The 72,089-nt window shown below is 39.1% G+C and overlaps 3 protein-coding genes across 4 annotated transcripts in view; 1 reads left to right on the top strand and 2 right to left on the bottom strand.

Annotated features, from left to right (window-relative positions):
- Positions 1-19,815: 19,815 nt before the first annotated feature.
- LOC144049370 (sodium- and chloride-dependent GABA transporter ine) lies at positions 19,816-40,598 on the bottom strand. 2 transcript variants are annotated; one of them, XM_077562251.1, is made up of 13 exons: positions 40,195-40,598; positions 37,024-37,158; positions 32,796-33,006; positions 31,875-32,007; positions 31,507-31,641; positions 30,018-30,121; positions 29,288-29,412; positions 27,041-27,153; positions 25,719-25,859; positions 25,511-25,610; positions 25,267-25,367; positions 24,803-24,970; positions 19,816-23,654 (listed from the first exon to the last, which is right to left on the bottom strand). In XM_077562251.1, the coding sequence occupies exons 1-13, from the start codon at positions 40,373-40,375 to the stop codon at positions 23,532-23,534; spliced, it is 1,770 nt and encodes a 589-aa protein (XP_077418377.1). In that variant the 5' UTR covers positions 40,376-40,598; the 3' UTR covers positions 19,816-23,531. The 2 variants fall into 2 exon arrangements, with proteins under 2 accessions (XP_077418377.1, XP_077418378.1); XM_077562252.1 differs by lacking the exon at positions 40,195-40,598 and adding an exon at positions 34,441-34,552 and having other exon boundaries at positions 37,024-37,160.
- A 2,788-nt stretch (positions 40,599-43,386) lies between these two features.
- On the top strand, positions 43,387-64,563 carry limk2 (LIM domain kinase 2). The gene is made up of 16 exons (XM_077562298.1): positions 43,387-43,597; positions 43,760-43,856; positions 50,549-50,684; positions 54,677-54,786; positions 56,820-57,005; positions 57,094-57,199; positions 58,871-59,082; positions 59,154-59,340; positions 59,436-59,522; positions 59,768-59,899; positions 60,940-60,996; positions 61,206-61,271; positions 61,343-61,517; positions 61,590-61,645; positions 61,740-61,897; positions 63,285-64,563. Exons 1-16 carry the CDS (start codon positions 43,582-43,584, stop codon positions 63,511-63,513), a joined length of 2,010 nt encoding a protein of 669 aa, XP_077418424.1. The 5' UTR covers positions 43,387-43,581; the 3' UTR covers positions 63,514-64,563.
- Positions 64,564-66,800: 2,237 nt separating this feature from the next.
- Positions 66,801-72,089, bottom strand: part of pik3ip1 (phosphoinositide-3-kinase interacting protein 1) — an 11,808-nt gene continuing 6,519 nt past the window's right edge. The window contains exon 6 of the mRNA XM_077562368.1: positions 66,801-67,997. Coding sequence (XP_077418494.1) covers positions 67,778-67,997 — 220 coding nt within the window. The 3' untranslated portion in view covers positions 66,801-67,777. The remainder of the gene's footprint in view (positions 67,998-72,089) is intronic.

Here is a 72,089-nt window from a genome sequence, read left to right as displayed (position 1 = left end):
GCCGTCGTGTGGACGAACGGCCTAAATGGTAAGAAACTTGTGAGGATACATTAAAACTGACTTTGGCGTGGACGGGGCCTTAATACACCAACACTAATGAGACACACCTGGGGAACACAATAGGCTGAGGGTACCGATTGGTCAGTCACACAGGGAAGGGAAGAAACACACAGGTGGACGTGATCAGACATAACGAGACAAGTCGACAAATCAGGAAGAAAAACAACAAACACACCCATAATAAACAAAATCCAACCCCTACAAAACCGAAACATAACATACGTGTCACAGTTGTGTGCCATTATAGTGTTTTTGTTTCGTAATGATGGTTTCTATCATTGTGATGTGATAGCGGTGTTATTACGAGGCAGATCAAGTCATTGAATTCCCTACTGAAGGCACATGTACCAAATGGCACTGCCACACATTAGTAATTCTAATTAGCCACTTTGCTTGATGGCTAATGTTGCAAGCAGGACAAGAAGGCCACATGTTTTGTTGATTTTTTTGTGGTTCAAAAACACATTTTTATAGCACTTTTGTGTGTAATGTAATGTAATGTAATGTAAACATTATGACATAACAGAGGTTCCCAACCTTTTTTGCACCAATTTTGCCAATCAGCTTCACTTGAACTTCAGACTAGCCAGCATTACATTCAAAACAATAAGTACGCGGCATAAATATGAATATAGTAGCATAAATATGAATTTGACTGAATGAATACGACTTTGTCAAACAAACCATATCTGCTAATCAGGGTTTTTCGTTAAAAAAAGAAGAAGAAGAAGTCCTGACAGAAAAACAAATAAATAATATTTAAATCCTAAATATTTAAGGTAATTATGAACGAAACTGTTACTGTTCCAATACCAGATTGGTGTTAGTATGATATTCCCATATATTATACAGTCTGTATGTGTTATAGTGACACATCCACCATTTTCATTTATAAATTAATATTGATACTTTCTGAGCATAATTGGTATCCAATTGATACTCATGAGAGTATCAATATATAAATACTGTACATAATAAAATAAATACAATATATACCACAAAATAGTGCTTTTTTTCTTCTTCTTCTTTTGGCAGTTTTGAGGATTTCATTACCCCATTCATAAAGTTGTTGCCTCATATTTTGTTGACAACAACCACCAAGCCTAAGCAGAACCAATTTTCGAGGTTTTTAATCATCCTGAAAAGCAGCCAGGAAGTTGCAAATACCATCAAACTCACAGTGATGAAAACTTAACCTTTTCTTTACACCTGTGCTTGGAAAATATACACACACATTTGTTACTTCTACGTATACTGCATCATGCTTTTACTGTCACAAAAGTTCAAGTCAATTTATCACACTTGTAGTCTGCTGGTGTAGATGTGCATCCTTTTTATTTTCAGCTCGCACTGCATTTAAGGTCACGCACCAGCTTATCTTTTACAAAATATGTTGTACACTTTCATGTTCAAGGTTACAGAGCAGCTCAGTGTTGGATGCAATATCCAAAATAGTAACTGGACCCTAAATACATGCAATACCAAGGTGCCACTGAGCAAGACAAAAAAGAAAAAAGAAAAGAAAAAAAACTGCTTCCTTTTGACATGTATGTATTCAATCGTACATTTCAAGTGCGCTACGTTAAAAGGACCTCTTTAAGTATTTTGTATTAGTCTAAGTACGGAATAGATTTTTGGGGGGTAAGGATTCCAAAACTGAAAACACAGTGATCTTGAGAATAATCAGTGGCAGTTTATAGAGCCGTTTTCATGCACAACTCACCCAAAAGAGTTCACCTATTTGAAAAGGAAATTATAGAGCGATATGAAATAGCTCTCCTGCCGGCGCAGTTAATGTGAATGTCTGTTGGGAGCTGCTGACTGCCTCACTGTAAAAATGGAACATGGCAATAGAAGAGATAACATCACAGCCGATGACATTGAGCATCACAGTTTTTGTTTAGACTGCTGAAATAGAAAAAAGGAGAAAAAAACGGCAGAGGTGTATGTCTTTAAGAACACACATTTTCATTTCCAGCACATTTTTTTTTCACACATTATACTTAAACTTTGTAATACTTCCTTTGGTATATTTGCATAATCTCCACTGCAGCTGTTTCCAAACGGTTTGATACTGTTTGCTATGCTGCTTTACTGTATTGCATTACAGTGGGAATTATGACCAATATTTTATCCTTCTCATTAAATTATGTTGCCCATAAATTGGAAACTTGTCAATAGAGATGTTCAATACCACTTTTTTTTAAATTGATACCAGTACAAGTATTCAACTTTTGACTAGTCACCTATACCGATATCACGTATCGATACCACTAGTACTTTTGATTCATAAAATTGCCCTCAAAAAACAATGACATCCAATTTTAAAGAAAGACCTAAATATCCTAATATAGCATTTCCCCTAGAAATTGCATGAAATTAATCGGGGGGGGGGAATTATTCTTCTAATTCCTTGTTTCTGATCGTAAAATGGTCAGTATCTGCACCGATACCTTGAAATAAGGACCAGGTATTGGCCTGAAAGTGCAATGATTATGACACATTCTACATCACTTCAGTCAGCCAACCACAGCTCACCTGTTTTCAATCAATCAATCAATCAATCAATCAAACTTTATTTATATAGAACCTTTCATACATTAAAATGCAACTCAAGGTGCTAAACCATTAAAATCCCCATATACAATAAAAATAATAATTTCCGTAAGTTTTATCATGTGACCAGCTTTCAATGAATTTATACAACTATTTTGATGTTTCAAAATGTGTTTGTACAACATACAAAAAAAAACCTTACTTACGTCCTTGTGATTTCGTGAGACGTCATCAATGGCGGCCCAAGTACTGTTCCAATCGAAAGTATGCATAAGCCAAGACCACACGGATTTCCTGGATGTTGTTCTTTTCTGCTAGCTTAAACCAAGGATGCATCAATTGTTGCTTGGTGACGGCTTGGCTGGGAAAATATCCCAAGATGCATTTCGTACTTCAAGGAACGAATGGCAGCGGAGGAGCATCACGTTTGTTCTTCTTCTTTCATTCCCGACAGACTAGGCACGGCATGTGCATTGCTACCCGCCACCAGCATCACGTTTGTAAGTACTCCTCCCCTTTTATTAACGTAAATAAAAATGTAAAGTACAACTTTATCAAATCCAGTCCTTTTTTTTTACACAATTGAGTGTAACAACTGCAATTTACAATGTTATATATACATATATTAATATATATTAAATATGATTTACTATATGCTGTACACACACATTCAATGATAATTTATATAGATGTACCACAGTTTCAGGAGAATCAGAACAAAACCTGCAACTCACATCGCTGTCTTTCCAGAACCTTTTTTCCCCCCAATGTAATTCTAAATTGGATAAATCCCATGTATAATTTCAAATTATACTTAATATATTACTCGTAGGCAGCACGGTGGCTGACTGGTTAGCACGTCCGCCTCCCAGTGCATAGGACATGAGATCAAGTCCGGGCTTCGGCCTACCTGGGTGGAGTTTGCATGTTCTCCCCGTGCTTGCGTGGGTTTTCACCGGGTACTCCAGTTTCCTCCCACATTCCAAAGACATGCATGGCAGGTTAATTGAACACTCCAAATTGTCCATAGGTGTGATTGTGAGTGTGGATGGTTGTTCGTCTCTGTGTGCCCTGCGATTGTCTGGCAACCAGTTCAGGGTGTACCCCGCCTACTGCCCGAAGCCAGCTGGGATAGGCTCCAGCACCCCCGCGACCCTTGTGACGAAAAGCGGCCAAGAAAATGGATGGATGGATGGATGGATATTACTCGTAATTATATAACATCTAGTCATGTGGTACACAGTTACGGCAATGTGTCAGAACTAGGAAGCTCACAGTCAGAATAACATCCGGGTATTCCGTCCGTTCTTTGCGTACTTGCAATTGGAACATTACTTGGGCCGCGACTGATGACTTTTTAGACATCACAAGGATATAAGTACGGACAAGAATGCATATTGAGAAACGGCCATTATCTTCTTACTGCTGAAAATGGCTCAAAAACTGTCTCGTGACCCAATTTAGTTGCTGACCTCTGCCCTAGGGTATGTAAACTTATGAGCACAACTGTACATGGTTAGTGAGTGGAAAAATAAATAAATAAAGGATGTTGGCATTTGTTTGCTAATCATAACAATTGTATCAGTGTACAGTCACTTTGTGTGGATTCTTTTACTTCCTGAGGTTACAAATCAAGCTCATGGTTAAAATCATAATATTTGTGTGCATGTGAGCAAGCATGTGAATTGGGGTTAGGTTCAATTTAGGGTACGGGACAAACAAGTGTTTGTTTGTGGGGCCAGATGACGGTCTCTTGTAACAGCTGGTGTTCAATTTTCGCCTTTTTTTTTTTTAAATCTCACATCAAGAAAAATGTCAAACAAGCTTGTTTAGAAAAATGCACGGCATGTACATATTCAAACATTTATCTGCAAATAATTACATTACGGGGAGGCTTTATTTTTGCCTGCTGTGAATTTGGATTTTAATCCTGACATCTGCATCTGCTTCACCTCACTCCAACCCACATCCAGATGTTCAGCCGCTGCACGCAGGATTTCGGGAGTGGGATTGGTCCGATCATCCGTTGTGCTTCAGCGCAAATCTCCTTGTGTGTAAACTGTGTCTCTTCAATCAGGCCCATCACTCTCATCCCTGACAGTCGCCGCAATTAAATCAATGTCTTAGAGCAACTCTACTGGGCGGATCTTTAAAGAGCGTTTACACGCAGAGACTATTTGCATGCAAGCAGCCAGCGCGCACCAAGATATGCACGCGAGGATATTCGAGAGGACACCGGCATACTCGTCGATCAATTTTACGTAAAGAAGACTTAATGAAAAAATGTCGCCCTACCCGTGAGGTTAGTGGATGTCTCATGGATCATCAGCAGATTGAGTAGGCTATTAAATGTTGGCCTGTCCTTAAGGGATCGCGTGCTGACACAACAGAGATGACTGCGCATATTCCAGCAGCATTAATTCATGGTTTGCTTGTTGTCTGTGCTGTCGCCCGTAGTGCTGTCACCTACAATTACTCTTCTCTGCGTGGTGACTCAGAGATGGTCTCCAACTTAGAGAGGCACTTTAAAAATCGCCAGTGCGCAAGTGGCGATATTACTCACGCTGAATAAAGCAGACAGGACGGGACCACAGCCAAACAACAGCATCCCAAAATGTATAAAAATGTATGTGTTTATGGGGGGGCAAAAGGATTTGTTGGTTTATTCGCACAGACAGCGCATGGAAAGGCCTCGCGTCCCGCCATTTGCAAATAAATGCAAAGCATCCTCGGTGTTATCCGGCCCCGCTCGGAGACAAATGTATGCATTAGAAGAGGTCAGAAGCGGGGGTTCAATCAAGCAAGGATAAAATTGTGGGCCAAGCAGCATGGTGGCGGACTCTCATACATCTCCATCGCAAGTTAGCGTCGTTACGTGTTGGCCTGTGTGATATCGCTGCCGGTTTATCCCACTCAGATGCAAAGGCAAGTAAATAGATGATAATGGGCTCATTGTGCAAAATCTCCTCTCACAGGGGAACACGTTGGCGGAGGTATGGAGCTGCTGGGGAGTGGGGGGGGGGCATTACTTTGAGAATGTGACCAGCAGTGAAATCATGTCGAAATGTGACAAATGTGTTTTGTACACACTCGCCAACAATTAACTTGGAAACACGCGCAGCGGTACTGTTGGATCTCCTCTTTATCTTGTTTTGTGCCGCAACATCTACAGCATCGTATCTGTTGAGCACATGCATGGGGCCAAGCTATTAGTGAGACGTGTGTGTATGCACAATCTCATAGATCACCTGTTTGTATTCTTGAAGGAGGTTCCGCCCAAGGGATTAATGCTGCAAACAAAACCTCATGGGAAATCTCACAGGGAGAGTGTGCAGCACGGGTTTGCGTGACAAAACAAGATTGTCACATGTTTTTGCAAGGGGCAAATATACAACATCATATGCTGGAAGTTGACAAAGAAATGGATATTTCCTTTCTAGTTCAACATTGCTTGTAAAAACATTCCAGTGATGTCAGGAGGCCATGTCGTCACTCACTCACTGTTGTTCGGTTTCAGGTTTCTTATACATGAAATTAAACCGCCCACAGCTTTTGTAAACACTTGTGACTGGGAGCTTTTGTGTCTCTGTTTTTGAAGTGGTATGTCACTTTTAATTGTCATGTGAGATCAGAAAAGTGCTCTTGGGAACGACAGTGTTGCCTCTCACAACTGAAACTTGACCAGTTTACGTTAAAAGAAAAAAAAAAGGGGGGAAGTCAACCTTGAACATTTCTTGACAATAATATGTTATATGTGACCTCACTAGTCCAAACATGACATTCTGATTAATTATACATTTGTGGAATATAAGTTATGCGGTAAAATCCAGCCATTTTTTTTTTATCCATCTCAGTGGGCGGCCATTTTGTCGCTTGCTCTGGACTTAAGATGACAGCAGAGTTGCTCAGCGTCCAATCACAGCTCACCTATTTTTTGAAGCTGAGCTGTGATTGGTTATTCCCTGAGACCTGAACAACTGTGATGTCATTTTCACTCGACAGCAAGTGGTAAAATGGCCGCTTTCTGATATTGATAAAAAACTGTTGGATTTTGCTGCTTAACTCCTTTTCCACTAACACAATATTTGCCAAAATACCATATTTACATTAGTGGGACTGCATAGAACAAATAATTGACAAGAAATTTGTCATTGACAATGACATCCCTTTAAAGAAGCAGAAAAACACAAGCAACGGTGGTTGGACACTAGGTTACCACCAGCACACCGATTACACCCAAAAACACGAGTGGATTGCCTTGACTTCATGTCATTTACTTTTTAAACCATGTCTGTGCTAAATATTTCTCAGAAAAGCAAATGAAAGGACATGAGCCAAAATATTGAGGACCACATTTACGTGACCAGCACAAAGCGCAGTCTAATTGTGCGCATGGGTGGTGTGTTCTTTCTTTTGGTATTTTGGATGGATATTATTGATAGAAAACTTTCATACAATGGGACCTTTAAGGCTATGCATCTCTGTTTTAATGCAGTCGCATATAAAACTAGTGAAGCAAAAAATCAATAATTAAATAAAAAATAAAGTTAGAGGCCACCAACTGTTGAAAGTGTACAAATACACTTTTACTATTGGCTTTACGGTGCTACTTGTACTCCATTACCATTCAGATCAGCACTTTGTAGACTTGCATCAATACAACTGGCCTGTTTTCAAAAGCAACTGCCACCATTGATTTGACATTCACTTTCTCATTTACTTCTGAGATATTGCTAACAAGTTACTTTCGCGTGTGCACCAGTTGATAATGATGTGTCATGTTCATTGACCTCTGTGTTGATTCATTATCTGCCTTCAAGCTGACACTCCCCAGCACCCACCCCAAGGGGCCACAATCACCACTGTCTGAAAGGATGCAAAGTGAATCCAGACCAATAATAATACAGACTACGTTTACATTCAGTCAATATTTGGGATAAGGTCAAAATTCTGATTCCTAAAACATTCAGGATAACCCGCCGGTCTAAACCACGGTGCACGGATGAGGTCATTATACAAACAGATATCATTTCCACTTTATATGGTGAATAAAAGCCATTTTTTCCATGTCACTCACACACTAATAAAGCAGTCGGTTTCCTCCTCGCTCCAAAAGTATGCTTCTGCCCTGTGTCGCCATGTTTGTTGACCTTTGTTTGTGTGTTTCCGGTGGGCTTCACGCCAGATATATGGACTTATATTGCACAAATGATATGTGCGTATGTATACACACTGTGACATTTTTGTCCTTAGAGACAGAAGATAACGTGAATTCATTGTATTCAAGTGAGTGGCAACGTAAGATGGCCGCCGCACATACAAGAAGTTCAGACCAAGATTCCTTGCGAATAGAGCATGCACAGAACAGAGACGAAATATACGGGTTGGAAAAGTTGTAATTTTACACAGTATATTTTATGTGTTGTGCGTGTTTAGATGGTCTGTCAAAACTCGAATATTGGCAATATTCGGGATTTGAAATGGTTATTTACTGCATCTAAACGTAGTTATAGTTCTGATGGTAAATTATGTATTTTGGGTAGAATTATGACGAGCACATAAAATGTGCAATCAATAAGAATAACAGCTGGACAGTAAGCAGACCTCTAAATGTTAAAAACAACCACAAGTCTGCACATTTCTCTGCCCAAGGACGTTCATGACCATTTCTGATTACGAGCTCAAGAGAATATTTTTCCACAAACTTTGACACAATGTTGCTTATTCTGGAGCCTACATCTTTTTTTCCTTTTTGATAGTAATGGGAAACGGATAGCTGCAGTTCTTGATTGTTCTCCCCTGAGTGCAGGGAAACACACAGAGAGCCATAAAATACCCTCCTTCTATTCCACGGTCATTTCATGACAAAAATGCAAAAGTGACAAGCGATTGAAGATCAAGGATGAAGAACAAAAAGTGTGATTGCAGCATAATTCCACATTAAGAAAAGAAGGTGAAATGTTCATTCAGCTCACACAAGCTCAAGTTTCAACAAATTCATACCGGCTGGTTATTCGTTAAAAAAAAATAAAAAAGTAAAAAAAATCTAACCTTGGCTTCTAGTCCCACTGAAGCAAATGTAGTTTACATGGATGGTTGCATCACTGCTCCTTGCAGCAACAACACTGATTGTTAATCAATACGCTTGTGGAGACACATTAATAGCTTGGTCTTACTGTTGCGTTTGCACTATGCACCAGTTTGTTTTCCGCAGTCGCATCTAAATAGTCCTCATCAGTCATATCAGTCAGAATGCGACTTTTTGTGGCGCGGTTGCTCAGAACTTCAACGATATGAATTGTCTCTTGAGCTGCTGAAACCAGCGGTTATCTGGTGAGGGTTGCAATTTCATCAACATCATCATCCATCATTACCATTGGAAAAAAACACAGTCACCAGGTCGCCGATGTCATTGGATATTTGTCATGTCCTTTTAAAGATGCGGTATCAAAAATAGCATTAGGAGTTGATTTATTGAGTTTATTATTCACTGCTGCATCATTCTTATTTTAGAGGTGATAAGGACCGTCTGGATAAACGGAAACGCTGAGAGTTAAAAGGTGTTGTACATCAAGATCCGGTGACAGCCAGTGACCCTGACTTATTTTCCGTGTGACCTTCCGGGAAGCTGTGTGGAGGGACAAACGTTGGACTGATAAGCGTCTCTCGGCTCCATTAACACACACACAAAAAGTCACAGTGTTTCGCATTAACATTCAATCTAAATCATGGCGTCATAGTTATGCCCGGATGTTTTGTCCCCGGATGTTTTGTCCCCGTCTTAGATATGAAAGCCGTCTCTTTTCAACACTGGCTTTGGCTGTGAAACCTGATTAGGTCTCTTTCAGACAGCACGTGGCAGCAGCGTGACATATGAGGTTCTAGTGTAACGAACGGTAATGAAATGTGCTGAGATACTCTTACTGCGCTGGTCAAGGGAGTGAGAGAAGAAAAAAAAAAACAGGTCTGCCTCTAATAAAGGCCAAGCGGGTGCATGAGGAAAGAGCAGGTGGAAGAGAATTGAAGAAGGTAGCAGCAGTCCTCATCTAAGAAACCCAGTCATGGCTGCAGGTATTAATAATTCAGCAGTCTCTTTGAAAACTACCACAAAATAGATCCTCAATAATTTAACGGGCGCAATGCGTTAATTCGAAATATCTATAATTAATTAGATTATCCTAAGCATTCGACTTAGATCGCTGGCAGTTGTACACCGGTAATCAATTGACAAACATATTCTTTTGTATTTTTTATACACTGGCTGACTGAGACGGACGGCGAAGTTCAACCTTCACTGCAATTGTTATTCCGGAAGTGTCTCAGTGTCACTGCTGCTGCCGGGGCTAGTATTACCCGAGACCTACATCTTTTCGGTCACTATGAAAAAATAATGATTCCTTCACAGAGTTTCATTTGATCCCTTTGACTCTGCTGACTGTTGTTTCTCATTAGACTGATCCGGCACAGATTAGGACGCTTTGGTCTGTTTCATGAAGTTGTTGTCATCTTCGGACAAGTGGGAAACTTGGGCTGCCTGGACGCGATCCATATTTCTCCTGCAGTTCGGTCGTAGCCTCTTTGTCCAGCACAGCACAATGAAGCTGTCCTCGCTGTGAAGGCCAGAAGCATTAAAAATGGCTAAAAGAATTACAGACATGAGACACATTCTTTCAAGTGGCTTTATTCCAATCCCTCATAGCTGCCAAACTGTCTGAGCGCTCCTCCTCTTCTCTTCTGCCTGCTTTTGTATTATTAATGCCTGCAGTGTGAATGATGACTGACAACAGAGACAAAGGAAGATTGTGGGGTGTGTGTGTGTGTGTGGCTTTTTGCAAAAGAGGAGGGGGTTTGTTTTGAAAATACCACTCAAACTGCCCAATAAACCAAGATGGGTGGATTCACACAATTTAGGATAATTTAGCCATTTGTTATTTTTACACATATTGCATGTCCATTGTTCGTCTTTCTTCCAAATTGTCTTTCTAACATCTAAGGGACAAAATGACACACAGAGATCCCCATGGCTCCATTCTTCAACACATCCACATGTACCCACTAGCTCAGATTATGGAAAACAACAAAATATGCTACATTAATTATGCAGATGACAGACAAATTTGCATAGGCATCTCTAAAGACGACTCTAATCCCATTCAACTGCTGAGCAACTGCAGCAAATGAAACAGTGATTAAATGTGCCAGATTTTTTCTTTCTCACTAAAACAAAATTGAAAACTGAAGCCATTTTCTCTGGAGCAAAGAAAAGTGATTATAAATCAATGCCATATTTTTTTGCCACTGTGTTAAAAAAAAATTATCAACCACAACCCAAGCCAGGAAAAAATCCGGTCTTGGACTTCAATTTGAGACAGCTACAGTCAACATTGTTATCATTTGAAGATTAGGATTTGCCTCTCAATAGGATTAAGAAAGGCTTGCCCGTGTATTTTGAATCAGCAGGCTCAACTGCAGTACTTTAAGTGTCTTTACAAATCTCAAACAGAAGATTGCGGCTGCTACAGTACACAAAAAATCGAATCAATTTAGTTCTGAGGTCAATTTCATGTCTTTTTTCCGCTGTTAGAAATCAAGGCTGAAATATTGCCATGGCAATATGTTACGTGATTTAGTGGCCAATGGAGAAACATGGGGACTGCAATAGCTATACGTACAGTTCCATTTCTGTCAAAAGCAATGATAACAATTAGAGATGGTTGAGTACTGATACCTGGTATGGTTATAGGGCCAATACTCGGCCTTATTTCAAGGTATCAGTAATGGCGACTGTGGCCGATACTGTTTTTTACGATCAAGAACTAGAACTTGTAAGAATAGAAAATAGCCATTAATTTCATGCAATTTTGTGAAAATTTGCTATATTGGGCTATATCGGTCTTTACATTATCAGAAATGTTATGTATCAGAAGTACTAGTGGTATCTGCACTTAGTATCAGTATCAGTGACTACTCAAGGGTTCAGTACTCATACTTGTAAAGAAAGTAGTATCAAACATTCCTAATAATAATAATGATTATATGTAAAGATGGGCAAGTGCCAGAACCAGGTAGCAGTATTGGGATGTTATAATTTTAAGGTATCAATACTCGCGGTCGATACCAGATATCAGCCACCCTCTTGTGGCTGTTTTACAATCAGGAACTAGTGATAGACAAATGAAGCTTCATGAAGCACTTGTAGTATTTTTTGACTCCTCAAGATGGCACTCTTGGTTTAAAGATGCAGTCGAAATTTAATCAATTTCCATTGCACTCGCATTTATCTTTAAACCAAGAGCACCATCTAGAGGAGTAAAAAAAAATATTGCAAGTGCTTCATGAAGCTTCATTTTCCCATCAATATCAGGAACTAGGAAATAGAAGAATAGAAAATTGCTATTAATTTTATGAAACTTTATGAAAAAATACTATATTGAGATACAGTATATAAATCTTTCCTTAAAATGATCTGTCATTGTTTTTTGTGGTAAATTTTATGTATCAAAAGTAGTAGCGGTATTGCATTAGTGACTACTTGAGTTCAACACTTGTACTGCTATCAGTGAGGAAAAAAGTGGTATCGAACATCCCTAAATTATATCCACGTTAAAAAAAAATCTTGTTTTGGGAAAACTAATTGTTCTGATATTTTTTTTATTGAATATAATATATAATAATATATTGAATGCATTTTCTATTCCCAAGCGTGTGACAGCAAAATGACTTATTTTGTGTGCTCACTGATGTGTTCGTTTATTACTGAGCAAGCAGGAAAAAAAGAAAACTCAATCTGGTAATTGGGGTTTGTGTCATCAGGAAATTGCAGGGTATCAAATTGTTTTTAAAGCACTGCCAACAACACCAGCCCTGCGGTGCTAATAATACATCAATGAAAGACATTCCCATGCTCCCGCACACCCACCAGCAAACTCGCACCCCACTCACATAAGAGGAAATGTAGGTGAATAATTGTCAGCATTTCGCTTGCCAACATCATTTTCAAGATGTTAAACTGCGACATGTTGGGACAACATGTTAAAGTGGCGCCTGAGGGGGAAAACCCTGCATCAGGTTAGGCTGCACTTTCCATGGGTGCATGCCTGCTTTTTTCCTTTCTTTTTTTTCCTTTTTTTTTAACAGAATGAAATAATATAGATTTCTACGCAGCTGTCAAACGGCACCTCCGTTGTGACACTGTTCTCATTGAGCATGCCCAGGAGAGTTGACCCACTTTCTGATGCAATTTGTCTCAGTGACATACTCCTTCACGTCTGTTTTATCCTGCCAGTCACCATAAATTACTTCAGATGACCTTGAATGGAAGCAATAGTCAACTTTGGTGTCTCGTCAATGTTGATTTCGTTCAAATACAATTACATTCAGTGTGGATCAACAGGATTCAGCTTAACGTTGGGTTTTGTCGCAAGTTATATAATGTAGGCTTGCACACAAACTGCTCGGTAATAATACTCATGCTCTGAAATAACACAAGTTATTTTGAACATTTTAAATAAATGACCAAATAAACGCAAGAGAATTTGATTAAACCTCAACCTCCATGTCGAGATGAATTTTAAAGACTAATCCTAAAAGACTCCATCTGTTTGGTGTATTCTATACTTTACTTTAACGATCAGGATTCTGAAACTGATCACCGATCAGTGAGTATTAAAAAATAATAATAACCAATCACAAATCCCACGGTTTCCCAGACCATGTTAATACTTGGGCGGGCCACCCAGGTAAACTGACCACCACCCAAGAAGTTTTCAAGAAAATGTACCGTCACTCACTTGTGGATCATGAGGTGAGAGGAGATGCAAGTAACAGGAATGAGAACCCCCGCCTCTGTAAATGATGCCCATTGAAATATATTGGGGAAAATAACAACAATTATACCCTTCAAATTATTCCAAGAATGCTGATAAACATTCACTACACGAAAAATGTGATGACTACCCTTACTAAACCTTGGATTATTAACAACAGCTGCACAGAACGTCCTTGGTGTGAACACAATTGTATTTGTTTGCTGTAATGTTTTATTTTGCGGATCCAATGCCTGACATCATTGATCAGTTGGAAAATTATGAGATTATGAACGATAAAAAAAAAAGGTAAATATCTGCCAACCTGATCCAGCTGATTAAATCTGTGTAAAGTCAAATTGTATCGTTCTTCCTTTAATTTTTGTTGTGTACTATCTCCGACTGACTGCCTTTTTTTCTGACCTCATAGCTGTGCAGTTGCAATAAAAATACAGTGGAAAAATGCAGAATTGTCATCTGAATCATTGTATTGAGTTTTGGAAGAAAATGTATCCATAAAAACCTGACAAATTTAGATAAATTCTTATTTGAACATCAGACATCATTAGATATGTTCACAAATCAGACTTTAAAAAAGACAGCAGAGAGTGGACGAAAACACTTTTGCTCCTGAATCTGAACTAGCTTAATTGGTGACGCATTATAGAGAAAGAGAAATGTTGGTCCTATTTTAGTTGTAAATCATTTCTCTGTTTATCTATATGTAGGTCTCACAGTCACAACCCCCCCCCCCTCTACTTTTTCAACTTCCGCAGCCAATAGCGTTGTAGGCCATGTCAAAAGCTATTTTTTATATATGCTGAGGGCCCCGAGAAAATGGATGGTGGGCCACAAATGGCCCCCGGGCTGTAGTTTTGACACACTGACATGTTGTTTTGTACAGCACTTTGGTCGACAGTGTTGTTTTTAAAGTGCTTTATGAATAAAGTTGTATTGGATGTTAGGTGTTATGGTCTTTCACTTTTCCACATGCAGTAAAGCACGTCACATTGACATCGCTTTCACCTACTGATGGAGTCAGCAGCATCAGGAGCAACTGGGGAGTTCAGTATCTTGCTCAAGGCCAGGAATCAAACCCACAACCCATGGGTTGGGAGACGACAACTCCACCAGTGAGACATGCCGCCCCATGTTAGGTTAAATGAAGACTGCAAATTGTTCTTCGGTGTGAATGTGATTGCCAATGGTTGTTTTTCTATATCTGCTCTGTGATTGGTTGATGACTCATCCAGGGTGTACCAAGCCACTTGCACTAAATCAGCTGGGACAGGCTGCAGGCACCCTGAAAGGGATAAGTGGTGTAGAAAATGATGAATGGAGGACTGATTGTTCAAGCAATTTCATTATGAAGACTTGTTCATGCGCCGGGTTTGTATGAAAAGCACTGCTCCGTCGTGTGTTGTTTTTTCTGAAGGCAAGATCATGGTCTAACCTTGGTATAATAGAAAAGAGAGTATTCATATAAATCTGTTTGCTTGTATGGGTGATGTAAAATGTATTTTATACTTTTGTGTACTGAAAGAAGGAAATGAAATGCCAATGAGTTCTTCATACCATGTAGGAAACAAAAAGAGATGTGTGTAGAGTTTAAAGCTAATAAAAAGTCAACATGGGCACAAGTTGATTTTAGGAGAAAAACACGGCCACCCCTAGTACAGATCAACAGGAATATATTTAAAATTGGATAAGGCACCGATGGACGAGTCCGCACAGCTAAGACAGGTGTAAATGTGTGAGAGAAACAAAAAAGATGCAGAAGATTCATCATCCTTGGGTCAAATTCAATTTCCTACATTCCTTATGAGAGCAGACATGACATATTGCTATTTCTGTGCAACCTCATTTAGCCTGCAAGCAGATCAGTTCGCTCCAAAATCCAGAGATTTATGCTATGCAGAGAACATATCAGAGGTTCTGTGCCTGCACACCTACACCTACATCAATTCCAACCTAATCCAGGACGCAGTATGATTCTTCATGGGCGGTTTCCCAGAGTAAAGAGTGCCAAAGCTGCCTTTTTCTTATTTTGCCTTTCCTCATTTTCCAGGATTCAGATTGAAAGACGTTCACACAATGCAGAGGTCATTTTTTGGAAAGCTTTTTGTTACCCGCAGGGCTCATGCAAATGTAGTTCTGCTTGGATATCACCACACGACTCCGAAATCTCATATTCAGCCTTCAGCTCTGCTCAGTTATGGCAGCTTTCACACTCCTCCTGCATCTGCAGCATCTTTATGTACATAATGAATAAGCCACCCCTAAATGGCTGCATCCACCACTGAGATGCTAGTTGCAGGAGATTGAAAAAAAAAATAACGTCAGGATAAAACACATTTGCAGTGTTTGAATCGCTCCCACTTCAATCAAATCATAATGAGCTTCCATTCAAGTTGCGAGACTCCGAGGAAACCTTTGGACTGTCGTATTAACTCGCCATATGAGCACTGACTCACCTTTAGCATATTACTACATTTGGGAGAAAGGCTAAGTGATGCTTAGAGCTGAAGTCTCATTACCAGAAGGACGTGTTAGGGACCGACCTCTTCTGTTTGCACATCCCCGGCAGCCTTAAAGCAAGCTCCAAAGAATCCTTATTAAACAAAGGCGAGCGTGCAGCAAGAGCACACTGTAGCATCCCGGCATCAAAAGCGCTCATCTGCATATGAATGGTTAGCAAGACATGCTCATTAGCATTCCACTGAAGTGAAAAGAATAAGCAAATAGATGTGTTTACCCAGACATTCCAGACAAAACCTGTATGTAGTCAATATGAAAACAATCATCACCAACACACAATACGAGTTGATTTATTGACTTTCACACTGCCCTTTTCGATGCAAATGCAAACATGGGCTCGTGTTTTACATTTTTGCATGGCCATAGGTTTGTGCCACGCAGCACAGCGGGGCAATGTATCAAATCCGCCCGAAGACCGAATCATCCGATAAACCACAGATAAAGACAGAACGTCTATGAGGAACATCGAACGTGCATTTAACAACAAGAGATTCATCTTATAGATTGTCTGCACAGTGAACACATGCTTCAAGCAAGTCAGCAACCCCAGGGAAACAAGATTATGCATTTATCACACGACTGACATTATGTATACAGCTAGAGATGGAAAGAAAATAGACACAGGGTTTTGAGTGAATAATCCAGTATCAACTGTGATTACTAATATGTTAATGTGCCATCATTCAAAACAAAAAAAAACACTAAAAGGATTATTTTACAATTTCTTACTGATTCAATACTACGTGACATCTCAAAACAGAAGCTCAGTAATAAGGCCCCATAAGGTTGCATTTTATGGTAATCTAGTAGTTTATTATGCTGTTTATTTATAGTTTTCCCTTTTTACATTTTCTCGCAGAGGTTAAGGTCTTCTTTTACATCAATCTAATCATTTCTCTTTCCCAGTTAACATCACCGTGATTTTGGAAAATCGACACGGCTACAGCGCGGGTCATTTCATATCCACAGCGGAACGTCCACAGTTGAATAAAGTGCAATTCGAACCACCGTCACACATGATGTCACTAAGACCTCAGCAGATCTCATGAAAGTTCAGCAACTGAGAGAGCAATCTCAACAAGAGAAGAACAAGTGAAGGGAACATTTTCCAGAAGTTGAACTTTAGTTTTACCAAATGCTTTGCCACATGTGATCAAGGAATGGGTGTTAAGATGTTTTTATCTTTTAAAGTGTTGTGCTTTTACAGTTTTAAAAACGTTTTCTTTATTAAAAAAGTTTTATTCATTAATAGTGTGGCTGGTTATTTCTTTAATTTCCTATGGCAAAACTAATTATTTTCTTTTTAATTGTATTTATTTATTTATTTATTTATTATGAGAGAGAGCTCAGTATTGTTCATTCAGTAATTTTACCGATTCGACATGTCATCATCATTGCTCTATCCCTTCTTTTTTTTCTTTTTTAATTTTGTATGTGCGTGTGTGTGCATGTGTGCGTGCGTGTGTGTGCATGTGTGCGTGCGTGTGAGTGTGTACTCATCAGTTCACCTAAAACCTGTTAAAAACCGGATACTTCAAATCCAGCTAGAGTCGTGAGGTTGTCAGGAGACCCGAGGAAGGATCAAAGAAAAGAAAGGAAAGTGAAATCCAGCACCGACCAGACATCACCTACTACCCACCAAACATTTTTTTAAAGGATTGGTGAGTGCATATAGCAAGTATCAGGCCGGTACCAGGCCTTATTTCAAGGTATCTGTAGTCTTGATGGCAGCTGATAGCCAGCAGCTGACACCCTCTTGTGGCCATTTAACGACCAAGAACGAGATATTAAAAATGTTAATTTTAAGGGATACATACAGTAGGTATTTCTTTTAAATTATCTGTCGTTTTTTGGTGAAAGTTTATGTATTAAAAGTATCTGTGGTATCGGTATCGATGAATGCTCAGGAGTTGAGTACTTGTACTGGTATCGGTCTGAAAGATATGGTATCGAACATCCCTAATGTTTTTAATAGGGCGACAATTTATCCAGGATGCCACAATGGATTGTGTTTGACCTTATAACTGTATATTAACTTATTCACTCCCAGCCATTTTCACTGAAGCCACCCCCTTCGCTCCAGACGAGAAAAAAAAAGTATAGGTGTATCTGTTTCCGTTTTGCAGTAATTAGCATTAGAATGTAGCTAAGTTTCATCATTATTCACAAACCTGTTGTAAACACTGGGGAAAAAAGCTTGTTGCAACATGACCCTGGTTGATCTCTTATACTCTGCTGCCACCTGCTGGCCATTTTTTGTAATAACTAGCATTGCTTTAAGCGACCTCTTCAGGTCAGAGGCTGCATCAAAGCCTTCTGTATGCTCTAGCATGAAAAAAACATATAAATACGTTTTTTGGGAATGGCAATATTTAAAATGTAACATTTTTATACGTTTTGGGGTGCAAATGAATTAATTATTATTTTTTATGTTATACTTGTATAACCAATTTTATACATAAAACAAGGACAATTAAACATTGTATTTTTAAACACCAAAAAGGTTCTACCAAACCATACAATTCGATTTAATGAAAGTCTGATAGCTTAATGCAAAAATGTAATAGACGGGCTAAGTGAAATTAGCATATATGTTTTACCGTAATTATAACTGCAGTATATAACTGCTATTTTGACACACAAGGAGCAGCAACACATAAACACAGTATACAACAATACTCACAGGCATGTACTGTATTTTTTCTGCTCTGTGGGAACAGCGAATATTAAAACGATCAAAACGTGGTATAGCATTGTGCCTGAAAATCCACTAGATAGTAGAGATGCAAACATTTCAACAAAATTTTATTTATACAGCACTTTAAAGAAACCATCTCTGCATGCAAAGTGCTGTGAACCGCAATCATTGGGTCTCACTGTATATGGTAAGGGGACTGCTTTTTATGTAGCGCTTTATCTACACCATATGGTCCCCAAAAAGGTTTACAATACATCACATTCACACACCAGTGGTCAGCTGCTGCCATGAAAATCGGGGTTCGGTGTCTTGCTCAAGGACACTTCAGCATGGTCTCCAGGGTTGAGGATCAAACCCACAACCTCACGAATGGGAAACAACCACTCTACCACTGAGCCATGTCACCCCTGCCATATAACTGGAATATCACTGGGGATATTTTCTTTCATGAGCTCACGTCCCTCTAAAACTGGGATGGGCAATTGGCGGACAAAAAAACCTCCACTAATAAACATTAAAAACAGGAGGAAATCCCAAATATATATATTTAACTGAATTTGTTGCGCTTACACTGCACCTTATACTGCCCTATTCTACATCCTGAGTAGGCAAAATTCTTTTTTTGGGCGAAAAAAAAAAACACTACCTCAAAATTAGTTCTTGCACTTAATAGCAGTTTGTGGCATCCTTCAATGGTAATGGTAAAAATAAATAAATACAAATCACAGCATGTGGTTGTTTTGTTTGCTTCAAACCGTTTGGTGTTGAGGGAGGAGAGTGGATATTTATACTTGCATTGGAAAATGTATTATCAAAAAAATAAATCAACATTTTCTATACCCACACGATATTATGTTCAATAATAATATATAAAGCGAATCTGCCAAATGACAGAATAGACTCCCTACTTTCTGCTTTGTCACGTTCTTTTATAATTGACAGTAGAAATACGTAAGTAGGAAAAAATGCAGCCATCACTCCCATGGACTCTCAGACTGTGTTTATTTCGTATAAAATGGGGCAATGATGTCATCTACTGGTGGTTGGGCATCGGTAAAGTTCTTTCCAAGTTTGACATTTACAGTGGAGCATAATCAGATTTTCTACCATTTATCCCCGTTCAAAAAATATAATTTACAAGTATACTTGCCAAAAGCAGTGAATGTTAAGAGCAAGTATTTTGCACATATGCATGTATTTTGTCCATATCTAAAATATCATTTTTGTCATACATCTGGAAGTGTGTGGTCCGATGTGGCCCCGGAGTAGTGCTGATGAAAAATTGTGGGCCCCTCCAGCATTTAAGTTGCCCATCCCTGCTGTCAAATATTTTAAAAAGCTTTATGTAGCAGAATTGACAAAGTGCTGCAGTGGGATCATCATGACGGATTCGTTAGGAAAGTGTCAACATGAGGTAAACAGGCACTTTGTATTATTTTCAGCACCAAAGCTGTGACTTGAGTCTTGAGTCTTCACACACACACGCACGCACGCCTGCGTTAATTAAATGTGATTGCATTCGCTTTATCTCCTTCACAGGGCACCAAAAGGAAAAATAGAACAACTGAACATTTTCACATCATAACAGGAGTAAGCCAGTGACCCATACGACCATGCACCCTCGTCAATTGCCCATTCAAACTCACAATCACTTTCCCTCTGCCGTGCATAACCATTTATTTACTGCCTCCTGGCCTGCGCTGTCCATGACTATTGATCTGACAGCGCTCCATGCTCTGATTTAGAAGCCATGATACGTTTCGCCATGAGCCAAATAGGAAGGGACTATTGATTAACATGCAGCTCTGCTAAGGGCGCTGCACTCTATGACAATTCACCTAATTCACTTTCAAACCTCATGAGCATCGCATTCACATTTGTCCTGACTCTGCTCTCCTCCGTGCCCCAGCTGGGTCATCCACTCTGACAATGCAGCCAATGTAGTGAAATCATCCGCCCACATCCCAACAATGCATACCAATTGATTCTCAATAGCATGTGCCAGTGGTGTTTTCCTCAAACTCAAATTGAGCAATGCTATTGAGAGTGAGTGGGCATGTGTGGTTGCCCTGCACAGTATATCAAATATATGTGTCTCCAAAGACGCACGCGGACATAATTTCAGAGAGGCGGGTTCAATTTTGCTGAATTTTTTTTCCCCTTCAGAGTTCTATTCTGCTGCTATACTGCCACCAAGTGACGCCCACCAGCAAGGAAACAAATAATATGAGAGCAACTTTTTTCTTTTTTTAATTGACCAAGATGACAGCACACATCCAGTTTCACTGTGATAAATAGTGATACAAATTACAATAAAAAATAAATGATTTAATATACGAGGCTGCGTAAACGTGAATTTGCATGTAAATGGTATATATGCTATTCTGCTTCTAAAAGGCATGTATTTGTTGCATATGATCATAAATAATGCAATAAGGCAATACAGTCATTAAAAAAAAACACACACACGTTTTTTGTACAAAGGCACCCTCTGTTGGTAATTATTTTCCATAACAATTGCTTATGTTCCGTACAATATGTATGGAATGGACCCCAAATTAAAAACCTATCAAATAAACAACTACATAAATATATATTTAATATTGCAATACAAAATCCAAACTGAAGCATATCAAGATAATAGAATTCCAGAATTGTCAGGGCCCATTTTGGTAAGATTAGATTGTAGCGAGTTTAAAAAACAAAACAAAACAAAAATCAAGTAGATCAGATTTGTCTTTGGTGGCCACAACAATGCAACAGTTTTCAAGTTATTATTTGACCAATAATACAGTTGTGCTCAGAAGTGTCCAAAACATTTAATGCAACTTTAATAGGATTTAAATAAAATATAAGGCTTTTAACAAATACAGTAACAAAGAATATAATGAGGTGGTCTCAGTTCAATCGTTGTTCCCAAACAAAAATCCCTGCATCTATATGAGCACAACTGTATAATGTACAGTGTACGTATCCTCTTTAGGACATACTGTGTTTCTACACACATACAGTAGATATAAAAAGTCTACACCACTGTAGAGGAAAAATAAAAAATAAAATAGAGACTAAGATAAATCATTTCCACCAACAGTGTGACCTATACCCTGTACAATTGAGGGGAATCATTTAGAGAGGTGAAGTAAAAATTAACAACTGAGATGTGGTTGCACAAGTGCGCACACCCACTTATAACCGAGGATGTGGCTGTGTTAAGAATTAACGAGTCACATTCAAACTTATGTTAAAAATGGAAGTCAGTGTTCACATGCCATCCTTTGAAATGTCTCTGATTAACTCAGAATAAAGTTCAGGTCAGCTTTTCCTGGCATGTTTATTCTTTTCAGCAGATGTTTAAAGGTTTTGTGCCAACAGTGATGTCCATGTGGTTATGAGGAGTGTTGTTTGCACCAAAACAGACCTTTTGGAATTCTGAATGAAACGTTTCAAAAAAACAATTTCCCACATGCTTTTTGGAAGATATCAAGTTTTTGTTCTTTGTTTGATGTCTGTTTTGTTACCGTACACTATAGCCAAGATCTATAAGGAAAATGTGAGATTTTTGTCACATGTACTAAATCGCCAGTAGTTCCTTTAACGTAGTCAAGCTCTTTGCAGCCTTCTTCTCAACTTATCAATTTTAGATCTTGTTCTTGGTAATGTTACAGTTGTACCATATTTTCCCTACTTGATAATGACATTATTCGCTGTGTTTCAAATGCCTAACTATGCAAGTTGTGACTACGAAAATGTAAGGAAGAGTCTACTAGAACATCTGAACCTTTTTAGGGGGGGCACTTTTAATAGTTACAGGTGAATCCTCACTCATAACGTGAGTTTGAATGAGAAACATCCATAGCTAGTTAGTTGAGGCAGAACACACTTGTGCAACCATAAAATCTCTGTTATTTTTATTTCCCCTCTGTAAAAGTTTTTTCTCCTTCAATTTAATTTAACGTTAATGGAGGAAAAAGTTTCGAAATGATTTCTTTTGGTCTCTATTTCACAAAGACCAAGCATTTGAACAGGGGTGTGTAAACTTTTTTTTTAGGCAAACATTAGTTATATTATTTATATGCGACATGTTGAATGAATGATTTGTTGTAGAAAAGATGTGAATCTAAAATATGCATGAAGAATACAGAAAAAATATAGCTGTACTGCTACGGAATCAAAAACTACATTAAATATACTGTATGCCTAGTTGTTAGTAAACAAAAATATATAATTTTCGAATTTTGTTTAAAGCTTTTGAGCATGTACATTCATTCAGTTTCAGTCCATGTGTTAAAATAAAATATCTAAGCTATAAAAGCCTGTGCATCTGTCATTTTAGGTTACATGTTTGTGTATATAGAAATAAATTTAATTTCCTCCCCAAAAAGATTTTAACACAAATCTGTGTTAAATCATGACTTATGATATATATGGCCGCAGCCCATTGTACTATATTCCTCCTGCGTTCAAGACAGCATCAGCATATTTTTGTTAGATGATTCCGTTTTTGCATCGATATGAGTTCCTGTTTATGGGTAAAGCATTTGAATGGATTTGCAAAAATGTAAAGTTGTGAAAATTAAATGCAAAAATGATTTGCATTCACAAGCACTCACTTTCTATTTAGGTTCAGTAACACAATTTGGATTTCCAAACAAAGGCTCTGATAGACTGTGCTTGTCACTTGATATGTCAAGCAAGACATTTCAGAATGTGTGTGGAGTTAAATCCTTGAGCTGCAATGACTAATTAGATCATAATTACAATAAAATACAGTAGATGTATTATGTGCATAGTTGTAATGACATCGTGTCTCAAGTAAATTTTTGTTGCATTATACAAAACATTTTATTTAAAAAAAAAAATAAAAAAGAAACCTATCAGAGTGTTGTGTTAAGGTGCTCTGTTGATGTTTCAGTCACTGTGTTGCCAAGTTTTTGTTTTTCAGGCAGAGGATCCTCAACGACCAGCTCTACTGTGGTAGTCACAGCTGTTCTAAGTCTCTGAAAAGAAGAAAGGGAGAGACTTAAAACCAATATTGAAAATGCTGCCGCAGCTCAAGCGCTTGCGGTATGCGCTCCCTCAGCCACATTTGATGCACCTACACATTCTGTCCATTCATTTTCTATACTGCTTGTCCTCATCGCACTGAGCTGAAGGCTATCCCAGCTGACTACGGGCAAGAGGTGGTGTGTACACCCTGATATGATTGTCAGCAAATTTCAGAGCAACTAATAGATTAAAAAAAAGCTATTTTTCTCTCTCTCTCTTTAACGTGGGAGAGTACCTGAAGAAACCCCACGCAAGGACATGGACAACATACAAACTCCACACAGGAAGGCCAATCCAATAGCTGCATTAAAAATTCTGCCTTAATGCGAACTTAACATGGAGGGTTGCAGATCACCACAATGTATTATCTTTCAAATTTGGTCAATTACTGTATTCCAAACATGCAAGTTCAACGAGAGTGCAACAGTTCTGTCAGGACAATTCAGGTGTAACTATTCCACTTTGCTCTGTAGGTGGCAGTGTTGCACATCCAAGTGGGTGCCGACTCAATCGCATGTGTTCTTTCTTGACCCATAGGCCCGGCTAACCTCCTACAAAGCTTTATTAAAGAACTTGTAGAGGTAAGTTATTATATAATCTTTGTAAAGGCTCACTTCCTCATAAGGTTCATGTTGGATCTCACTAGAATGGACAGCTGCTGTCCTATATGTTGTGGAATTTCTGCAATGGGGAAATGACTTCCTGAGAAATGAGCTTGTCTTGGTTCAAAAGCAACAATTTGTACAGTCCCGGTGAAGTTGCAACAATTAAACTCTTGTTATCTATGTATGCTATGTGTATAGAAGTTTCTTATCAGTAGGCAGTATGTGGCCTTGTGTTTCTCAATGTTGGAACGTCAATATTATTAAAAGTTGATGTAAGTAAGTAAAACAAATAATGAAATTCCCACAACACTTGCGATGATGGTCAATGAAGATGTACAAATGATAAAACACTTGTCTAATGAAATTGTGTATAGGCTGCTAAAAAGAAAGTTTTAGCAACAGCAAATCAGTGAAACAGAGTTAGATAGAGCAGCCAATAAAAGCGCACAACTATTTTGCACAGTCATGATCCCATACATCAGTCCCATACTCACCGAGAGAAAAGAGCCTTTGTTGTTATAGATCTCGTGAATGGCTCCAACGGGAATCCATATCAAAGTGATCAGTGAGACGCCCCAACCTACCCATTCAGCCCACAATGGGTACCTATATGTCCCATATTGCGCAGGAGTGTACTGGATGATATTGGAGACCAGTATGCACTACGAATGGAAAACATCAGGTTAGGTGTACAGTAATTTTTGCCAATATTTAAATAAATATTCTATTATGGTTCTTTGTTTCTTTGTTCGTGAGGAGCCAATCCTGTTTTTCATGAAAATGCTTCATGGTTGTTTATCCCCGTTTTTTTTTTGTTTTTTTTTAGGGCCGGCCCAGCACCTAATCCATGTGAATAGCAAGATCCACTGTATGGGTTTGGATTAGATTAATAGACAAACAGACAGATAGATAAAAAATAATAATTAAAGAATGTAATTGTGTTAAACAAGAACCTCACCAGCACCAGCAAAGGACACATAATGAACCAGCAGATACGAAAGTAGATGTTCACAGGCTTCCCTAGCATCCTCTCAATCATATATGAGATGCGGGGGGCCCCTAATGGAAAATGGCAAGTTTTAATTAGATAAATGACAAACCAATACATTTCTACTCGTGCTGGCTGCTTGTCAGTTTAATGCGGCTCCCACAACAGTCGTACAACGTAACATTCACATTACAACACTAAATGAGGATCTTACCAAATAAACAGCAGACTGCTAAAACTTCAAAGAAAGCCAATACCGTGAGGGATACAACAGCAGTGTAGTGGTCCATCAGCTGAAACACATATATACCTCCCTGAGAAAAGAAAAGAAAAGAAACTGTCACTGGTGATACATTTGTAGCATAGCAATTGAAGAGATGAGAAATCGGACAAGTCACATGGTTCAAAGACATTTTCAATACCTTAGTAACGTGTGGAAGGCCAAGAAAAAAGCTGACAATACAGACAACCAGGGTCAGCAGCTCTTCTCTCTTGAAAAAGTGCAAAATTTGGGCTCTAAATTCATCTTTTATGAACGTCAAAGCCACCTCGACGTTGGCAAACTGCAACAGAAAGTTAACATTGTCTTACTTTCTGGTGGGGATGGGACTTTACCTGTAGTGACAATGTTACACAATCATCTTGCAAACATTTTAGAGCGGGCCTTTGGGATTAATGACAACTCAAAAGGACATTAAAAAGCATGAAGATCCTCACTCAAACTAAAAATTGTGTTATTGTTACGTGCAATGTATCCATCAGGTGGAAGTGCTATGTAGGCAATTATCAGGCCAAAAACACAATAAGCGAAATAGCTTGATTATCATCATTATGAGGGTGTAGGATTGTAGAACTGTCTGCAATGTGAACTACTTTTGTTTCATTTCCAAATGATGTGCCAATTTAATTTACAGTAATTTCTGGACTTCAAGCCGCTACTTTTTTCACTTGCATTCGGCTAATACAAAGGTGCGGCTTATCCACCAGATCACAAGGGGGCGCACTATAAAGGGAGTGCAAGAGCGTAAGGCAGAGCAAAACAAACCAAGTGATCTCAAATACAGTAAGAGAGACAATTTGGCCCTCATTATGGAAAAGAAAGTAGCGGGAACCCTTATATACACCGGTGCGTTAACATTAAAACACTTGCGGCTTACAGTCGGGTGCGGCTTATATGTGCAACAAACTCAAGTATTCCCCAAATTTAGCTAGCGTGGCTTAGTCAGGTGCGCCTTGTAGTCCAGAAATTACTATAATTACAGTAACACATCAATTCTTGTACAAAGAGTGCATATTTTGTGTTCACACATTAATTTAAATCTTATTTGTGTACTTGTCTTTTATTAAAGCCAATTACCTAATGCTATTATTACTATAGGAAGTAAGGTTAATCGTGAATGAATGGTTTGCACCTGTGTGTACGGGGTGGGCGAGGCACTCTATATATGCGTATCCGCGTCAAGCCGTTTCTTGTTGTCGAACGTCAGGACCGGGATACCACGACCGTTCAACGCTAACGCTAATACTATAATACTAATACAAATACTAACGCTGAGTAAAAATACTGCAACTACTGTGACTTACTACACAAAGTGTGAACAAGTCTGTGAAGTAGTGCGTGAGTGTGTTGATGTGTGCGTGTGAACAATAAACAACAGTTGAGTTGTATCTTCTTGTCTTGCCTACTCTTCCAGAGGGAGTTAGTTAAACTAAAGGTTAATTAAAAACTGGACAGGATGCTTACCTGGCTGTCCAGTCCAAGGCAAAGCAGCATTAAGAAGAAGAGAGGAGCCCACAGCTGAAACGCGGGCATAGTGCAGAGAATTTCAGGGTACACAACAAACACAAGACCAGGACCTTAGAAAAAAGAAAAAAGAAGAAAAAAAGGGGGGGGGGGGATCACAGTCAGAATTTCGTTTGCATTATAAATACAAATGAAATACATTTAATTATTGATGCTGTCAAATATTTCAATTTTGTTGTTTCATTTCTGTAGGCATCAATCTGTGATGTTAAGTGGGGTATATGTACAATTTACCATAATTATAAACACAATAATAATATACAGCACCGTCATTTATTGACTATTATAGTTTAGGTTTTTCTTAATCCAGCCAAATGTACTTGAAGAATTAAATCACCTCTTTCAGAGTGCCATCTATGGTCATTATTTTCTTGGGGATTACCAATGTAATGAGTTGGGAAAATTCCTTCAGTTGGAGTTCTCCCCACCACACACCTCATTATTAGAATGTACAAAGGGACCATAAGCATTCAGTGTTAGACATAAGAGCCACCCGAGTAGCGTTTTAAAAGCCATCTTCAGCCAGTCAGATCTGTGTACCATTTATTTCCAAACCTACTGTGCCAAAGGCAATACAGTTTTGTAAACTTGGATTGGATTTCATAAGACTATGCCAGCACTAAACGGCGGGTTTTGTGAGAGTGTAAAGAAACACACCCTGGGCTATTATCCTGCTTAACATCTTGTTCATGCATCATTGTATTGATCAATTCCCAATAATCCATTCATAGTAGCGCTTATCCTCCCTAGGGTTGTGTGCATGCTGGAGCTTGTCTCAGGAGTACGCCCTAAACCGGTTTTTAGCCATTATCTACAAGTTAAAAATATGATAAAGAAAAAAATTCCAACACTTCGGGGTACGCTCCAACCGCCTGTTTTAGCTAAAGATATTAACAAGCTTTCTCCGACAACAACAAAAAAACTTTCAAAAATATATAAGTTACTTTCATATACTGATAAAATGTCTTTATCCATCTCGAAATGGGAGACAGACTTGTCTATAGCACCGGAACCTGACTTTTGGATTCAAGTTTGTGAAAACGCATTTAAAATGACAAAACACACAAATTTACAACTTATCCAATATAAAATTATTCACAGAACATACATTACTCAATATATGATGAAGAAAATGGGACTCTCAGACTCCGACATTTGTCTCCAATGCTTACAAAACACTACAGACACTTATGTTCATGCTTTATGGTTATGTACTCCGGTTATGTATTTCTGGACTAAAGTCTTAGAAAAACTTTCCGCTATTTTGGACTGTAGGATACCTTTATCTCCAAACTTGTGTTTGCTAGGTGACCTAACAACAACTGACTTACCACATAAACAATTTCAATCTACACTTGTAGCCCTTACTATCGCTAAAAAAACAATTCTTGTTAACTGGAAAAATAAACAAACTCTGAATATCGACCAATGGTCTAACCTCCTCATAAATCACATTTTAATGGAAAAAATATCTGCCTCAAATAAAAACCAAATATCAAAATTTATAGAAACATGGTCTACGTATATAGAATATTTTAACCTAATTCCGGTTACTTAATTCTGTCTGTTAGCGAGAGCCACTACATCGTGATAACTTACATTGATGTTTCTGCATCTGGCAATTTATTATTATATTATATTATTAGTATGGGATTTTTTTTTAATGGGCTTTAGGTGAACTGATGAATACACACACGCTCGCACGCACGCACACACACACACACACACACACGCACATACTCACCCACATACAAAAAAAAGGGTATATATATATATATATATATATATATATATATATATATATGTGTGTATATGTGTATATATATATGTACATGTATTTAAAAAAAAAAAAAAAACATTTATTACATTTTTTTAATTGATTTGTTGGATTTTTTTTAACAAAAAAAAAAGGAGAGCAATGATGATGTCAAATCGAATGAACAATACTGAGCTCTCCTGTAAAAAAAAAAAAAAAAGCCAGTCAGAGGGCACATTACACAAAAATCGTCAATCAACCTACAATGCATGTCAATTCATGTAAAGTGTGAGAACAGAATGCCCGGGGGGTAACCCACTAAAACACTGTGAAAACACGCCCAGATGCATACCCACAACATCTGAACTGTGAGGCAGATGTGCTAATAAGTTTATGCTGATGGCTTTAAGAAACGTATCCTTGGTGCCTACCATCTGTAGATATGTTGTCCACAGGGAGGTTATGAATGTGTGCCATGTATCCAATAGCTGAGAAGATCACAAAGCCAGCCAGAATACTTGTGAATGAGTTGACGAACGATACAATCAAAGCATCTCTGCAAAAGGGGTAACAAAAAAAGGACAATTACTTGTGGCTGAAATTATTAAAAGATAAACACAAACACAATCTTAGCCTAGGACTGGCCTTGCTTTGGTTCTTTGCCCTACATTGTATAGGCCAGGAGCCAAGTCCACTCCTCATGATGTTTTTTGTTACCTTTTTTGGACTATGATTTTCTGTTATCTCATACATTGGGGCCATTACAAGTTGATAGGGACCACCCCCAACTCGGGGCCGTTTGGTCACAGGGGCCCAAAACACCCCCCTTTTGGCAAATGCTTCTAGCGAAATTGTGTAATTGCAAATGTCAAGGTACAGCTGCAACTGCATAAAAGGTCAGAAAATTCAAAAATTTTGCATGGTGACACATGGGGGGACTAGCAGGAAAATAATCATGGGCTTCCTGTATTTCAATTCTCAAACATCACCCTCAACATATCCTAAAAAAAAATATATTTTTTATTTTTAAACATCACTCAACTTGTGATGGCCCAAGGTATGAGATAACAGGAAATCATAGTCCAAAAAAGGTAACAAAAAACATCCTGAGGAGTGGACCTGGCTCCCCTAGATCAGTGAATGAGACATAATTTACATTACCTCACAATGTTGTTGTTGAACTTGTTGTAACTTGCCATTGAAATCATGGAACCAAAAGCAATTCCCAGGGAATTAAACACTTGGGCAGCTGCGTTTAACCAAACCTGTGTGTGAGGCAAGATTATTTTAGTTAACAATAACTGATGAAATAACTAAAATTGAAAAAGCATTTCGTTAACAAAATCTAATAAAAACAAATATGCTTTTTAAAAAAAGAAAAGAAAACTAACTTAAACTAAAATTAATTATAATTATAGCCTTGGCAATTGGCAGTTAATTTAATACATGAGCCTTTGGGGTTGATTTTACATTTAATTTTAGATGTATTTATTCGGAATGTCAAACAGTCGTCTGGGAGTTGTGGTCCTTTTACTGTGGTTGCGTTGAAACGATGTCATAAAAAGCACCAGATGATGTCGCTCCTAGGCAACAGCCATACATGTAGCTGAATGGCTTTCTACCTCAGCCCAAAACGCCACGCTAGGTAACGTTAATTTTTTGGTTCATATATGAAAATATATTTACAGTACATATACCGGTACATAAAAAACAGTAGACAGTACAACCGGGTTTTATACTTCAACAGGAATTCAAGCCATAAATCCACTTAAGAAGTTGTCAACATTGCAAACAAGAGGTGGAAAGCGAGATCAGCCTATCTTTAGTTTAGACATTAGGGTTGCGATTCATCGGACTTTAGAAGCAGTGTTATGTACTGCACTGCACTACTTCAAAGTCGGTGGACTGGTATGTAGTACCTATATTTGATATGTGGATGGGTGTTTTTAAGATATTGTTTTTGTTTAATTTTTAGGACACAATACTTAATGTGATGCTTTGTTAAATCTTGCATACAAGAAATACACACATGAATTAAAAAAAACCTCATTCTAAAAGTAATAATAGCTAAAATAAATAGAAGCATTTTTGGAAAAAAATAAAACTCATAAAAACTGCCAAGCCCACTTTCTAATATAATGAACAACAACACAAAAACAAATAAAAGCCAACTACTGTATAATGAAAATTCCAAACTATTATAACAAGTTTAAAACTGTCTTGATTGCTTCATATTAGTGTACATTTAATACTTGAGGAATGAATTAACAATGAACTTATGCAACCAGTGTGTGTGTGTGTGTGTGTGTGTGTGTGTCGTTATTTTAGCAGGGGATTGTGTGGAAGAATGTGTCATGATGGTAATACAGTACTTCAACTCTACATTTTCAATCTTTTTTTCTCCCAAACCTCAGTTGAACAAACTACCGCTATGTTATTTTTTAACATTACATTGCTGATTTACATCCCCACTGACTGTTCATCTTGGAGCCAAAGATTATCTTAGCCTTTGTCTTCCTTTATAAAATTATTTGGATATATATACCTCCCACACACAGCCAAGTTACAAATAGAAGGTTGCATTTTAAGAAAAACAACAACTTTAAAACATCCTAACTATGTAGTCAATTGTATTGAAACAATATTTCACCTTCACTTTAAAAAGTTTTTTCCAGACAGGAGTCACAAAGTACAGGACACCCTCCTTGGCACCAGGCAGCTGCATATTGTTGATGAGCAGGGCAAACAAGATGAAGTATGGAAATATAGCTGTGAAGTAAACAATCTGTAGGATGGAATCAGTAGGGAATGCTTTAAAAAAAACTTTTATGGTAAGGTTATAAACATTTGGAATTTAGATTTTTTTTTTTTTAAGTCTGCACTTGTTATGAAAATACCTTCTCTTTTTTTTTTTTTTTTTTTACTTTTCAGTAACCAATTAAGCAGATCATTTGTCAAGGTGAACATTCCAGCACGGATAATCATGCAAAACGGCAAACATATCTTGTTTGTTCTGACCTTGCCAGATGATTTGACGCCTTTAAAAATGCAGAAATACACAACAGCCCAGGCAAGTAACAGACAGCCAACGAGTTCCCACTGAAGACCACCGACATCGTCAATGCCATTGTTTTTCTCCAGAAGCCTGTGACTGGTAAAAATACAAATGATTCATTAATTTAAATATATTTACACCAATAGGAATAGGGGGAGCCCTCCCTCTACAAACTGTCTATAGTGTTGAGAAAAAAAAGGCTCTTTCTCTCCCCCTCTCACATCCCCCTCCTCCTTTCTCTCTCCCCCACCCCCTCTCCCTCTCACTTTCTCACTCTCAAAATGAAGGGCTTGACCAAGGTTGCTGTAGTTTACGTACAGTATGTGACATCCTATGTGTAAAGAAAAATTCACATTCACAGAGCTTCACATTTTCCTGATTAAGAGCTTCACATTTTCCTGGTTGGCGCGCTCTTGACCTATGACTGGGGTAAAGGTTTATCTTTCAGCAGAACAGTGAGCCTTAGAACAAGGCCAAAAAATAACAGATAAACACTGGATTTAGGACAACTTTGACAATGTCCTTGAATTCCGTCAGAGTAAAGACTTGAATCTGACTGAACATCTCTGAAAAGACCCGAAAATGCACCGTCACAGTCACAGCCCATCTAAAGCTTATTGCATAACATTCCAAAATACTTTTTTTAAGGCTGTAATGATTGCCAAAGGTGCATAAATAAAGTATTAATCGAATGCTGGGAATATTGATGTAAGATTTCTTAGTTTTGTATTCTTAATAAATTTGCAAAAAGTATTGTGTGTAAAATGTTAAAGAAAGCAATTTATTCCATTCTGGAATAAGACTTTGACATAACAAAATGTGGAAAATGTGAAGCGCTGGCGGTGACAGCCAAAACAAATTAAAATGCAATTAACGTCTCTCACTTGAAGAACTGTTGGCTCGCTGACTGCAGATCTGTGGCGTTGCCAGGAAAACCACTGGAACAGTTCTCAAAAACATTCCAGCTGTTGTTGCAAGTCTTCCAAGGAGGTGTTGCTCGAAAGGAGTTGAACAAATAGAAAAGGGCCCAGCTCATCAACACGTTGTAGTAGGTGCTGAAGACGTAGGATATAACCACAGTGGCAAGGCCCACACCTGCGATGAAAGATTGGTTGGTAAACATCATTGTGAGTGACAGTATCTTAACACTTGCCAAAACTTGTCAGTTAAAGCCAAACATACACCTGTCTCAGTCTCTAATACACATGATGAGTGGATATAAAAAGTCTACACACCCCTGTTCAAATGCTTTTTTTTTTTTTATTAAAAAATAAGACCAAGTTAAATAATTTTAAATTGTTCTTAATGTAACCTGCAACCTTATACCGTAACAGTAACAATACTAAGAACTCGACATTCCCTCCAAAATTGATGAAATGACAAGAAGAAAATTGGGCAGGAAGACTGCAAAGAGGCCAATAGCAACATTGCAGGAAAGTACTGGGTGTTTAATACATGTGACACCAATCTCCCGTCTTCTTCATACGATATGTCGGAGCTAAGGCGTGGCAAGACGGAGGCCTTATCTTACGAACTTAGAAAAACATCCAAGCCCAACTAGTTTTCAAAAACACAAATCAAACCTTCCTGTGTGAAAATGTGGTGTACTGTATGGTCAGTAGTTGTTAGTAACTTGCTACATTTTCTGTGGTAAATTACTGTCGCTGTCACATGACACTGTTTCACCGATCAAATGTTACCACTAGCAACAACTGACTCCATTTTATCAATCACACAGAGGCAGGCAGCCACATGATCACTGGCTCTACGGGCCTACAGAAAAGCAATGGGGTTTTTTTAAGCATCGCAGAAATCTATATTTACCTTACTGACTATGAAACAGAACAGCTACGTCATGCGGGATCATCTGTGTCTGCATAGCTATTATTAAAAGGCTGCATTATTGTTGTAGTTAAGGGGGAAATGTTGGGCAAAATCTGTTGTAGAGGTTATAGATCACATTGAATAGTGGAAAAGGTTTTTAAATAATTTATCTTGGTCTATTTTTTTCATATAAATAGAACTTGGTAACTTGGGGAGTGTACTTTTTTTTTTTACTGTACAGCTGTCAAACATGTTTTGCATTTAATGGCTTGCAGAAACTGCTAATATTCTGGTGTTAGCTAGCCACAATTATTTGTGTGCTGGGAGAATGACATAATTAAAGGCTGAAAAACATATCAGTGTCAAAATTACGGAAATACACTAGCCAAAACAAGCATAAACTTCTCTGATTCATTTGTCCCCCACAAGTGCATCCAAATCAAATCACTGTGGCAAGCATGCAAAAACAGTTGGAGCAGTTGTTGCTTCACCTCTCTTTTTCTGTCATTTTATTACCCCGGCCCGTGGCAAAGCTGGGAACACGGGCATGCTATGCTATAGCATCCTGCAATTAATTAAACATGAGTGTGGGTACTGAGTCAAGAATTACCATTGAAATCACTTGATTGGTGGGTCAACAATATGGAAAATTGCACAAAGTTTCATGTGGCAATCATTCAAAAGAGTGTACAGAAAAAAAACTACCTGTTTTCTGCCCCTTGTTTATCACAGAGCATTAACGTGGGAGAAAGGAGTGATAATACAAGTGAGGGCCCTTGTTTTGATCGGGTAGATAATCTCTGTATTTAAAGAGAAACTATGGAGAAAAACCAGTTAGAACAATAAAGACAGCATCATTTAAATGAAAAGACTTTGGACATATTGATGGCTGAGCTCTTGCGGGAATACAATACATGTTGACAAAGTTTCAGTGCGTGCCACCATAAACTTGGGAGATGCTTGAATGTGTCATATTATTATGTAATCAGAACGTGATTAACTCAAATTGTATCATTGTTTTATGATTTATGTTTTCAAACTGAGGTAAATAACCTCTGTGGAATTACCATTAGCCAAGCAAGTTCTCATCCATCAACATGATCAAACAATAAAATGACTTCATTCAAGGAAACCAGAAATCGATTCAAATTCAACAATGCAATAAAATATTCTAATTGACACTAAATAGAACATTATCATCAACTGTGGTTGGAAAGATAAGTCAGGCTGTATATTGTCATTTTTAAGAATGAAAACTCATAATGATTATATTAAATTATTTTCCATTTTAGTTCTCTGGTCCATGCTTCACATTAATTTTCTTTTTTCATACAATAATGTCAATGATTCATGATTAAAATAGCAGAATTTGCATATTTCATGTTCGAATACATTGGTAAAAAGGGAAGAGCAGCTGAGTGTTTCCCACACCATGTTAATATTTGGGCAGGCCACCCAAGTAAACTGGCCACCACCAAAGAGGTTTTCAAGAAAATGTGTGAAAAATATATATATTTTTTAACTAAGCTCGTCGCAACCGGATATACCGCATGTGATGTTAGTTCGCCGTCAATTCGTGGATCGTGAGGCTAGAGGAGACGCAGTAGCAGGACTGAGACACCCCACTCCCCACTGTAATCACCCCACCGCCCGCACCAGAGTCCACCCACCCAAGTAGATTTCAAATCTGTAGGAATCACTGGAGAGTCATAGCGCAATAAGTGACTCAAGCGACTATGCAAACATTGACTGATGTAGGCTGTCTAATCTTGCTGTATATTTAATGAATGACACATGACCTAACCAAGAAAACAGGTGAGCCCTGGCGGTCGTTACCTGAGCTGTTAGGCCAGGGCTGGACTGGTCAAAAAAAAAAAAAACAATAATTGGCCCTGGCATTTTGACTTGGGGGCCGCCGGCCTGGCCCGTCTCCTGACCACCCCTGGCTACAACGTAGCTCTGCCACTGATGTTGATTGCTATGTGCTAATGTGCAGCCTCATCTAAATTGTGAAAAATAATAATTAACTCATTCACTGCCAATGACGGCTATAGACGTCAAAAATTAATTTGAACTATTCATATTAGTTTAACATTTTTTCCCACTTTTGTTAACAAGAGTATGAAAACCTAGAAAAAAAATATTGTACATTTAGAATATATAAACTGTGTGATTAATCGTGAGTTAACTGTTGAAGTCATGCGATTAATTACAATAAAAAAAAAAATAATCGCCTGACGCCCCTAATTTTTAATAATCTTTTCTTTAAAAAAAAAAATAAAATATATATATAGATATATATTTAAAAAAATGTCTAGGTTTTCATACTCTTGTCAACAAAAGTGGGAAAAAAGTTAAACTAATAGAAATAGTTCAAATGAATTTTTGACGTTTATAGGCGTCAATGGCAGTGAATGAGTTAAATAGCACCACATCGGTCCCAAAGGATGCCAGCGGATTGGATCTAAGCAAAGTGTACTGTGACCAATAGCGACGCATTACAGCCCACAACTTAAATTCTGTTTTTGCAGCACTTTGTGAATAATGGATTCGCCTATCCATAAAACTTTTTCAAAATACAAATAATAAAACTGTGTAAAATGCAATATGACAAACAAAAACGAATCTGCACTTTTCCACAGAGGAAACACTCAGTAGGACTGAGGTCTTACTGATTTGAAAACATTAGGTGTAAAGTTGATAAATGTATTACAATGAATGAATTCGTACCTACTTCTATTTCCATTTTTATCCCTAGAGGCAACATTGTTACAAAATCCAAACCATTCTGATGCAAATCATCATCCTGAGACGGACTGTCTTTGACTTTAGAAATTCCACTGCACTTGATATATGGGAGCTAATGTAGCAGCAGCAGCATCTAGTGACAGTACAGCGTGCTTTGCCAAATGTTAAGATACAGTACACACTTTGCAGAGCAGAAGATGATCCGATCTAACACACTGACTCAGACTTCATGAGTAGGCCAAATTCAAAGGCCACGGTGCATCACTTCATTAGAGGGCTTCAATAAATGAGTTTCCGCTCCTTAGTATTGCTCAGCTACTTAATGTGATACTTAATTAGTGCAACCCAATCTCAATGTCAATGTCACCTCCCAATAAGGTTCTTTGTGTATGGCAACAGGCAGCAATGGATACGCATTAAGCAGTGTAGTAAATGACTGGATGAATCTTAACACTGAGAAAAATGTTCATGTCATAATAAGGCCGAAAGAAGAAAAAAAAAGGACTGTAGGACTGAAAATCCATCAAATAAGTAACTCACCTTTTAGCAGAGGGCAGACTTTGGCTAGAGCGTGCACTGGCCCTAGATGAGTGAACTGGCCAATCGCAAACTCCATGAGAAGCAGTGGGATGCCACACAAGAATAACATGATGAGATAGGGGACCAAAAAAGCTCCTGGAGCAATGGGAAAGAAGAGAACAACATTATAGCTGATATTTCAGTCAGTGAGTTCTATGTATAGTGTGAATCTACATGAATTAATGCCGGGAGACTTAAGGACACCTCTTACACTCTTATGTGTTTGTTTTTTCATTTTAACTTTCCATTTTTTAGGCAAGGCAGTTTTATTTATATAGCACATTTCATACACAAGGTAAATCAATGTGGGGTTTGGGGGGAGATGCAAATGACATCACAGAGTCGAAGAAGGGCTCAGGTTACGACCAGCACGGCTCATCTGATTTCTGGCTTTTGTCATGTGACATTCACAAGCAGAGCCCTTAGACACAGTGATGTCATTTTCACAGGGTTCCCGTGGGGTCTTAAAAAGGCTCAAATTCAGAAACTTACATGTTAGGCCTTAAATGTCTTTAAAAAAACACCCAAATTTTCATCGCAGGTCTAAAATTTTATTTACCCAAGCCTTAAAATTTACATACACTCCGTCCATTCTGAGAAAAGAAACAACATGCGTGCGCTGTCTGCGCTTTTTGACAGGCGAAAATGTCATATGTGGACGGTTGCAAACTTGCATGCACTGCTAGTGTCACAATAAAGCTGTCCTGACAGCTGGAATATGTATGTACTTTTGTTTTGTAGGTACCACAGGAAGTGTTCATTTAATCATCTTCGTGAGAGGGGACAAGCGTTGAAACTAGAGTGTCCAAAGCTAACTTGGCTGGAAGCGAAGTTGGTCTAAAAATGTTCTCATAATGGTCTAAAAGGGTCTAGGGGAAAAAAACGCCAAAAAAATGCCTAAAATGTAACTTAGTGATTCCTGCAAGAACCCGGTTTTCAGTGTTTGAACTAGTTTGGGGGCATAGTAAAGACATTTTTGGCTTGGCTTTCCCTTTAAAAGCGTTATCAAACAAAAGAAATAAAGACATTTAAAAACAAAGTAAAGAAACACAACATACATACAATAATTTTTTAGGGGGAAAATGTATTTTAAAAATAGCCCAATCATAGGTATGGGTGGAGCAAAATAGGCCGTTTTTAACCTGGATTTAAAAGTATCACACTTCGGGCTGCCTTCACTTCATTTCACATCTTATTCCATTTCTGTGCAGCATAACAGCTAAATGCTGCTTCACCATGTTTTCTTTTAACTCTGGGATCCACTAAAAAATTACCCAGTTTTACAGACCTCAGAGCCTTACTTGGTTCATATACCATTAGCATTTATTTAATGTAGGTGTCTCAAGCTCACGGCCCAGGGCCGGGGGCCATTTCTATTTTAATAGGGCCCCCAACATTTTTTTGTGTCATTGCCCTGGGCATAGAGTCAAGGCTTCTGACAGATTTCTGCAAATTGTATAATTATGAAGTGACACTAAGTGGAAGGAATATAATACCTGTCACACAGTTTCAGTCCATATCTTTTTCAAAACCTGCCATGGTTAGCAACGAGAATTTCAAGAAAAACTGGAGACGGAATTTTTTTGTGTATGTTGAGTACAGGGGCACACTGACACGTCGTTTTAAATGCACGAGAAAGTTGTGGTGTTCAAAAAATCACATGTCTCAACTGTACTCAACCATACATGCTGAGGAGTAGTCAAAGTCCCAGGGAAATGAGAAAGAGGACCAGCAGGTCATCGACCAATCCTGTTGACGTTCCAAAGACCATTAATGCTCTGAACTGTTGTTAATATAGTTTGGGAAAATTGGATTACAGTAGTTTTATTTTTTTCATGCTTGAACCCCTTTTTTGTGTCATACTTGATGTGGCTCAGACACACCCAGACTATCTCTAGCGTCCCCACCTAAATTGGGTTTGAGATACACTGAGTTCAATGTATTCAAGACCCTAAACCATTTGGTGGTTTAGTGTATAGACCAGTATAACTTTAAAGGTGCACACTGGCAGCCACACTTCCATCAGTCTGCCCCAGGGCGCGATCTGTTGCATGATTATTATTATTTAATGTCTATTCTATAGCTGACATATTTTGAAAAATGAACATAAATAGGCAAAGTAACTTTTTTTATAATAATAACTAACTCCACTCAAATAAAATAAAACTATGGTGAGTTCCATGTTTTGAGTCTACTCTGGTGCATTTTTTGGACTTAAATAAACAGTACATTAAAATTTAAGCCCATGGGTGAACTTTGTAGAGGGGAAACAAACTACAGTAGCCAAAACAAAAAACAACGAAAAACAAAAATGGGATTTAGGTAAATTAGTGAAGTAAACGTTATTACAAAACACATCCTCGTTGAGGCCATCACATTTGTTATAATTTATGTTGTAAGTGAAACAACTCCAAAACAGCAGAGAAAAAAATCACAATCCCATCAGTGATGTGTAACATGAACCAGGCTCGGACTGGGCCATCTGGAAGCTCAGGACAATTCCCGGCAGGCCGCTCTATATTTTGGGCCGCGAACCGGCAGGCAGGGCCCCACACATTTGTTTCAAAATCAGCCCGTGTATAAAGAGTATCCACATCATTTTAAATTGACTGTCTCATTGTCAATCAACTGTAACTATAATCCCTCTTAGGCCATTAAATTATTTATAGCACTGACTTACTGCCTTTGTTCCTAAGGGTGTCACCGAGTTACAATAATTTACTTGTCTGTACAAAAATAACACATAAAAGAGGCAAAACACAATCTTAAGTGTTACTAGTACCAGCAACAAAGCATGGTGTGAAAGCCTCCAACGATTACCGTTGCTCTCTTATCAGTAGTGCACCAAAAGTGGTGAGAATACATTTCAAAATAAGAGTACACTTTTAGCTGCCTTAATTAATATTGCTGGTTTAACTTCATTGTTCAAGTGTGTCTTGTGAAGTGTAAAATGTCTTATCCCTTTTCATGTACATTTGCTTATATGTTTCTTTTTGTCCTGTATAATTATGTATGTTCATTAAAATGTGAACTTAAGTGGGCCGGTCTGAGCCCTGAAATTCTAGGGCTGAAAATGAGTCCCAGTCCGGCCCTGCTGAACGCTACTCATATTATTCAGTAGGCATAGTGTACCTCCACCGCTGCTGTAGCACAGGTAGGGGAACCTCCAGACATTGCCAAGCCCAACCGCGTAGCCCACCGTGGCCAGAATAAACTCTAGCCGCCCGCTCCATGTGGGTCTCGCCACATCCGTCTCTCCAGGGGTCACTTGGACATCCGAGGTTAACAAAGCTCTCGTTTTCTCGTCACTCATGGTCAACTGACTCTGTCGCTGCCCAGTGGTGAGCTGATGAGAATAAATGTACTGTACTCAACTGTAATTACCACGACCAAACAAAAGAAAAAAGAAAAACAAAGAAACAAAAACACGGATCCGTTACACACACAAAGTAAAACCGGTTGGTGTTAAAAGGATGTAGTCGTTATGGTTCAGTCAGTGGAAAAGAAAAGGCGTGCGTTTTGTAATGATCGCATCGTTGTCAAGTTGGGGATTTCTGGTCAAGCTTGATTTCAAAATAAGAGATACGTGCAATTTACACAGTTAAATTGGTAGCTGTTAACAGCCGGTGCTTTTGCTCTGAAAACGTTTTTTTTTTTTTTTGCCGGAAGTTTTAACTCCAACCTTTCTTCGCTAAATTGCAGTCGAAGTTTGTTAACCTCGTGGAGACTGAGGAACAATTTATAGAGATACCGCTTTTAAGAACTGTTGGGTACATTGACATAACCGCCATATTGGTTGTGGAAAAGAGAAGCGCTTTCTGATTATTAATTATTGCTTGTAGGTAACTAGCGAACATCCATGATCTTGTGACCATCAGTTTTATAAATTGTGTGTGTGTGTGCGTGTGTGTGTGCGTGTGCGTGTGTGCGTGTGTGTGTGTGTGTGTGTGTGTGTGTGTGTGTGTGTTGGGGGGGGGTATTAGTTATGACACGGGCAGATGTGCCGCCACATCCAATAGGGCGGACGGACTAACGTATCATAGCACTACAGCCAACTCAATGTGGCCCCAATGCAGCCTATATATGTCTGTGTTCAAGCTGAAACAAGTCAGTAATGTAATACGAGTAGCTAGCCACCATAACAATAAATTCATTTAATTTCATTACTTTTAACTACTTTTGGATTACACCAATAACAAATGTGATAATAAAGACAAAACAAACTAAATGTGAATAAAATATATACATGTTTATAAATGTTTTCTTACAAACGTTTCATATACACGTTTATGGAATGTGTCAGGAAGCGTGATTCATATAGAGATTACGCTGTTTTCTTCTGACTCAATTACGGGGGTGTTGGGGTCGGATAGGGTGATGCTAAGTTTTGGAGATATTTAATTTAATTTAAATATGTCAGTTTTGAAAACCGAAGGTCATAAATGTTAACTTAAGGCTATGTATGTAACTTCTTACTCCTACTAGGCTGGAACTCTGCCTATATACCTCTCTCTCCTGCACTGTGAGAGTCTATGCTTTTATTCTGTTTGAGGAAAAAATATTATTTAGAAGAGTGATTATTTTAGTGTTACGTGTATTGCTAGACTTAGTCTTAACTGTGACAGGGAGCACATTGTGTGAGTGGGTGTGCACGTGTAGCGGGGAGATGCGCTGCTTGGAACGAGTCTAGACATCAATCATTATGTGTCCCAGTGCATCCTTGAGGTATGTCTTGCACAACGTTTTACTCTGAAGTCACGTTTAATCTCAAGATGTTTTGAAAGATTTCCCATCTAACCAGGAAACATTCATGAATGAAATCGGTTCGTGTGCGTGATGTATTGATGTGCCGTGTGGCTGCACACCACACGGTACGCTCAAAACCGTTACTCCCCTGATTTTCTTCTCATCACGTGTGGGGTCTGTCACAGTTTGGAAGTCAGCCAACAATTTTAAAATTTTACCGTGTGAATCAGACTTTAGTGCAGCCTCTGTGTTAAAATCGTGCATGGCGCCACTCCACCCTTCACCCACCCAAGAAACTGTGGCGTGCCTTGCCCCAAAGCCTTTGGGGCGAACATTCCACATTAGGGAAGATATAAGATGATAGGCACGTACAGTTGGGAGTAAAAAAAGAAAAAAGTGTGGGCAGGGCAGGCATGATGTAGAAAAGGCTTTAATATTACCCTTTTGAACTGCACAATGCACCTTTAAAGGAGCACTTAGGGCTTTTGCCAGGGCACCTGTAACCTATCTCTCCTCGTAAGGAGATTATTGGCTACATTTGTCTCTGTCCAGTAAGTGTAGAATTTATTCAGACAGACAGCTAGATGAATAGTGAAGGAATTTAAAGGAATTTTGTCCTCTTTGCGTGTTCCAAAAATGAGGATAGGTTTAATGCAAGACAAATACACCTTTGCAAAAATGATTTAATAAAAAACTCTAATAAGAACTTTAATAAGAATCTCTGGACAAATAATGCCTCTATCATCACCTAAACATCGTGGGATTCAGAGCGTCAAATGTGCTCTTCTACGTGTACAATAGCTTCTTATAGTTAAAAAGACCTCCTCCTTTTCATTTGTAGACTAAACATACTCTCTGGTACTTTTCCAGAGCAGATGGCGTAAACAAGGTCAGATCTCGGTGTATGTATTCGGGACTGAATATGTTATATAGTTGAAGGATCTATTTTTCCCCATAACAACATCTCACAAACAAGTTGAATCAAATTCACGGTGGCCGTGACTGATGAAGAAAGTAAAAAGTGTGTATGTGTATTATTTCAAAGCAAATTCTGTTTTCATGACCGAGATGTGCGTGTACAAATAAAACAAGGAATTTTGGACCAATCAGTGTATACCAGCCTAAGGAGTGTGTGTGTGTTTTTGAGACAAATTCTGGTTCAAGGGCTAAATGTGCTTTCGCACAAAACGCTGAGAAGGAACTTTTTAGACTAAATAATATGACCCAGTTTAAGGTCATATTATACCGAAATCAACACCATCTGCTCTGCACAGGACACAAAATATGTCTTATAGGTTAATATGAAGAATTAAAATGTTCATAATGTGTAACAATAGTTGATATATGCAATTAGGTATTAAAAATGTTATAATATCTTTCACTAGCTACCTAGATAGGATGTTATGCTTTTGCATTCCAAAATAAACAATCCCTTGATCTGAGATGCTCATTTTACTGAAACTCCGAGTGGGGGGGTGGGCCGAATAAGAAATGGTCTTACTTTGGTGTAATTTACACGTTACGCCAGCAAGGGGCGCTACTGTTGTTTCAATGTACTCCGTCGGTATTCTCCGGTTTTCAGGTGCTGCTCTTCGAGCACTTCCGCTTTCAGGCACAGGAATTCGTAGCCAGTATGACGTCACTCATCCTGCATTTCAGTCTTATTTTTCACCGGGAGCTCCGAGTCGCGGAGTGTAATTCCACACGGACGCATCTTTTCGCAGTATGCATCGCGTGTAAAAGGATACCAACGACGCTCGCCTAATTGAGCAGATGGAAACCACAGAAGGTGAGGATTTAGTTCAGGTTCAAGATGCCGAGAGATAATTAATTGTTGAGATGTAAGCACGAACGAAGCTGCAATGTTTTACACACTGGGTTGTTTAAATGGATCGTTTCAAGTGTTAACTCGAAGCAGTCTTGTTGAACAAAAGGGATTTCTCTATTGCAGGTACAGACGAGTGTTATTGTGTGGGATGTGGAACGAGAGTCCACGAGCCGTTCCGCATGAAGGTCTTGCAGGATACTTGGCACGGCGCCTGCTTCCAGTAAGTCTATTTCACTGTTTTGGTTTAGTCACAAATGGCCTTAAGGATAATCCCAGAAGCTTCTGTGTCTAGAGAGACTAAACACGAGTGGCTTGGTTATATTGTGAACGTTTGAACTGACTTTGTTTCAAAATACCCAATGGTGGATGACAACCTGTAATTGTGCAGCAGCTTGAGTCCAGACTGGTCCATGTGGTTCACTTTAATGATTGACAAAGTGTTTTTTTTAACAGGTGATAGTTCCATGTGGAGATACAGGCACATGATACAACATTGAGCCTTTTTACATGTCTGTCAACATAAGCAGTTTGGCATTGTGAGGTAATATCATCAGAAAGTTATGACCCTTGCCTGCCAAACTGTTGTGTGAGAATTAATCAGACTACTGTAGTATTTGGGAATACAACCATGTACGAAAGCATGGCATCTTTACTGTGAAACCTTAAAAGTAAATGATTTAAAATTTTTGACACCATATAAGTAACATAATTATGAAAAACTGACTTTGTAATTACTTGTGGTCTCTCGGGTGCCTGCCGACCCATCCATCCATTTTCTCCTTATCCTCATTAGAGACGCGGGTGAGTCAGAGCCTAGCTAGCGTAGCTAATATTGGGTGAGAGGCAGGGTATACCCTGAACTAGTCACCAGCCAATCACATGGACATACAACTATTCACACTCACATTTACACCTACAGTCAATTCACAACAAGTGTGAAACTAAACAACCAAGAAATTTCTTTGTGAGCTGCCGATTTCCGAAAATGTATCCCATAGCGAGTTTAAATTTTGCTGAACTAATTTTTTATATATAACTAGCAAGGCTGTGGCTAGTTAGCGAGCAGGATTTCCGATCTCACGGCACACAATCAAAGAAAAATGACACAAAATGTATGAATACTGAAATAATGATGACCTCGTTTCAATTTATTCACAATGTGAAATGTGGATGATTTTTTTTAATGGTTGTAGTTTAAAAAAAAATGCCCAAAAATAATGGCAACTTTGTATTCATATTTCTCATTTCTAGCCCCTGAGTCAAAGGAGGGCGGCCGATAATGGTATAGGTCACCACCTCAAATACAGATTCCTTAAAATAAGACTGGTAGCTGGTATCGGTAGTATGTTGCTGGCATAGAAAAAATGAGCAAAGACATATTTGTAATTAATAAATACTTTTGGGCCAAGTTAGGTGAAGTTGAATTTTCCCGTTGCACCACTGATGATCTCTCATGATACACGAGTGTACTATGTCACCCTGGTTGGGACATTACTTGAGCTAGAGGCTAAGATCCCTTCAACCTCACAATGTTTACTGCGCCGCTATTGGTCAACTCTTGGCTCAGCGTCACATCATCTCCAACTGGCGCGCTGCTGAAATTCCCAGCAAAACTGAACACTGCTTGGGGAAAGCTTTTCACCATATCCACCTATTCCACACAAGTTTCCGTGTATAGCCATATTAAATTTTTCTTTATCCTCTTTTCCCGCTTGTTATTCTTCCTTTCCTCCTCTTATTCCTCACCTGCTTCTTCTGCTATTTTAAGTCTGAAAACGCTCTTGTGAGATCTGCTGAAGTCTCACTTGATATGCTGGCATCTTGTATGATATTGTGGGTCAACCTTCACTTTTCACTTCTGTAACCATTTTAAAGAAAATTTGATCGAATTCCAGATCAAACAATAGTTTATGATTTTCAATTAGTATTTGTATTTTTTAATGTAACTGTACAATGACACTTTCAACCTTTTTATCTTGAGGACATCTGATTTTCCAAATCATGGAAGTATGTTATCTCTAATCACTGAAATAACTGCACTCTGTCCTTAAACAACCCCAGATTTCAGTCCTGCCAAAGTTTGCCTCTTCAAGAGCGTACACTCAAGGGAGCCTGTCCTTGTTTTGGAGGCCGAGTTCCTCTCACTGCTGCATTACTTGCCATTGAAAGTCTCCTCCTGCTGCTGCTTCATAACTGATCTCCTCATTCATGATGTCATGTTGTCTGTAACTTATCCACTTTCACTATTTGTACACTAATGCTAGATAAGATGCACGTATGTGTGTGTGGTGGCTGCAGTGTCCCTTATTTAAATGTTAGAATGGCACCATTGTGACGGTAATGACACACTTTATCGTAGATTTGTAAACGAATTAGATCGACATAGCAAAACAAGCCAAGCGTCCTTTGCGTGATGACTATTGTCCACATTCTGCCAACCGGACCACCTCCACCTTGTATAACATTCTTACATGCTGATGTCACTTTGGTTCCAGTCAATCTGGCCGTGTTGAGGCCTATACGTAGCAGCACCCTCCTGTGCTATGTCTGCATTCCTCCACAACGATTCAGAGATGAGTCTGCTGTCTCAGGCGTCTGCCGCGCGAAAACCTTTTGTTTTGTTCGTAACAACATACTGTGAGAAGTTGAGCTAATACACCAAAACCTACCCAGCGCCCGCCCCAGTAGCATTATTGTCCTCAGTACAACCCCGGCATAGAAACATTACATACAAAAAAAGGTTGTGTGGCTCCAGAAGAAACTCTCAACCTGGATGAACCATTAAAGGTTCAGGTTTGGGCTTTTCCGAGAGGCTTGCGTCTCTCCTAGTACTCCAGCTTCCTCAAATTGACTATTGTATGCACACTACTAATGTTCAACTCAAGGCCCGGCGGCCAGATCCGGCCTACCACATCATTTTATGTAACCCATTAAAGCAAATTCTAAAAGTACTTCCTGTTTCTTGCTAAAAAAAAAAACTGTTGCAAAATTGCAATTTGATTTCACTTTTGATAATTTAAATGTAACCTTATTGCAAATATTTTCTCCAACCTTTGAAAATGACTTGAACAAAGTTGATAGTGTTTTACTTGACTTTTGATTTCAAAACGAGTGATCAACTAGTGACTAAGTGATTATACATTATATTTATATGGTTTCACAGTCGGCCCTCGGGGGGAGATCATGACAAAATTGAGTTTGATACCTTTTGATATAGATGTGTATTTGAAGTGACACATTAACAAAGTAAAGTATTTGCATTTGAAAGGTTTAACAACCTTTCAAAGTTATGTTTTGTTTTGCACAGCACCCGTTTAAAAGGGCAAGCTACAGACAGAGCGACACAAAAATTGCACTTGCGCAAAGCCGCCGCTGGCTCATCCTAAGTGTAGCCATATGTGTGCACGTAAACAATAAAGAATGTGGATCTACAGAGAAAACCACAGCCAGAGAGTTTATGTCCACTCGTTTCTGCAGTGGAGGGGAAAAAGGGGAATTAGACGTGAAGTCCAGTTCTTTCTGACTGAAGACTCGAGCAGGAACAGCTAACGCCAAGTGCTTGAGTTGACACAAAGTCAAACCTTAAATATTGCCAACGTCATTTTATAAATACAGCCTTGTGAATATTTTCAGCACAAAATTGTGTAATATCACACCACACAGCGGAGACCTGACTAAACATAGCACAAAAAGTAAGGAAATTTGTGTTTGGTAGATTATTTCTTGGTTGTGACGATGTTTCTTGGCAGTACTTCCTTTATCGGCACAGAGCCCGTTCATTTCCCTTGGTACAATTTTCTGAAAAATGCATTTGTGGGATGGGGCGGCAGAGCCTGAATATGTGGTTTTTGCCCATGAAAAATCTGCCAAATCTCTGCCAGTGCCAGCGATCTTGTTTTGCTTTTGCCATTGACTCTATTGTGCCTACAGCAGTAGGAAGATTTGTAGGGTTAAATGTGGAGAATAACGCTATGCTGATTGCTATGCCAATAAAATAACCTCTTTAGGTGGAGACAGTTTAATGATGTGGTGCAGCCTTGACAAAGGAAGCAGCCTGAATGCAGTGATGATATTTAGATGAGATTCTTCAACCAGTGGCAATCCATACAATCACAGTTTGAGAGCAAACAATGCTCCATGATGACAGCGCTTGCCCCCAGTATGACATCACTCCATCTTCTCCGAATAAGGTGCACACACTCATGGCGGATAATGAGGCACTCTAAAGCGGCCACGCCAGCCGGAAGCCCTGGGCTGCACACTTGTCAAGTTGGTAAAAACATGTATTCTGCCGCCAGGCTATTTCACCTTTCTCTGTGTGTTGTATGCGACCAACAACGAGGCGCTCTAAAACAGCCACACCAACCCAAAGTCATAGGAGTGTGGGCATTGGGGATTTTTTTACCCCAAGAGATGTGTGTGCAATTGTGCATGTAGCTTTCCAGAGGTGATGTCATAGGCTTAGTTCAGACCACAGACTAGTGACTCAACAGGGCCTCTAATAATTACAGCCAAGTAGTCCATTAAATTTCACCACAATTTTTTTTCTTCTTTGTTTTTCAACTTATTCACATTCATTTAAATGTATCTACTAACAGCTTATTTCTGTCTTTGATTAATAGTCAAATGACCTTTTTTTAAATATCACATACAGTATTTTTGTCACAAATTGTAATCATAGGTCACTTGCATGAATGCACACTATAAAAAACTGAATTAAACACAGGCGTTTCCTGTTAACGGAATCAAAACATAATTTTATCACTCATCATGTAAGTTGTTATGGAGAACATTTGCAACAATCCCCACACCCTGCGATAAGAATCCCATGAAAGGTGACACACTCCCTCTCAATGCCCTCAAAAGTCACAACTGAAGGTCGCGCTACCTACTGCGCCATGCTCCAAACAAAGGAATACGCTCCAGCAGGAATGTGGTTTCAAGGAAATCAGGAATGTTTACTTTGCAGTGTTTTTGCAGGCCGCTCCGTTTCATTGTTCATCGGAGAACCACCTGAGTTTGTTCTGAACACCTCCCAGTTGTCAGTTTGGATTGAAGGACTTTTCAATTGACTTGAAGTGTCACACAGTGTAATAATGCATTGTTATATAATACCAATTTAATGAATCACCATTAGTTTAAAAACAAATAATAATAATTTAATGCCAATTTTCTCCAACTCGGATGTGAGGTTAGATTCATTAAGGAGTATTTGGTAAATTTCCTCCATAATTTAATAAAGAAAATAGCTAATTTCCAAGGTTGACAAAAAAAATGGTGTCTTTGGTGAACATACTTGCAAAACAGAGAATGCAAATAAACATTTGTTGTGCGTTTGATCGTAACTGCAATCTTTCTCGGATTGCATCATGTGCAACTGTGATCAAAGGTTTACTTAAGACTGCCAAAAACGTTAAATAACGTTTAGTAAAATCCTATGGAGGAGTGCCAAAGACGTTAAGACGTTTTTTTCAAAACAGAGGTGAAATTAACCATTTTCTATTGTTGATTACTGAAAAACGGAATAAGGTAGAAACAAACTTTTTTTTCTGATGAAAGATGAGAGTCCAATCTTTCATTTGGTAGTATGTGTGTTTCCATAGTCCAAACACATAATTTTCTGTGGACCTTGAAAGATCAGTCAAAAATGCTTAAATCGGCTGGCACCCCACGGCATCCCTTTTCTGAAAACGTCTGGCAGTCAAAGAGATACTAGATGCAGATTCCGCCTAAGGATTTCTTCAGCCCAAAGCCACAACTAGTTTAACCGTGGGTTTTGTCATGGGTGGAGAAACTGTTATGAGGGAAGTTATTATTTTTAATTTATTCCACAGTTTTGTAACAGTGGGGCAGAAATGGAAGAATAGCTCACTCCCTGAAGGCAGCCTTTAAAAAAAAAAAAAGTACATTTTCCATAACATTAAGTTATGCAAAAAACGCGGTCAAATATAGTGCCAGTGTCTGTAAACCGACATCTAATCTCTTCAAGAGGCATGAGGCCATGAAAGGACGCCTGAATGCACCATCACTGATCTACATCTGATTTCTCATGTCACGCAGGCATACTTGGAATGGTTTCATAGAAATAGGATTAGCCAATCAGAGATCAGTTTGAAAAAAGGCAGATGTATCATTTGTAAAAGTAGAAAAGGTTCCGTTCTAGTTTTGCAATATTTCTTGAATTCGGGCGTGAACGCAAATACAGTAGCTTGACGAACCTTTTTGAGGATGTGCCAAGTCTAACCGGCCTCAGTAAACTAATCAGAGCGTTCTGTCGTCAATTGTTCTCCGGCATCCAAAGCCGCAGCCCAGTTTTGCTCAACCAGTAAATCTTGTTTGATGAATGTTCACAACCTGCCGGTGCTTCTCAGTCTGCGCTAGTTTACATTTTCAAGATTTTGCCCTAAATTTATGTCTATAAATGTCCCATTATGTCAGCCGACATTCTTCCACTTCCACACCTTAATGTGCTTATATTTTTTCTACACCTGCCATTTTGTACGCATCAATAGTTTTATTTGAGGCATGGGTTGCGATACTGCAGTACTCCGTGACCAAGGATTGGATTGCAAAAGATTGACACCTTTTGACCAAAAGGCTAATGTGGTGACCCAGATAAGGAGGCGCTCTATAAACAACCCGTTAGTTTCACTGACCTCGCTGACTTGAAATCTCAATCATGTCAACAACTGGAGATTTCCTTATCAACTATTACATAATAATTGACACACTACACAGCGTTGGTATGTCAGTATCTCAACCAGCAAAGCTTGAAGGCTGCAGGTTGCAGCAGCTCCTTCCACCGTCACACTTTTTTGTGTTTCATTACAAATTTGTTACAGGAGGCTTCTGAGTAAATTCCAGACAAAACCAAAAGGCTGACCTGACCTGTTTCTGTCCTTGTCCTTGCAGGTGCTCGGTGTGCTGTGACCACCTGACTAACTGGTATTATGAGAAGGATGGGAAGTTGTACTGTCGCAAACACTACTGGGAGAGGTTTGGAGAGTTGTGTCACGGATGCTCTCTGCTCATGACCGGACCTGCAATGGTAAATCTGCCATAATCTGTGTTATTACATCCAAGACTGACTTGATGAATTTATAGTAGAGCTAATATTGTATCGAATGCCTTTAAGCGTTTACACAAACTGTTACCTAGTTGTTCATTGATTACGCTTGTTTTCATTTTTATTCGGCTAATGGATTTTTTAATTTATTTATTACATAAAACAATGTACTTACTCTACCGATATGATGTCCACATATTTTACACATGATGATGATCATAAGGGAGGAAGGATGGACGGATGGATTTAAATACCGCTCTATATATTTTTTATTCATTTATTTATATTTATTGAGGTTTACGGTGAAAGAGGCTAATTATTTGTCCTCTTTTGCGTGTTCCAAAAACTTGAAGACAGATTTCTTGTAAGAAAAAACACCTTGCAAGGATGATTTATTAAACAGAGAATTCTCCGGTCACGGCAACAATTTACATCACGTAAAAGGTGGAATTAAAAAATGCCCATGTGCCCCCTCCCTTGGGAAAGGGGGCATTTTATTTTATTTCGAGTTTTGAAAGTAAAACGCCTCTTCTCCTCCCACTCTGAATGAGTAGAACAGATTGGTTCTCACACAATATGTTACATAATACTATTTTCGTACACAGACTGCACCTGTGTTCATTCTTTTTAGACAAAATATACTCTCAGGGTACTTTTCCCAAAACAGAATCTCCCAAACAAATTGAACTGGATTTTAGAGTGGCCGTGAGCGATGGCGCAAACAGAGTGTGTGTTTGTGTTCTTGCAGAGCAGATTCTGTTCTCAAGAGCAAAATGTGTGTGCGCTAACACTGAGAAGGAATTTTAGACCAAACAAGGTGTACCAGCTTAGGTTAAGGTCAAATTATACTGAGTTCAACACTATTTTACCTACTTCACATCTATAAAACATTTCAACATGGTTAATATATGAAATAAAGAATTAAAAATGTTAATAATGTCTAACACCGGCCAGGCTCGTAATGCTGATAACTACGTACCTGTAAGTTACCGAAAAGGGTGAAGGGCAGAAACAACACACAGTGCACGACTCGCGGCCAAATACCTAAATCCCGGCAGCCCACGCATCACGTTAAAATAAGCAATTCATGGCCCACCTACTGTAATCACGGTAAAATAGCCGCTCACGCCAGGCTAAGAATAGATCAGAGACGTTCATGGCAAAATAATGCTAGCAGGAGAGTTGCCAATCACAGCAAAATAACCACTGTCTGAATTTTTTTAAATGTTTTATGTACAACATTGTTACAGCTGCAAGTGCTCTTGAAATAGAGTTGAGTAAAAACAGACTAACTTTAATTGGTTTGTTTGTATTACTTGTAATCTGTTTCCGTCTTCTACTAGTTGTTCTTGTGTGTAAAGTGTCCAAGCAAAACTGTATTTGTATTGCCCCTTACAGTGCACTTTGCCACCATCAACCAAGAGCCAACAACCCCCCCATGCCCCTCTAATTAGATAATACCAGAACGCCCACAGAGCGTGTCAAAGCACTCTTGTGTTCCAGTTTCTCCCTTCGACTTTGGATGAACGCTAAACACACAAGGCAGGAGAGTGTACGCTTTTCGCGGTGGTTACGTTTACAGACCAGCGATACTTTTACATAGGCTGCAGCCGTCAACCCCATTTGTGAAGTATTTGCCCCCCTTTCAGGCCTCATTCTGTACCAAAGTTCTCCACGCTTGACCTACTCCAGTACATGGAACGTGGTTTGGGGGCCCACCTCATGTTCACTCACTCTGTAGTGAAGAGTAAAGTCAAAAGCGCATGTGGAAGCTGTTTATTTTTGTTTGTTGACTTGCAGGTTATGCAGATCAAACTTTAGTTAGTGTTTGTCTTTATATTAGCCAGGGATGTTTACTCAACAGTGGGTAGAACAACGATATCTTTTAGAATGGTGTATGCAGGTAATTGTAAAGGTGAATAATGACAAGCAATGAATTCATGACAAACATGGGTTTTAGTGTTAAATATTAGGGGTGTGCCCAAAAATCGATTCTCATTTAGTACGATTCAGAAACCGATTTTAAATGTCCCAAAATCGATTTTGTCTGTGTGTGCCTTTATTTGGAGCGCTGTTCATGTTGTACCCGGTTTGGCCACTGAGGGGCAGTGTGGTGCAACGCAATCTAATGCACTGTTAAGTTGTAGCCACATTAGAGAGTAGAAGGAAAAAGTCACGGTCAAGTTATTCCAATAAAAAGTTATTTTTTCTTCAGCGTGAAGCCCTTCTTTTGAGTGCCACGAGTAGCGCGCTAATTAGCATTAGCGAGTCAAACTGGAGTAGATCATTACAATTCCTTGCACATCTATAGATTGAAGCAAAAATCATTGTGATAATTTTGAATCAAAACTCGTTCTTTATCGAAAACCGATTCTGAATCCAATCTCAGACCCAAAAATCGGAACCGAATTGTGAGACATTCAAAGGTTCCCACCCTTATTAAATATATTCAGTTATATATTTTAAATGTAGAATTTGAGGGTTTTTTTTTGGGGGGGAGCAGTATGAAAGCCTCTAGAACTATTGAACTTGTTGCTGTACTGTCGAACCCTGAGGCAGGTTGTGAGTGCATCTCATGTTCTTGGCAAGTAAGTTACAAACAAACGAGTGAGAAGTCAAATGCTGACATCATCCCCAAGACTGACTCACAGCTGTACTCACACAAGTAGTTTTTTAAAGTATGTTTTAATTTGCAGTGGCAAAAAAAAAAAAGAGATGGGGGGGGGGGGGGTAACTTGATAACTCTAAAATTGCCGTGCAGTTTATTTTGCACAGTCTGGGAGGGGTCATTTGCAAATACATGAATGTAGCACTTGTAACGTGATTTAAATCCAATTTATTATTATTATTATTATTATCCATACCACAGACAGTTTGCGATGGGTGATCTGAAACGCAGGTGCAAACAGCAATGCATTATGCCGAATCGTGACGAGGAGGCGCGAGCGAGATGAGAGACGGGCAGAAAAGATCCTTTGGGATTATGTACACCATGTTGAAATGCTTCAAAATGATCACAATGCATTTGTGGAGCTTCTTAAATTATCTAAGGTCACAAGAAGGAGTCATGCCGTATTATCTATGATGAAATTACTCATTTCAGCACACTGTGGGGATTGTCTTGTGCTGGCCTCTCCCTGAGCAGTTTTTCAAGTACTGTCCCAAGTTTTGAACAAAAGATGTTTTTTTATGAGGTGGCTGGCCTCAGCGAAATAATCGTAATGATGGCTTTCTTTTTAATGTGACTTAGTAATAGGTTTGTTTGTCTTCCACTAACACTTCCAATTCCATCACTTAAAACAGGCCGATAGCATATTTAGGTAGTTGCTGCCCAAAAGAATGAAGACAAAATGAAAAACTACTTTCTGCATCTGTTGCTTATTAAGTGTGTGTGTGTGTGTGTGTGTGGGGGGGGGGGGTCCTGGTAATGTGAAGAAAATGATATGCCAGTTGAGTACCTAGATTCCGTTCTTTCTTTTTTCCACAATAAGCACTCCCTTATGTTGCATTACTTTGTTGTATTCAAACGCAACTTTGAACTCTCCACTGAACGTCTCTTAACGTGACCATTTGAAAACCATATTTATATTTAGACATGAAAGCACTACTTGTCCTGCTCGGGCATGTGACGATCTTCCTTTTTGAAGTGAGCGCAGATGCATGAGCTCATCTCGCATGAGAGCAACAAAACACGGAGGTGCACAGAACAGCATCCCTTCCAGACAGATAGCAGCATTTGTGCACGTGACCGATCGCTTTCAGGGGTTCGAAAAACGAGACGCGGCGTCTCAAGTTGTTCACGTGTAGGTGACATCATACATGGCACATTCCAGACGGGCTGAAACCCACGCAGGTGTTGCCGTGCCTAAGTCAACATTGACGGCAGGAAGCGCATAAGGCGGAGAACCTTTCTTTTATTGGGGGGGGGACACACGGCGGCAAGGAGTTGAACAACATTGTGTTTGTGATTCCAGGTGGCTGGAGAACACAAGTATCATCCGGAGTGCTTTGTGTGTCTCAGCTGCAAAGTGGTGATCGAGGACCGGGATACCTACGCTTTAGTGGAGCGCTCCAAACTCTATTGGTAAGTCTACGGTGAGAGTTGTTTCTAGTATTTATCATTTTGTCACAAAAGAGGGACGATATATTAGAGGGGAAAAAAATAAACTTCTGTCTACACTGGAATTACAACCTGCTTTATTTCTGTATATGGGTCATTGATGGATAAGTTTGTCTGATGATCCCCATTTTATGAATTATTATTTGGTGCGAGCAGAAAGAGAGAACCAATTTGGGACTTTTATTTTGAAATGGACATGTTGTCTGACCCGGAAAAAAATGAATGCATATTAATTTTGTTTGTCCAACAAATGTATCTTTTCATTATAATTGTACTTTTGTGGCTAGCTAGCTTGTTTTGTTTAGCTTCATAACTTTGAATTGAGTTGAAATTACTATTAGGGCTGGGAATCTTTGACTGTCTCACGATTCGATTCCGATTTTTGGGTCTGCGATTCTATTCAGAACGATTTTAGATTAAAAATTATCTGATTGACAATGATTTCTGCTTCAATTTATAGATATGCAAAGAATTGTCATGATCTACTCCAGTCCGACTCGCTAATGCTAATTAGCACGCTACTCATAGCACTTTTATCACTGAAAAGAACGACTATTCATACAAAACGCTTCAGGAATGTCTACAGAGAAGCATCTTAACATCCTACACTGCAAAAAAACAACAACTTTTATTGGAATAACTTGATCATGACTTTTTGCCTCTATGTGGCTACAACTTAACAGTGTATCAAAACGAGCGGAACCACACTGCCCCCAAGTGGCCAAATCGTGTACAATATGAACCGTGCTCCCAATAAAAGCACACACAAACAAGGGTAAGACGGTATGAAATAATTGAAATAAAATAGATTTTGGGACATTTAAAATCGATTCTGAATCATACTAAATGAGAATCGCAATTCTTATGAGAATCGATTTTTTTTGGGGGGGCGATTAATTTTTAAAAATCATAAATAAGCGCGTGACTTCAATAATTAACTCTTGATTAATTGCAAATTTGATATTTGTTCTAAATGTTTAATAATACTCTTGTTAACATAAGTGGGGGGGGGGGGATTTTTAAACTAATAGAAATATGGCTGCAACTTTTAGTCATTGATACAGTAATTCCATAATCTTAAAATTAAAAATATGTATTATACCGTAAAAAAGGAGTGTGATATTGATTTGTGTTGAGGTCATTTTTCTGCCACTAGATGGCATAATTGCATCTGTAAGACCTTGGTGACAGCTCAGTGCATTTTTCTTTTCATAATGAGAGTTATCTAATCTTTAACATAAAGTAACTTGTGAAATTCTGCACATTTTTAAAATTATAATATACAACTTGACCCCAGTCTCCACAAATATATGCATTATTAAATTTATTACTGCAAAATTTTTGACTTAGACGTGTCTGCTGCATTGCGACTGGAATTCCATTTGCTTCTTTTTTTTTTTTTAAATAGTGGCATTAAAGGAACTTTAAATTAACACTCTAATTTTGACAGCCCTAAATTATAATAAATTAAACTGCTGTGGCCGAAAAAATCCTTATCCGTCAGTGACCCATATATTGTAGTATTTTTCACAATTTCAATATAGTGTCATTTGACATGCCTGCTTTGCCATGTGTTGTTTTCATTGTGCGTAGTGAATCTCCCTTCTTGAATGAAGAAAGTTATCTATAGTTTTATCTATTGATCTGTACAAGACCTGCATCTGTAATGGTAAAGATACTTTAAGATTACCAAAGATTACTTAAGATTACTTTTAGATTACTTTAACTGAACATAGTGACATATGACATATGTCATTGTCATTTTTTTTTTTTAAAGTAGAGTGTGAGGAAAGCGTCTCCTTAGCCAAAAATACAATTTAATTATTCTATCCATCCTTCCTCTTGCGCTTAATTATGATTGTGCAACGATATTTCATAATCTCTTTGTGTTTTTACCAACAATGGATTCGGTTCAAAGGCTGCTTATTAGTCATTTTCCGCGACTGCAAGTTGAAACTTGCACATGTGATCTCACTCCCTTTTGCTTTTGTGCGCAGCGGGAAGTGCTACAAGCAGGTGATCCTCACGCCCATGTTGGAAAAGCGCTCGTATGACTCCATCCTGGACTCCCTCCCCCACACCGTGACGCTCATCTCAATGCCCTCGGCGGCCAACGGCAAGAGAGGCTTTTCCGTGTCGGTGCTGCGGGACGTCAACGGTTCGGCCAGCGTCCAAGTCAAAGAGTGAGTCGCGTATGCGCATATGAGAATTTTTATTCTCATGGCCTCTTCATAATGTAATATAATATACATGGTGTTCTGTCACCGCCAGGGTGAGAGGGATGCTCATTAGTCCCGAGGTGCGGAACGCCATCCACGTTGGAGACCGGATCCTTGAGATCAATGGTGTTGCGGTGGCGACGCTGCTGGAGGAAGAGGTGACTTGGCGTTATCTTCCCAGTCAAGAAAGATTCACTCAGAGGCTTGACGTAAATCGTAATTAGTGTTGTCGCTTCATCTCACCGCCGCAGAAATTCCTTTAGCTCTTTTTGGGCATCAACATCACTCGGGAATTTTGCCATTCCGTTCATTCCGTAATCATTAATGCATTCTTCAGCAGGGCGAGGATGCGATGAGAAATGACTGCACTGCTTTGTGACTCACTCTCGCATTGTTGTTACAACATAAAAACATTTCTTTTCTCTCATTTCGTTTAGACTTGGGATGTTCGATACCACTTTTTTTTTTTTTGAACCAATACCAGTATGAGTGCTCAACTTTTCAGTAGTCACCGATACTGATACCAAGTACCAATGCCACTAGAATTTTTGATACATGACATTTCCATAAAACAGACCAAAACTGATGGATCATTTTCAAAAGAGACCTATGTATCCCAATGTAGCATTTTTCCTTAAAACTCTATGAAATGAAAGGCAATTTTCTATTCTTCCTAGGGCTTAGTATCAATTCTAATTTCCTCAATCAATTTGATTTTGATTCACAAGAGTTAAGTCGGTTTGATTTCGATTTTTCCCGATTCGATTAGATTCACTTCAATCCGATATCGATTAATTATGGAACATCAATCTTCTTAAATATCAAGGACATGATTGCAATGCCACAAACATTAAATTCCAACTTAAATTTTGCGGAAGAAGAAATTGGTTAAATGATTTGGCGTTATAATCACTTGAGTTTTACACAAACATTGGCATCAGCAAGGATGAGATGAAAATGTTTTCGTAATTATAATTCAATAATTGTAAATATGAATGAAAAATATTCTGAATTGTCTTAAAGTACAGCGTCAGGTATTTCATAAATGCAACAAAATACTTTTAAATTCATGTGAACAGTAAAATACAAAAACAAATGTGGCTTTTGAAATTCTATTTTCTTATAAATTTATGGGAAACCGAGATATTAAAAATAATCGAGTCATGGTTTTTTATGCATGGATATCAGACACGAAAAGGAAAATCGATTCTATCGATTATTCGATTATTCGATTTTTTTATTATTATTTTTTTAACAAAAATATTTTAAACCCGGCCGTAATTCTTCTAATTTATAGTTTCTAGTTCCTGATCGTAAAATGGCCACAAGAGTTATCGGCTGCCGTGTCCCAATACCTTGAAATAACTCAGATAAGGCCTGGTATCGCCTCAATACTGACACCTCGTACTGTCAATCCCTAATGTAGCCTAACGGCCGACCGAGACGAAGCACGAGTTTTGTTTTTGTATCCCAAATTGCAGCCTTTGTGATTTGAAATTTGCATCGTACTACATGATAAGAAATGTGAAATTGATTCATTGTTCTATTTCTGGCCTATAAATATTATTTGTACAAATATGCATGTACTTTAATAATGACTTTATGGCATAACATTGTAAACGGAGGAAATAGAAATTTGCATCGGTGTAAACATGCTCTTCATCATCAAACGTTCCTAATATTTCGGTTAACTTATTTATTGTAGCTTCATCCAACCATTCCTTTTTTAATATTTTTTTTTATACTGCTGCTGGTTAAAAAGTCAAACCTCTGATCGTGCTAATCCTGACTGCTGAGTCTGTATGGTGTTGACAACTCGTTTTGTTCAGGTGGATGATCTCATTCATCGCACCAGTCAAACATTACAGCTGCTTATCGAATACGACCCGGTGAGGCAACGCTTGGACCGGCTCCGACTGGAATCGTCCAGGAACGTCCTGGGAGCGCCGGCGACCTCCCGCATGCGTCTGTCCTCGCCAACAAACGCTGTCCTGGAGAGAACGGAGGTGGACCACGGCACACTGAAGAGGAGATCATTGAGGTTGCTCTTAGCCAGAAAACTGCTCGCGCTAGCGTATAGTCGATGCAACTGACCCCCGTTGTCTGTTTCAGGCGGAGTAACAGCATATGCAAATCCCCGGGACCGAATTCCCCCACAGAGCATCTTTTCATTACCCGAGACATCGGACGATCAGAATCCTTGAGGTCGTCCAGTAGCTGCTCTCATCGCATCTTCAGGCCGTGTGACCTCATCCACGGCGAGGTTTTGGGAAAAGGCTTCTTTGGACAAGCTATCAAGGTCCCGCCTCCTTCCTTCTCTCCTAAGAAACAAGCCCCACCCACCCCCACCATCCTGAAGTTGCAAGTGCTCGTTTTCTTTTGTTTGCCTTGCAGGTGACTCACAAAGCCACGGGAGAGGTGATGGTGATGAAGGAGCTGCTCCGCTGTGACGAGGAGACCCAGAAAACTTTCCTGAAGGAGGTAATCAGTCGCAGGAGGCCTGCGCTTCCTCACAGTCGGCACAGCACGCACTGTGCCGACCTGTAATTGATTCGATCTTCTGCGGAAATGGCGCCACATGTTCCAACAATGATCTCTTTATCTGCGGCCCGCTTGGAAATCATTGATTTGAACATTTAATGTTTGTTTTCTCACGGATCAAATTTGACCTGGCTAAGATTAGCCATCATCACCCCCTTTTTTTTTTTTCTCTTACCAATCTTTAGGTCAAAGTCATGCGAAGCCTGGACCATCCTCACGTGCTCAAGTTCATCGGCGTGCTGTACAAGGACAAGAGGCTCAATCTGATCACAGAGTTCATCGAAGGAGGCACCCTCAAGGACTTCATCAGAGACACTGTGAGTTTCGCGTTCAACGGATTTTTATGGTCTCCAATCTCAACTCTTGAAGCCAACAGAATTGTTGTGACAATGTCACACACGCGACAGGAGAATAGGCCAATAGCTAAATCAACTTTCACTCTCATTCAAACCCCCAAAAAAGTGTCATTGCGTTTTTTAATACTTTGTCCTTCACACCCAAAAACATATTTATACGTTTTTTATGCAAGAGCAAACAGAAGGCTTTGATGCAGCTTCTGACACGAAGAGCAGGTTATTACAAAAAAAAACGGCCAGCAGGTGGCAGCAGAGTATAAGAGACCAGCCAGGGCCATGTTGTAACAAGCTCTTTTTGCCAGTGTTTTTAACAGGAATGTGAATAATAAAGAAACTTAGCTATATTCTAATGCTAACTGCTGAAACGGAAAAGGATACAAATATACTTTTTTTTTTCCCTGATGAAAGAAGAGACTGTAATATTTATTTTGGTAGGTTGCATGTTTTTTATAGCAATCAAACATAATATTCTGTGGGCCTTGCAAAATCAGTCAAAATCCAGTAAAACAGCCGGAGCGAAGGGAGTGGCTTCAGTGAAAATGGCTAGGAGTGAATGTGTTAAAGGGGAAGTAAACCTTAAAAAAAAAAAAACTGACAATAATATGTTGTATGCAGCCCAACTAGTCTAAATATGGTATTCTGGTTAATATTGCGAATACGAGAAACTGATATTCTTCTTTGTTGTAATACAGACGAATTTATTGCGTGTGTAATCGCACGATTTGTTTCAAACTTAAACACTAAGAAGAGCAGAACTGAGGAAATAAACCAGTTGGGTCGGGCTGACCTGAAGTAAACCCATCACTATTGGAAGCTTGAATGAGGCTTAGTGGGCTGGCCAAGGTTTTTCTTTTTTGTTGTTGTTTTTAAAAAAAAAAAAATATTCAGTGATGGTAAAACAAAAATTCATTCTAATGATGTTCAAACTTTCTTTGACTCAGTCCTGGTAATTGTTTATTTTTCTTATTTGTTTTACCCTTATTGGTCTTTTGTCTTACCAGGATCCGTTTCCATGGGAGCAAAGAGTGAGCTTTGCAAAGAGCATCGCGTCTGGCATGGTGAGTGGGGCTGTTTGCACACACGGACGATATTTGCAGGCTCTTGTCAAGTAAACGTAGCATGCACTTAAAGGTACAGTGCAATATTACATAGTACACAATAGTACATTTATTTCAACATGAACATTTTTTATTTTTATGTTTAACACCAAAATCCTTGATGCATGCGCACATTTGGACTTATTTCGTTCTGAATGTCTTTGTTTCAGTCCTACCTTCATTCTATGAGCATCATACACCGAGACCTCAACTCTCACAACTGCCTGGTTAAACTGGTAGGCGACGAAAGTGTTGCATGCACATTCCGAGCTCTACAGCAGTGGACTCCAAATGATTCTGTCGACAGGACAACACTGTGGTGGTCGCGGACTTCGGACTGTCCCGACTCGTCGTAGAAGAGAAAGTGAAGCCGTCGCCTGAAAAGAACTCCACCAAGAAGAGGGTGTTCCGGCGCACCGACCGCAAAAAGAGGTACACCGTGGTTGGGAACCCTTACTGGATGGCCCCCGAGATGCTAAACGGTGAGTTGTGCAATCAACGAGGGACTGAAAAGCGTGAGCCAGTTTGCTCAATCGTTTTTGATTGGCTTTCAGGTAAACGCTATGACGAGAAAGTGGACATTTTCTCCTTTGGAATTGTTCTTTGTGAGGTGAGAACTGAGACCAGATGAAATGAAATTTGAGCCTAAAATCATCAATCCATGTCAATGATCTGGACCCCCACCCGCCTATCCTGTCAACCAGATCATCGGAAAGGTCTACGCGGATCCAGAATGCCTCCCCAGAACTCTGGACTTCGGTCTGAATGTGGGCAAGTTTGTGGAGAAGTTCCTCCCTGACGACTGCCCGCCGGCGTTCTTTCCGCTGGCTGTGGCGTGCTGCGACCTCACACCTGACAACCGGTGAGACGCTTTGAGTCATCGCAAATCATCGGTGAAGACGAAACGAAATATGCCGTAGTCTCTCCATTCCAGACCCCCTCCATCAGTGAAATCGGAAATATAGATACACCATAGAAAAGTTGTTAGAATAATAAAATTGGACTTTTGTAACTCTAACTAGTTAGCTATGTGAAAAGATTTACAAAAATGCATTTTATTTATGTATTTAAAAAAGGGGGGGGGCTTCTTCTGGAACACCTTTGTGTTTTATTGCCTTTTGAAAATCTGTCTAAAAAAGCACTTTTAAATGAAAAAGAAAAAGTACAAGATAACTTGATTATTTTTCAACATATCGCTGCAAAACCCCACAAATAAATATACCTGAGTTTGATTTTCAACTTATTTCAAGGCACTAATTAGCATACATTGACAAAAAAAAAAGCTTGCATTTCTTTTTAACTCTTTGACTGCCAAAAACGTTAAATAACGTTTAGTAAAATCCTTAGGAGGAGTGCCAAAGACGTTAAAAGACGTTTGTTTCAAAACAGAGGTGAAACTAACCATTTTCTATTGTGGATTACTGAAAAACGGAATACTAAACTTTTTTTTTCTGATGAAAGATGAGAGTCCAATCTTTTTTTGGTAGTATGTGTGTTTCCATAGTCCAAACACATAATTTTCTATGGACCTCGAAAGATCAGTCAAAATGCTTAAAATCGGCTGGCACCCACGGCATCCCTTTTCTGAAAACGTCTGGCAGTCAAAGAGTTAAAGGGATGGACTAACGGAGCTCTATTCAAATTTTGACAAATTCGAATCATAAAAGCCGTGGTTGCCATGGTAACAACAACGCTGTCATAGATTGACATGAGTTCACTCGTAATGCTATTTTTCAGAAATGTATTTCGCTGAAACTTTTATGGGCCTACCTATAAAGCTATTGAGTGCCAGTTTGTCTACTCGATGCATTCCCGCAAACCTCATCTTTCGTAACCTTGACGACAACATCCTATATTGAAAGAGGCAAACGTTACTGTGGTAGAGAAACTAAATAGATCACTCTATTCATTAATTGTTACATGTTCAACCCTGAACTGAAAATTCAGTAATACGTGACATTTTAGATATTAACAATTGCTTTCGGTTTCAAGGACACAAAGTCAGTACTCAACAATTACCGGCTACATTTTTCATCAACTTTGACTTTGCGGCACGGACGTCCACAGCTACAATCGATCCTCATGAGAAGATCAGCGTAGGCCGTGGAATAGGTCATGAACTTTAGTCAGCAATTGTTTTCTTGTGAACGTATCTGGGGTATTAGAGGTGTTTGAAGTGCAAGATACACATTTAAAACAAAACAAAAAACATGCTTGTATAATTATCCCCTGTGCGCTTTCCTTTGTAGTCCGCCTTTCCAGAAGCTGGAGGACTGCTTCAAAGCCTTGTCCCTCAACCAGGAGCTGGGCATCCCCCTCCCATCCGAATTAGACGAACTCCATCAGAGTCTGAGTCGACTCCACTGGCCCAAAGATCGTTCCTCCTCCTCCTCCTCCTCAGCGCCGAGCCCAGATGAGCCACAGTCCCCCAAAGCGACCTCCCCGGATCGTTCCGCCACATCAGGCAATTGCACTTAGGACCCCGTCCTCCATTTTGAGCCCCGTGAGCCCTCCGACCTGCTGCATCAAAATCGTGGAACAGCGAGAGGAAAACTGTGATCAAGTCAAGGTTAGAGAAAAACAGCTGGGCCGCCCGGGCTAGTTTGGAGTGCAAGTGGAGGATGCATTTCAGGACAACACTACTTTTGACACTTTTTTTTTTTATGCACAAAAGTCTTCTTTTAATGTTTACTGCACAGAAATGCAAAGAAGCATCTTGCTATGTTCTGGTTCCATACAAATTCCACCACATTTGATGAGTCGGGGTGTAACATGCAAACGAAATGCAATGAGCAGTGTTTGCCCAGCAGGGGGAGCCCTCCTGCTACATCTGAGGAATGCAAGCAGCAGCAGATTTTGAGTTCACAGCTCATTCAAGTTGCATGCAAGGATGTTGTTGTTAGAATGTTTGCACTTTTTACCTTTTTTGTAGTAGTTTTTCACATGTTGCCAAACCATCACCCACTAGGTCATATTTTCCATACACCATGCTGCTTTTAGTTTTCAAAAAGGGCTTGAGACACTATGATTTGAAACTGTTTTGTACAGAAGAACTGGATTCATTTGTTATGTTCTCATTCATTTAAATGTAGACATTGTACGTATAGCTCAATATGAGGTCTCTTTTTAAGGGAAACTTTTAGATTTTAGACATTTCAATTCACTGTGGATGTTGATTTGCCATTTTATTAGCCATGTATGTAATAGCATCAAGGTACTGACAACTATTAGCATACCACTGATATTTAATAATTAGCGTTTCCTAAATAAACCCCTCAAACAACTGATTAGCTCAGATATTCTCTAGTTCGATGATTAAATTATAGATCGTTGTGGTGTTTGTGTTTTTAAAGGCAAGATAAAACTTACAAGAGTGACAATGTGTTCAAATTTTGAGACTTTTAGACATTAGGACAATAGCACACATTGTGTTACTATTTTTATATTTTACCTTCAGGAGTGATGTACTGTGTTCTTTGTGTGTTGATCTTAACACTTGTTGGAGTAAACAAAAAAATGATAAGAGCATCATTATTTGTTTAGTGGTGTTGGTTCTTCTTAGTGTTAAATGTGGTACTTTGTTGACCACGGTTTTGTTTCCATTAAAGTTGTGTATTTATTTATCTTTAGCAATGAGGAAATGTATCTCTAAATATCTGTTTTTGTTTTGTTTTGAAAAAAAAAATTAAAAATTGTGGGGGGGCGGGGGTGGGTAATTCCTTTATTTGAAATAAAGAGCCAAAATGTGTCAAACATTAAGCAGCACAATAAACGTACATGTTTTAGGGGGGAATGGACTCTATGCACAAAGACTGTTACGTATTTTCGGGAAAATCTCAGAAGGCACTGCCTTTTCCGGTAATGGCCATCGCCGTTTGTTTTCCTTCAGAGAACCTCGACCAGTTGTCAGCGTTTCTAACGCCATACGTTTTGGAGTAAATTTTTGTCATTGTTTTTATTTTTTTTAATGAGTGTAGTTGCGTGTATTTGTCAAGGCATCGAAGAAGAGGAGAGACGACAGTATATCGGGCGATCACTGCTGTGTGCCCAGATAGACAGGTTCTAACTCTGCCTTGTTTTTTTTCTCTTACACTAACCAGCGGAGACAGTAGGTTAACATTCGCAGGGATAAATCTGTAGTTCGAGACGGGACCAAAGTGTGTTCTCGGCATTTTTTCCCATCCATCCGTCGACCACACAAGGCGCCGTTTGTCAATTGTATTTTAAAGCTTCTCAAGCTTTGATGTGTAATTTGTTACTAGGTGATCAATGTTTCTGCCTTTTGACTTTTCATGTGCCTCTATGTATATTATTCCTATGCTGTCATTTTATTGTATTAAAAAACATGAAAATATTTATGAGTCGTTATTCTTGCACCGTTTACGGCGCTGTCGGATTTCCATAGCAACCACTTTCCAGGAGGCATTAAGAGAAATGTCACTATGTGCTGGCCAATGGGATGGATGCCAAGGACTTCCGGCTTCCGTAAATCACACACCGACGCTTTTTTCGGACACTGTTTTAAGACACACAGGCCACGTCCCAACACTCACCCCGCAACCGCATGCTCTTGAAGATGGGCTCGAGTGCGCAGGGCGTCACAGCTCTCTGAAATGATTCGGAGAACTGAGACAGACACACTACTCACACTGCACCCATCGACCGAAACGCGCAACCGAGGGACACAGAAGGGCAGAAGCGCAATCGACGGGATGCGGCCCACACGTAGCAAACAGCAACCGGAAACGGCGCCAATGTATGACACCCGGAAGTAGGAAGTCCCGCCTCTTCTGTGTCATACGCCGCATAAAAAAATTAAACAGTAGAGACATTACTCAAAATATTGATGAGGCAGAGATTGTCAGATCCCGTCAGTGAAGAGACTAGGCCGAAAAGACTACAGGCCAGAGAGTTGTTGTTGGTTGGTTGGTTGGTTTATTGAACATATACAAATTAGAGCTGTTTTTATCAGATCAATCACGATTAATCTGCACATGCTCATCCTCCTCTTTTTCTAATCAGTTAATTACTTGCATAATTTAAAATGAAAAAAAAAACAATAGTTTGACATGAAGAAATATTCTGAATGTCATACGCAGACATTTATTAAACGCTTTACTTTAAAGCATGTAGTTATGTTTATTACACAACCTGTGCTACCTTTAACAAAACCATCCTCTCTCAGCCTAAAGGATCATCTGGTCAAAATTAATAGTATGATTAATCTGCGTTGATAAATGATTAATGCGATTTTTTTTATTAATTAGTTAACGCTTTAACCTTGACAGCACTAATAAAAATATAAACTCATTACAAAATATAAGATATGAGTTGAAGTTGAGCTTAGAGTTTTACATCACTTCAACAGTGTGCTCCGCTGAAGTCTCCCCGCACCAGAACCGGAAATTTGGGTGCCTTATGACATCAAATGCGGAAGTGATGATTCAGTATTTGTTGTTCATACTACAGAATGGCCAGCAGGGGGAGTACAAGGTTTCCGTGTTGAGTACTGGGGTAGATGCCACGGACTTCCAACGTGCTGGTTTTACACATCAGCGCCGTTTCCGGCCAGTGCTGGTCGGGTTCCAACACTCGCACCACCACGCCCAACCGCACGAGGGCATCTCGGCCCACACGTCTCAAACCGGAAACGGAAACAAAGTTGATGGGTAAAAACCCGGAAGCCGTAAGTCCCGCCTCCTCCGTGGCATATAGTCCATAGTAATCGTCCGGTCTGTATCAATTTCTTCGAATGAAATTAAACATTCCAGTTTCCACATTTGTTTTTATTTCAGTCCCACTGAAAAGCAACCACACTTACAAATACAAGCACTTAAATTCAACGCAACTGCATTTAGGATGTCTGATATATGAAGACAATAAGTCAGCATACAAAACAATTGAACAGCAGTTATCAAACTCCAGTGATGTAGCAGACTTGGCGTGTTTAGGATGCAAACACTGTAGGTACATGCATTTTAGGAGAGAACATTAGCGGAGTGTTTATGTCACAAACAGCGTGTGGATAAAATGCCAGCAGGCTCCTGCAGCAGCCGTGCGCTTACAAAGGCAGGACTTCCTGTTCCGCCTGTGCCTGCTGCGTGCGCTGTGGGGCAGTGTTATGTCATCCAGAGGACCAACTTAACTGCCTCTCATGCTTCCTGAGAGAAACATATTTCCTGTCGCTCCTTAACCTGTGGAACTAAAGCACAGCTTTCTCTCTCAAAAGTACATTCTTAAGTAGAGTACCATGCTAAGGCATTTGTGGATGGGGAAGTGTTTTTGTAGGCTTTTTTTTTTTGCACTTTATCCTGCCTTTGAGGAGGATGCCTATTTTTACACGTGCCCATCTGCAAGTCCACCCTTTATACAAATCTATACACAGTATATTTATATACATGGTTATCCCTCGGCACAGCCAGCGGGTCAAAGCACATGGCAATTCATCACATATTCGTCATTAGGGAGTCCACGTCCTCCGTGTAGTATGTACAAAACGATGGACTCATCTCATTGTTATAACACTGACGAAGTCTCTGGGACTCCTAATAAAGAGCTTACTTTTTGGTTATCACATATAACAAAACACACCTCGTTTGCAAATATGTCAATTTTGTCTCATGTTGGCAAAAAAAATAAAAAGAAACAGGACGCGGCAGCACTTTTCAGATCAAACTGCTTTCTGACTCCAAACAGGCATTTTGGTCCACTAGATTATTAGTACATATTCCCAAATCCTGCCTCACGCTCCAGGTGTGCCCGCTTGCTGGCCCATGAGAGGGTCGGCGCCCTCCGCCACCTCCTCCTGGACCGGGGTGGTCTCACACTCGGCCGTCACCACGATGGTGTTCTCGTCCACCAGCTCGCACGTGGGGTTGGAGAAAGCCGACAGCGGGAGGGTGATCCTCTGCATCTCGCGCTCGTACACTCGCTGCTCGTGCTGCTTCTTCAGGTCTCGGCCCCTGTACAAGCACACACAGTGTTATTTGATCAATTTTCTTAAACCATAACAAGGATAGTGAGGCAAGTTTTTAGGACTTTTTTTTTTTAACACACTGGAGCATTCAGATATGAGTGACCCGACTAAATGAGTTTCAGGCACTCTATGGTAACAGTGAACTCAACTCACTTCATAACAAGGAGCAATTAAACAGGTAATAAACCAGTCTTACTTCAAGCTGTTTGTTGCAACTCGTGGTTACTAACAAACTAAACATAAACAAAAAAAAAAATACATTTTATATATTGAAAACAGCAGTAACTTTGCTAAGTCATCTAGCTTAATGCTAACACATAATGGAAAACACTATAGGCAGGTAAACACAAAGCATCTGTGTTGTGGTCCACATGTAGACACAATATGGTTACCTTATGTGAAGAAAGACTATTTTATTTATCTTTTAAACTAATATATGCAGGTACTGCTGAGTTGTGACGTCTACTCTGTATGTTGTCTATTATACTGCCCCCAGGTGGCCAAGGCACGCATATCAGAATGAGCAACTAGACGATGTAAAAATTGTTGACATTCTATTTAATTGTGCCATTACTATTTTTATGATCTGACATTTGAGTGTCTCAACTCTTATCTCAAGGCATAACTGTAGTTTTTTTGTTTTTCCTTAAAAACGAACAGTTAATGTGTGTTCCTGATAACGCGCACTACAACATGGCTGCTAACGGAGAAGTTTGTTTTCAAAAAGCACAACCAGTGTTGCCAAGCTCTTATGACTACAAGATGACTAGCGACTTCAACTCCTGCTAAGAAGCACAAATCATGGCCGTTGTTGTTTGACATTGCTTTTATATGACAATCACATTTGATGGACGGCAATCACGCCGAACATTGCTAAAGATGAGGTAGGTGTCCGCTTACAGTACATGCTGAAGAAGGAGTGATTTACAGACCTGTTGGAAACTTTTGAGTTGAGGAATGTGCTTCCACGCTATCGCTACAACTCTAAATGAAAGTATGCATTTCTATGAAAGTTGATGCAAGTTAATGCTGCGGTAAAAAAACATATTTTCAAAGCTTGTTTGGTGTCAGGAAAACTTTAGAAAATCCCAGAAGCGAAGAAAAAAAAACTTGCTTGCAATATTGTTTTGTCATTTGCCTTTTCTATTTGTAAAGGGATTTTTTTATTATTATTAAAACTGGAAAGCTAATTATAATTAAAACAATTGAGTTAAAATAAAAGGTTCACTATGCCCTAGACAGAATAGAATAGAATACACTTAAAGAGCTACAGTAGCTTGCTAGACAGCTAAAGTACAGTATACCTGTAGCTAGTTACCTAGCTAACTCACTTGACAAATAGTTAGCTCGCTAGTCACAGCTCGCTGGATGGAAGGAAGAAAGGCAGGAAGGAAAGAAGGATAGATGGATTAGACAGACAGTTAAAGTACCAGATTGAAATTCGTTCTCTGCATTTAATCCATTCCCCTGAGACAGACAGACAGACAGACAGACAGACAGACAGACAGACAGACAGACAGACAGACAGACAGATAGATAGATAGATAGATAGATAGATAGATAGATAGATAGATAGATAGATAGATAGATAGATAGATAGATAGATAGATAGATAGATAGATAGATAGATAGATAGATAGATAGATCGATCATAGGATTGGGAATCTTTGAATGTCTCACGATTCGATTCAGATTTTTTGGTGTCTGCGGTTCTATTCAGAATTGATTTTCGATTAAGGACGATTTTTGATTCTAAATGATTTGATTGACAATCCAGTGTGACTCGCTAATGCCAATTAGCGCGCTACTCGCGGCACTTTTATCACTCAAAAGCTCAACGCTGAAAACCCCCCCACAACTTTTATTGGAATAACTTGATCGTGACTTTTTCCTTCTACTCTCTAATGTGGCTACAACTTAACAGTGTATTAGATCGCGTGGAACCACACTGCCCCTCAGTGGCCAAACCGGGTACAACATGAACAGCGCGCCAAATAAAGGCACACTCACAGACAAAGGCAAGACAGTATAAGATAATTTAAATAATTAAATAGATTTTGGGACATTTAAAATCGATTCTGAATCGTACTAAATGAGAATCGCAATCCTTATTTTTTGTCACACCCCTAATAAGATCATACCCCAGAGAACTCTAAAGTCAAATTCCTTCTTCAACAAACATTTTTTCCTGGAGCACACACATTGCCTGATACATAATTCCACTAGCTCTTGATCTCTGCTGTTTTTAATTGCTCTGCAGAAAGCTCGGGTCGCTCAGGGCGAAATTGTTATGCACATTAGCAAGAATAAAATCAGTGCTGAATTTGAAAACGATTTCATTTAACTACTGTACAGCCCAAGGCGGACTCGTGTTTACGTGTGAGCCTCGGATAAACTGCTGTGACGTGCCTTCAGCGGAAACGGTGGCAGATGGCGAACGGGACAAGATGGCATGACTCATCTATTTTGAGGCCGAGCCATATTTGTGCTGATCAGCATCCAAACGAGACAAGTACAGTTGTACTCGTCTGTTTTTCTGTCCATTCATTTTCTACCCAGCTGACTTTGAGTAAGAGGACGGATAAAACCAGGATTGGGCGCCAGCCAATCACAGGTCACATGCAAACAACCATTTACACTCACATTCACACCTATGGTCTATTCAGTCTTCAATGAACCTAACATGCATGCTCTATGTAGGCATTGAACCCAGAAACATTGACTGTGAGGCAGATATGGTAACCACATGCGGGCCATGCTGTTCTTGGACATAAAAACCCATTATGTAACATTCTCCTCCTCCAAATTAATCAGCCTCTAAAAATAGACAACAAATAAACAGCTAAGCTGGTAACCAAAAACAAGAGCATCTCATAAATGTCTCTTCTACATTATCCTCTTTCCCGAGAATCTAAAATCAAAAAGCTCTTTAAAAAAAAAAGACTTTCATTTCCTGCCATCCCCCTCAGCGTGTTCTTTGTGGCATTGCGTGCAAATGTGCAGCAACAGAGACAATAAGTGCAGCTGATGCCCCCCCAACACACACCGCCATTAAAGTTAGCTGGGAAAAAAGACATTGTGCTTCTGTAACTTGAACTGTCGCCTCTAGCAGTGCAGCACACACACGCGCGCAAATGAAAGACTAGACGCTCTTCTTTCACCAGGAAGAAAAAAAAATCCACCTTTTTCTGTTCTTTAGTAATCAACAGGAAACAGGAACATTTGGTCAAATGCAGCCATTTCTTTTAAAAGGCAGAGAAAATGAGATTTTTGTGAAAATAAACATACCAAGTAGAAAATCAATTTTGATGCAATTTTTTTTTTTGCTTTTATGACACATCTAACTGCTAATAGCTGAATGTTTATGAAATAAATTGAAAGATAAATCATGTGAAAATGACAAACTATTCATTGTAGTTGAAAGATAAATGGATAAAAAGAACACTTGTAGCCGAGTTGAAATTATCCATTCATTTAGATGGAAAAATTGAAGTAATGACAGTCAGTTGGTATTAGCATTTTAGCAAAGTACAATGAATACACACTCACACGCACATACACACCCACATACAAAATAAAAATTAATAAAAAATTAAAAAAAATATATAAAAAAAAAGAGAGAGAGAAAATGATGATGACATGTCAAATCGGTAAAATTACTGAATGAACAATACTGAGCTCCCCAGAAAAGAAGAAGAAGAAAAAAAGAAAAAGAAAAGTACAGTCGGAGGTGGGATTCGAACCTACAACCTCTTGGTTACTGGACAAGGCAATTTCCCAAATGCCCCACTGAGCAGTCTCAGACCGCTGGTAATGATAATCAGTTGTATGTATGGAAGTGGGCGTGGAAAGTGGGATTTAGAAAAAGTTCAATGTCAGTCCAATTGAAAATGAATGTGGAAAGGTTGATATTTAACGTTAAATTGTGCCAATACTGTAAGTAATGTGGAATCAGACGATAAATACTATGGGTGTGCCCAAAAAATCGATTCTCATAAGAATTCTCATTTAATACGATTCAGAATCAATTTTAAATGTCCCAAAATCGATTTTTTAAATTTATTTTATAATGTCTTGC

Source organism: Vanacampus margaritifer, chromosome 3 (assembly GCF_051991255.1).
Source record: "Vanacampus margaritifer isolate UIUO_Vmar chromosome 3, RoL_Vmar_1.0, whole genome shotgun sequence".
NCBI lineage: Eukaryota > Metazoa > Chordata > Actinopteri > Syngnathiformes > Syngnathidae > Vanacampus > Vanacampus margaritifer.
This window is presented reverse-complemented; position numbering and strand designations above follow the sequence as displayed.

What these genes read in the sequence shown, in the direction of transcription:
- LOC144049370 (XM_077562251.1), bottom strand. Translation starts at nt 40,375, where the DNA reads ATGAGTGACGAGAAAACGAGAGCTTTGTTAACCTCGGATGTCCAAGTG. An exon ending in GTGCTACAGCAGCGGTGGAG is followed by an intron (nt 37,159 to 40,194) that starts GTACACTATGCC and finishes CCATTGCTCCAG; the next exon opens with GAGCTTTTTTGGTCCCCTAT. An exon ending in GCCTTCCACACGTTACTAAG is followed by an intron (nt 25,611 to 25,718) that starts GTATTGAAAATG and finishes TTCTTTTCTCAG; the next exon opens with GGAGGTATATATGTGTTTCA.
- limk2 (XM_077562298.1), top strand. An exon ending in GAGCGCTCCAAACTCTATTG is followed by an intron (nt 54,787 to 56,819) that starts GTAAGTCTACGG and finishes TTTTGTGCGCAG; the next exon opens with CGGGAAGTGCTACAAGCAGG. An exon ending in CGACGCTGCTGGAGGAAGAG is followed by an intron (nt 57,200 to 58,870) that starts GTGACTTGGCGT and finishes CGTTTTGTTCAG; the next exon opens with GTGGATGATCTCATTCATCG.